The sequence below is a fragment of the Haliotis asinina genome, chromosome 7 (genome assembly GCF_037392515.1).
Source record: "Haliotis asinina isolate JCU_RB_2024 chromosome 7, JCU_Hal_asi_v2, whole genome shotgun sequence".
Lineage (NCBI taxonomy): Eukaryota > Metazoa > Mollusca > Gastropoda > Lepetellida > Haliotidae > Haliotis > Haliotis asinina.
The window spans coordinates 20896259-20957206 of NC_090286.1; the positions used below are offsets into that span (position 1 = coordinate 20896259).

At 41.6% G+C, this 60948-nt stretch overlaps 4 protein-coding genes across 4 annotated transcripts; 3 read left to right on the forward strand and 1 right to left on the reverse strand.

Annotated features, from left to right (window-relative positions):
* The first annotated feature begins 24514 nt into the window (after nt 1-24514).
* LOC137291910 (putative defense protein Hdd11) lies at nt 24515-28272 on the forward strand. Its single transcript, XM_067823470.1, has 5 exons — nt 24515-24604; nt 25658-25844; nt 26571-26725; nt 27429-27520; nt 28047-28272. Exons 2-5 carry the CDS (start codon nt 25658-25660, stop codon nt 28270-28272), a joined length of 660 nt encoding a protein of 219 aa, XP_067679571.1. The 5' UTR covers nt 24515-24604.
* Nucleotides 28273-30427: 2155 nt separating this feature from the next.
* Nucleotides 30428-33327, reverse strand: LOC137291911 (uncharacterized protein DDB_G0280315-like). The gene is made up of 4 exons (XM_067823471.1): nt 33316-33327; nt 32117-32208; nt 31702-31927; nt 30428-31585 (listed from the first exon to the last, which is right to left on the reverse strand). The coding sequence occupies exons 1-4, from the start codon at nt 33325-33327 to the stop codon at nt 30428-30430; spliced, it is 1488 nt and encodes a 495-aa protein (XP_067679572.1).
* Nucleotides 33328-33891: 564 nt separating this feature from the next.
* Nucleotides 33892-45873, forward strand: LOC137291912 (nuclear pore complex protein DDB_G0274915-like). The gene is made up of 7 exons (XM_067823472.1): nt 33892-34281; nt 34854-34991; nt 38419-38460; nt 42173-42365; nt 43843-43994; nt 44296-44387; nt 45339-45873. The coding sequence occupies exons 1-7, from the start codon at nt 33892-33894 to the stop codon at nt 45871-45873; spliced, it is 1542 nt and encodes a 513-aa protein (XP_067679573.1).
* A 4941-nt stretch (nt 45874-50814) lies between these two features.
* LOC137290619 (adenosine receptor A2b-like) lies at nt 50815-60744 on the forward strand. The gene is made up of 2 exons (XM_067821683.1): nt 50815-51634; nt 60272-60744. Exons 1-2 carry the CDS (start codon nt 50815-50817, stop codon nt 60742-60744), a joined length of 1293 nt encoding a protein of 430 aa, XP_067677784.1.
* The last annotated feature ends 204 nt before the right edge of the window (nt 60745-60948 follow it).

Here is a 60948-nt window from a genome sequence, read left to right on the forward strand (position 1 = left end):
AGAGGCAGTGACGACTGCCATGAAGACACTGCATGGACGGGAGGTACGATAGGCGACTGCCACCATACCGACTGAAGCCCATAAAGGCAAGTATATATGTATTAACATTAACTATTTCAAACACTAAACTCTTCATTATCTTTACTCGCAGGACCCTGGACATCATCATCCTGGGGGCAGAAATGGATCGTGAAGTCCCCCAGAGGCAGTGACGATTGCCATGAAGACACTGCATGGACGGGAGGGACGATGGCCGACTGCCAACATACCGACAGAGGCCCATAAAGGCAAGTATATATCTATTAACATCAACTCTTTCAGACACTAAACTCTTCATTATCTTTACTCTCAGGACCCTGGACATCATCATCCTGGGGGCAGAAATGGATCGTGAAGTCCCCCAGAGGCAGTGACGACTGCCATGAAGACACTGCATGTACGGGAGGTACGATAGGCGACTGCCACCATACCGACTGAAGCCCATAAAGGCAAGTATATATGTATTAACATTAACTATTTCAAACACTAAACTCTTCATTATCTTTACTCGCAGGACCCTGGACATCATCATCCTGGGGGCAGAAATGGATCGTGAAGTCCCCCAGAGGCAGTGACGACTGCCATGAAGACACTGCATGGACGGGAGGGACGATGGGCGACTGCCACCATACCGACTGAAGCCCATAAAGGCAAGTATACATCTGTTAATATCAACTCTTTCAGACACTAAACTCTTCATTATCTTTACTCTCAGGACCCTGGACATCATCATCCTGGGGGCAGAAATGGATCGTGAAGTCCCCCAGAGGCAGTGACGACTGCCACGAAGACACTGCATGGACGGGAGGGACGATGGACGACTGCCACCATACCGACAGAAGCCCATAAAGGCAAGTATATATCTGTAAACATCAACTTTCAAACTCTAAACTCTTCGTTTTCCTTACTATCAGGGCCCTGGATATCATCATCCTGGGGGCACAAATGGATCGTGAAGTCCCCCAGAGGCAGTGACAACTGCCACAAAGACACTGCATGGACGGGAGGGACGATGGGCGACTGCCAACACACCGACAGATGCCCATAAAGGCAAGGTTATATGTATTAACATTAGCTATTTCAAACACTAAACTCTTCATTATCTTTACTCTCAGGACCCTGGACATCATCATACTGGGGGCAGAAATGGATCGTGAAGTCCCCCAGAGGCAGTGACGACTGCCACGAAGACACTACATGGACGGGAGGGACGATGGACGACTGCCACCATACCGACAGAAGCCCATAAAGGCAATTATATATCTGTAAACATCAACTTTCAAACTCTAAACTCTTCGTTTTCCTTACTTTCAGGGCCCTGGATATCATCATCCTGGGGGCAGAAATGGATCGTGAAGTCCCCCAGAGGCAGTGACGATTGCCACGAAGACACTGCATGTACGGGAGGGACGATGGACGACTGCCAACATACCGACAGAGACTCATAAAGGCAAGTATATATGTATTAACATTAACTATTTCAAACACTAAACTCTTCATTATCTTTACTCGCAGGACCCTGGACATCATCATCCTGGGGGCAGAAATGGATCGTGAAGTCCCCCAGAGGCAGTGACGACTGCCATGAAGACACTGCATGGACGGGAGGGACGATGGGCGACTGCCACCATACCGACAGAGGCCCATAAAGGCAAGTATACATCTGTTAATATCAACTCTTTCAGACACTAAACTCTTCATTATCTTTACTCTCAGGACCCTGGACATCATCATCCTGGGGGCAGAAATGGATCGTGAAGTCCCCCAGAGGCAGTGACGACTGCCATGAAGACACTGCATGGACGGGAGGTACGATAGGCGACTGCCACCATACCGACTGAAGCCCATAAAGGCAAGTATATATGTATTAATATTAACTATTTCAAACACTAAACTCTTCATTATCTTTACTCGCAGGACCCTGGACATCATCATCCTGGGGGCAGAAATGGATCGTGAAGTCCCCCAGAGGCAGTGACGACTGCCATGAAGACACTGCATGGACGGGAGGGACGATGGCCGACTGCCAACATACCGACAGAGGCCCATAAAGGCAAGTATATATCTATTAACATCAACTCTTTCAGACACTAAACTCTTCATTATCTTTACTCTCAGGACCCTGGACATCATCATCCTGGGGGCAGAAATGGATCGTGAAGTCCCCCAGAGGCAGTGACGACTGCCATGAAGACACTGCATGGACGGGAGGTACGATAGGCGACTGCCACCATACCGACTGAAGCCCATAAAGGCAAGTATATATGTATTAACATTAACTATTTCAAACACTAAACTCTTCATTATCTTTACTCGCAGGACCCTGGACATCATCATCCTGGGGGCAGAAATGGATCGTGAAGTCCCCCAGAGGCAGTGACGACTGCCATGAAGACACTGCATGGACGGGAGGGACGATGGGCGACTGCCACCATACCGACAGAGGCCCATAAAGGCAAGTATACATCTGTTAATATCAACTCTTTCAGACACTAAACTCTTCATTATCTTTACTCTCAGGACCCTGGACATCATCATCCTGGGGGCAGAAATGGATCGTGAAGTCCCCCAGAGGCAGTGACGACTGCCACGAAGACACTGCATGGACGGGAGGGACGATGGACGACTGCCACCATACCGACAGAAGCCCATAAAGGCAAGTATATATCTGTAAACATCAACTTTCAAACTCTAAACTCTTCGTTTTCCTTACTATCAGGGCCCTGGATATCATCATCCTGGGGGCACAAATGGATCGTGAAGTCCCCCAGAGGCAGTGACAACTGCCACAAAGACACTGCATGGACGGGAGGGACGATGGGCGACTGCCAACACACCGACAGATGCCCATAAAGGCAAGGATATATGTATTAACATTAGCTATTTCAAACACTAAACTCTTCATTATCTTTACTCTCAGGACCCTGGACATCATCATACTGGGGGCAGAAATGGACCGTGAAGTCCCCCAGAGGCAGTGACGACTGCCACGAAGACACTACATGGACGGGAGGGACGATGGACGACTGCCACCATACCGACAGAAGCCCATAAAGGCAATTATATATCTGTAAACATCAACTTTCAAACTCTAAACTCTTCGTTTTCCTTACTTTCAGGGCCCTGGATATCATCATCCTGGGGGCAGAAATGGATCGTGAAGTCCCCCAGAGGCAGTGACGATTGCCACGAAGACACTGCATGTACGGGAGGGACGATGGACGACTGCCAACATACCGACAGAGGCTCATAAAGGCAAGTATATATGTATTAACATTAACTATTTCATACACTAAACTCTTCATTATCTTTACTCTCAGGAGCCTCGACAACATCATCTTGGGGACACAAATGGATCGTGAAGTTGCCCAGAGGCAGTGACGATTGCCATGAAGACACTGCATGGACGGGAGGGACGATGGCCGACTGCCAACATACCGACAGAGGCCCATAAAGGCAAGTATATATCTATTAACATCAACTGTTTCAAACACTAAACTCTTCATTATCTTTACTCTCAGGACCCTGGACATCATCATCCTGGGGGCAGATATGGACCGTGAAGTCCCCCAGAGGCAGTGACGACTGCCATGAAGACACTGCATGGACGGGAGGGACGATGGGCGACTGCCACCATACCGACAGAAGACCATAAAGGCAAGGATATATGTATTGACATTAACTATTTCAAACACTAACCTCTTCATTATCTTTACTGTCAGGACCCTGGACATCATCATCCTGGGGACAGAAATGGACGGGAGGGACGTGAAATGGATCGTGAAGTCCCCCAGAGGCACTGACGACTGCCATGAAGACACTGCATGGACGGATGGGTCGATGGACGACTGCCACTATACCCACACAAGTTTATAAAGGCAAGTATATATCTATTAACATGAACTGTTTCAAACACTAAGCTCTTCATTATCTTTACTCTCAGGACCCTGGACATCATCATCCTGGGGGCAGAAATGGATCGTGAAGTCCCCCAGAGGCAGTGACGACTGCCATGAAGACACTGCATGGACGGGAGGGACGATGGACGACTGCCACCATACCGACTGAAGCCCATAAAGGCAAGTATATATGTATTAACATTAGCTATTTCAAACACTAAACTCTTCATTATCTTTACTCGCAGGACCCTGGACATCATCATCCTGGGGGCAGAAATGGATCGTGAAGTCCCCCAGAGGCAGTGACGACTGCCATGAAGACACTGCATGGACGGGAGGGACGATGGGCGACTGCCACCATACCGACAGAGGCCCATAAAGGCAAGTATACATCTGTTAATATCAACTCTTTCAGACACTAAATTCTTCATTATCTTTACTCTCAGGACCCTGGACATCATCATCCTGGGGGCAGAAATGGATCGTGAAGTCCCCCAGAGGCAGTGACGACTGCCACGAAGACACTGCATGGACGGGAGGGACGATGGGCGACTGCCACCATACCGACTGAAGCCCATAAAGGCAAGTATATATGTATTAACATTAACTATTTCAAACACTAAACTCTTCATTATCTTTACTCTCAGGACCCTGGACATCATCATCCTGGGGGCAGAAATGGATCGTGAAGTCCCCCAGAGGCAGTGACGACTGCCACGAAGACACTGCATGGACGGGAGGGACGATGGACGACTGCCACCATACCGACAGAGGCCCATAAAGGCAAGTATACATCTGTTAATATCAACTCTTTCAGACACTAAACTCTTCATTATCTTTACTCTCAGGACCCTGGACATCATCATCCTGGGGGCAGAAATGGATCGTGAAGTCCCCCAGAGGCAGTGACGACTGCCACGAAGACGCTGCATGGACGGGAGGGACGATGGGCGACTGCCACCATATCGACTGAAGCCCATAAAGGCAAGTATATATGTATTAACATTAACTATTTCAAACACTAAACTCTTCATTATCTTTACTCTCAGGACCCTGGACATCATCATCCTGGGGACAGAAATGGACGGGAGGGACGTGAAATGGATCGTGAAGTCCCCCAGAGGCACTGACGACTGCCATGAAGACACTGCATGGACGGATGGGTCGATGGACGACTGCCACTATACCCACACAAGTTTATAAAGGCAAGTATATATCTATTAACATGAACTGTTTCAAACACTAAGCTCTTCATTATCTTTACTCTCAGGACCCTGGACATCATCATCCTGGGGGCAGAAATGGATCGTGAAGTCCCCCAGAGGCAGTGACGACTGCCATGAAGACACTGCATGGACGGGAGGGACGATGGACGACTGCCACCATACCGACTGAAGCCCATAAAGGCAAGTATATATGTATTAACATTAGCTATTTCAAACACTAAACTCTTCATTATCTTTACTCGCAGGACCCTGGACATCATCATCCTGGGGGCAGAAATGGATCGTGAAGTCCCCCAGAGGCAGTGACGACTGCCATGAAGACACTGCATGGACGGGAGGGACGATGGGCGACTGCCACCATACCGACAGAGGCCCATAAAGGCAAGTATACATCTGTTAATATCAACTCTTTCAGACACTAAATTCTTCATTATCTTTACTCTCAGGACCCTGGACATCATCATCCTGGGGGCAGAAATGGATCGTGAAGTCCCCCAGAGGCAGTGACGACTGCCACGAAGACACTGCATGGACGGGAGGGACGATGGGCGACTGCCACCATACCGACTGAAGCCCATAAAGGCAAGTATATATGTATTAACATTAACTATTTCAAACACTAAACTCTTCATTATCTTTACTCTCAGGACCCTGGACATCATCATCCTGGGGGCAGAAATGGATCGTGAAGTCCCCCAGAGGCAGTGACGACTGCCACGAAGACACTGCATGGACGGGAGGGACGATGGACGACTGCCACCATACCGACAGAGGCCCATAAAGGCAAGTATACATCTGTTAATATCAACTCTTTCAGACACTAAACTCTTCATTATCTTTACTCTCAGGACCCTGGACATCATCATCCTGGGGGCAGAAATGGATCGTGAAGTCCCCCAGAGGCAGTGACGACTGCCACGAAGACACTGCATGGACGGGAGGGACGATGGGCGACTGCCACCATATCGACTGAAGCCCATAAAGGCAAGTATATATGTATTAACATTAACTATTTCAAACACTAAACTCTTCATTATCTTTACTCTCAGGACCCTGGACATCATCATCCTGGGGACAGAAATGGACGGGAGGGACGTGAAATGGATCGTGAAGTCCCCCAGAGGCACTGACGACTGCCATGAAGACACTGCATGGACGGAAGGGTCGATGGACGACTGCCACTATACCCACACAAGTTTTTAAAGGCAAGTATATATCTATTAATATGAACTGTTTCAAACACTAAGCTCTTCATTATCTTTACTCTCAGGACCCTGGACATCATCATATTGGGGGCACAAATGGATCGTGAAGTCCCCCAGAGGCAGTGACGACTGCCATGAAGACACTGCATGGACGGGAGGGACGATGGGCGACTGCCACCATACCGACAGAGGCCCATAAAGGCAAGTATATATCCTATAATATCAACTCTTTCAAACACTAAACTCTTCATTATCTTTACTCTCAGCATTCTGGACATCATCATACTGGGGGCAGAAATGGATCGTGAAGTCCCCCAGAGGCACTGACGACTGCCATGAAGACACTGCATGGACGGGAGGGACGATGGGCGAGTGCCACCATACCGACAGAGGCCCATAAAGGCAAGTATATATGTATTAACATCAACTATATCATATACTAAACTCTCCATTGTCTTTACTCTCAGGACCCTGGACATCATCATCCTGGGGGCAGAAATGGATCGTGAAGTCCCCCAGAGGCAGTGACGACTGCCACGAAGACACTGCATGGACGGGAGGGACGATGGACGACTGTCCCCATACCCACACAAGTTCATAAGGGGAAGTATATATCCATTAACATCAACTCTTTCAAACTCTAAACTCTTCATTTGCCACGAAGCAAACAGGAAGGTGGGTGCTAAGGGTCGATTACATACTTGGAAACTATGTGTGACGTAACGTTGGAATTTTTCTAAAAGCGACAGAAACCACACCTGCTCACTGTCTTTAAACAAATATACATACGTGAGAAGTGTGATTGCTGATGCTAATGCATGACTCATTTCTTTCAGGCGCAGGAACCCGGGCACATTTTGGATTTGGTTTTGGTCCCTCCACACCCGCTTGTACTCGGACTTCAGTACACTGCTTCTCTGAGAAGAACGTAAAATGATTTTTTTTCACCATGACCTGTAGTGTACTCTCCAGTAAGAGTTTCAGGTTTCAGTTTTTCTTTACCTGTGGGCATATGTTTTGCATTCATAAACTGTATAGTTAGCACCAGTGATGTAATGTTTTCTTTCTGAGACTACTTTTGTTTCAGGTTACAGTGCTTCTTTCACAATCCGGCGTGTGCATTTACATTTGTCATTCATTATCTCTGCAATAAGTATCAATGATGTGACACATTGGAGTACTCTCCACCTTTGTAGACGCAAGAAAAACAAACGACTAAAAACTCGCATCCACAGGGTTTAATGATGCGTTGTAAGTTGGCAGACGTTGACATTAGCCAATGGATGAGGTATGGAAAACTGATAAATAGACAATTGTAATATTACTTGGCCATTAATATAATGCATTAACGAACTATCACCTAATATCACGTTTAGAAATATTGAAACCATTTGACGACATATCTATACAAGAAGTAAATTTGCAAGACTCACAATTGTCTTCCTTAGTGCCATGTTACGTTTTTCACAGTCAGAGGAGACATGTCTTCACAACATGGAGGCTGCTCACACACTGAACACATGATCCCAGCACCGCACGTGCTTTTCATGGTCACATGATCGGAAAGTGGTGCTGGGATATATAAACAAAATAACTAAAACTGCAAAAGTTTCAGTGAAAAGCGGGTTTTGAACTCCAGATGGTTAGATTACTATCAAGGGAGGTAATATCACACACTAGGCTGAAGTGATAGGAGCACTGAGCTACGGAGACACTACAAAGTATAAAGGCATTTATAATGCATATGAAAATTATATGATATCTGCATGCGGAAATTATACACAAAATATACTGCATGAATCTTGCATTAACAACCTTTACACCATCGTCCTGAAGACAGAATTGAACCCTGAAGTCCCCCAGAGGCAGGGACGACTGCTAAGAAAACATTCCATGGACAGAAGTGGAGTTAGGACGACTGACACGAAGCCGACGAGTGTACTGGGCAACAACAACCACCTTCTATTAAAGTATTGGATTATTTCAGTTTGATATTCGTGTTAAATCTTGTTTTTCACGAGCCACGTTTTCATATTACAATCAGTGTGATGAGAATCAATGTGAAATATTCTCTACCTTCACTTGTACCACCTTACATAAGTGAGAAGTTTAATTCATGATTCTTATCCATGGCCTTTCAGACATATCAACGTTAGCATGTGTGCACCTTGCTCCCCTCCCTCATCCTTGATCATCTCACCAAACGGATACTGGGTTCTCCTTGCAAAGCAGGACTGAGGCATGGAGCGTCCAGAGCGTCCAGAGAACCACGATCCAGGATGAAGATGTACGCACTCACCAACTCTGTTAGCTGGAGTTGTAGTTTTTCCATCTCCACACATGTACTTAAGAGATGGCATAAGTTCAACACTGCTATTTGAGCTATTGTTCTATTGTAGTGGGTCTGTTAAAAGTTCCTCCAGTGGTGACAGAAACCTCTGAAATCGTCTTTGTCTCATATTGACCACGTCGATTGTACTGGCATCTTCGACTGATCCTTTGCCAAGATCACTTACACTTTTGGCACTCAATATGAAGTCTGACTTATTCCCCAAAACGTATTCTCCGTGATTCCATAAGTAGGTCGTTAGTTCACGCACATTCAGTTTATTAAAATTTAGATTCATGTCTTGAACTTTACCGCCCTCTTTCTCTGCTATCGAAGTCATTTTGAACAAAAAACACGAGTGGTCACGAATGGGGTGATATTCCTGTTTGACGTAACTGATACCGGATGTTCACCTTATATTCCCAGTTATATTTCTGATGAAAGGTTTAATGATTACAAATGGGATCGGTTTCACTGACTGTGCAAATAAAATTTATTAAACGATAAAACCCACAGCTACATCAAATCCCAAAGCAGAAACTAAAACATTTCTCTAACTGAACATTTGAGTATCCTTGCTACCATAACCCAAGTGGAATTGTTTATGAAGTCGCTGAAAAATATATGAATGACCAAAACAGACTAAAGTGATTGAGTGAGTGAGTTAATATTCAACGTCACATCGGCAATATTGCAGCCATATCGTGAAGAGATCATACGTGACATAAAAAGCAAATACATAGACATATTATGAAATACCTGTCGACGGAGGACAGTGAAGCCACTAGAGTATCACAGTTAGTATTAAAACTAGCGAGAAAACTTAAAAAATATATAGTATCACTATTTGGACAGTACAATATGAAAACAGGCCATAGATCGCCAATAACAGATGCTAGATCACCATACTAGGGACCAAGGGGACTTACTGTACCTCTGCTACCTGACTGGTCCCTAGCTGGATTTACATCATCCCCTCTGCTGCTGGCGACTGTATGCAAGATTATCCACAAATTAATATGACACATAATTCTACAATTAAAAAACTGAAAGATTAAATTTGACTTGAACTGTTTGTGGACTTACGTACCCTCCCAGGAGGACAATAATTTTATGGTACTTCAACTCCCTTTGAGGATACAGCCACTAACAATCTTAGCTGCTAATTCAATTTCCGATCATAAAATATTTTCCTATTTACAAATCATTTAACAAATCCAATTCTTTTAAAAACGCAATGATTAAATGGGGACTAACATTACTAAAGAGTTTCTTCATAGTTCATGATCTAAAATAGTGATACCTTCCTTGACAGTAATTATTTCATCACAAGGGATACAAAATGGATGATCCTCACCTTTTAGCAAGTGCTCATGTGTGTACAGGTTATGACCAATACGACATCGTCGCATAATGACCTCCTTAAATCTGGACTGACAACAAAAGTAGGTTTAACCAATATATGGTGTTATGGCATGTAATTTATTGATACTTACTTGAGTGTCCCACGTCTTCTGCATGAGATCCCTGATATATGATCTTATTGTAGCTTTATAATCTGAGTATGGGATAAGAAGTGGACTCACAGATTTGTTGAGTGCTGCCTTAGCAGCGAAATCGGCCATTGTGTCACCAGAGATTCCGACATGGCTGGGTAACCAACAAAAGACGATGTCGCACTGGCCAGTAGCAACATCATTATATAATTCGATGATTTCAATTACAAGTTTATGTTAAGAAGACAAATGTTTAATCGCCTGAAGACAAGAAAGAGAATCCGAAAATATTGTGTAATGGTTCTATGTAGGTTGCTTATTCATATATTTAAGAGCCGTGAGTATGGCATTAGCTACTGCCGTGAAAATAGAGCTATTGTTAGATATATTATTCTAGATCCAATAATAGTGGCACAAGCCACTGCATCGCCGTCCTTGGATCCATCTGTATATAAGAATATTTACTTTTTAACTGATTCAATTCTTGTTTGTATTGAAGGTCATTAGTTTCAGATTTTTTAAATGTGATCGGTGTTAGGTCAACTTGTGGCCTCACCAATTGCCAAGGAGGAGAAGAAAGACGACGGGAAGGAGATATATCATCCAGATCAATGCTGGCAGCAGCAATCAATGATTTAATTCGTATTCCAAGAGGTGGAACTAGAGAAGACTTTCTATTGTTCAAATCCTCATAAAGAGGATTAAATCCACAGTTATATGCAGGGTTAGACTTAGTAAAATATAGTTTTGTGATATATTGTAAGGATAGCTTTATACGGCGATATCTTAGAGATGACTCATCAGCCTCTACATAAAGACTTTCAACAGGAGAAGTTCGGAAAGATCCAATACACAATCTAAGACCTTGGTGATCTAATCTAATTGTTTAAGATTACATTTGCAGGCTGCTACATAAATGATGGAACCATACTCGAGTTTCGAACGGACGAGTGATCTGTATAAGTAGAGTAGGGTCGTCTGGTCCCCTCTCCACTTGGAGCTTGAAACAACCTTTAATAAATCAAGAGCTTTCAGACATTTAGCCCTCAGTGATTTAATATGAGGTAGGAAAGTAAGATATTGATCAAACATCGATTCCAGAAATCTAGCCTCCTTTATAATTTTAATTGGAGTACCTGCAAGATGCAATTCTGGGTCTCTGTGTGGCTTAAATTTCCGACAGAAATGGATGCACTTGGTTTCAGTTTTTGAAAATTTAAAACCATTTCGTTCTGACCAATCATTAATTTTATCCAGGCACATGTGTGCATATTTCCACCTCGACATGACACATTGAAATCACCTACTAATATTGTTCCAGCCAGCAATGGATTCCTTTTAAAACTTGAGATAAGCTGTTAGTTTTTATGCTGAATAACGTTACCGATAACTTACTACCTTGTGGTACACCTTGGCCTTGATCGAACATGTCAGACATGGTGGAGCCCACACGTACCTGAAATTGCCTATGTGCTAAACACTCAGATATAAATTTACTCAAACGGCCCCTCAAACCCATTCCATGAAGATCTTTTAAAATTCCATACTTCCAGGTCGTATCATAAGCGTTTTCGAATTCGAAAAATATGGATACGGCATGTTGTGGGTTTTTTTTGATGATATACAAACGTTTCCAATCTAACCAGGTGGTCTATAGTACTTCTTTTTTCTGAAACCACACTGAATATTTGTTATAAGATTATTTGTTTCAAGGTACCATATAAGCGTTTATTGACCATTCTCTCCATGGTCTTACATAAACAGCTGGAGATATTGGCCTATAACTAGAAGAGTCTGTATGATCCCGGCCAGGTTTAGGTATAGGATAGACGACAGCATTCCGCCACGAAGAAGGAAACGTCCCTGTAGTCCATATATGGTCAAAGATACATAATAGCACTTCAAGACAAGTGTCAGGTAAATGTTACAATAACTGATAATGAATATTATCACCCCTTGTTGCTGTATCATGTGCTTGTCCTAAAGCAGTGCGCAATTCATGTAAAGAGAAAACTTCATTATAGTCCTCACCGTTACCAGTAGTGAAATTAAGTCTCTTTTTTCTTCCTGGTCTGTAAATTTCTGAAATGTTGGTGTGAAGTTTGACGAGGAAGAGTGTTTAGCATACGACTCTCCAAGTTTGTTTGCGATATCTGATGTATCTGTTAGCAATGTGTTACCCTCCTTCAGACGGTGAACATGGGATCCGGAACCTTTTCCTTTAATTTTTGGTATGATATTCCAGACTTTAGACACTGGAGTTCTAGAACTGAGTTTAAATACATACGTCTGCCAAGACTGGCGTTTCGATTGTTAGAAGATGCGTCGGGCCTTAGCATTTGATATCTTGAATTTGCTTAAAATGTGGACTGTAGGGTGATTGCGGAAATGTTTTTCTGACTTCCTCCTACCTTTTCTAGCTAGTTTACAGTCGTCAGTATACCATGGCATAATGTTTCAAATGAAGTCCAATTTACCTTTGTAAAATTATATCTTGTCGAAGGTGGGATATCCCCTGGATGAATGAATGAAATTAAAGTTGGAAAGTGGTCACTTCCACAAAGGTTGTGATGAACTGACCATTCAAATTCGGTGAGTAGTCTTGAATCTGTCAGTGACAAATCAAGTGAGGAATATGTGCCTGAAGCAGGATGTATTTGAATCATCATTAAAAGACATAAGTCGACGTCACTATGGGTAATAAAATCTTCTAGGACCTAGCTCTTATAGTGTTTGTATGTAAAGCACCCCAGAGCGGATTGTGGTTATTCAGATCACCCATGATGGCACACCGTTTAGGTAATTGATCATATAATGACTGAAGAACAGACTGATGAAGAACAAAAGGAGGAATGTAGAAAAGGACACAGTGTAAACACCACATTTAATGTAATTCGAAAAGCAACAGCCTGGAGATTACTGCTCATTTTGACAGGGATCCAGGGCGGATCACTCCCTCTCTCACCAAGATAGAAGAACCTCCAGTGGCCCTTTCGCCAGGGGGAGAAAAACAATGATATGAGCTGTACAGACGTAATTTTATTGTATCTGTCTGCTTTTAATATGTTTCCTGCAGACAGAAAGCTGATGGTTTGTAGTCTTGGACCAGCAATTGTAAATCATTAAAATGTGTTTGAAATCCTCTACAATTCCATTGAATTAAAGAATGAACTATTCATCTCTTTGGCGGATTGACTTGAAATCTGACACGCCCATTTCCTTTAGGCCATAAACTAGTTGTCCTGTGATGGATGTTTTCGGAAACATCCATCCGTTCCAGGGATCCAAACTTGTTGTAATGTTTATACGATCATTTGATCCTTTGGATATCCTCTTGGTCTGTTTGTTGCGAGAGGAAGAGTCATTTTTATGTCTTGCTAAACCAGTCCTTCCTTTCCTAGGTTGGGAGTTAGGCGGTGAATCATTATGTGATCCTGATCTCTGAGGCGGTGTCACAGAAGTAGGTTCTGAAGAATCAGAAATCTGTTCAGCTGGGAATGGATCTGCTGTCTGCGTAAAAGACTCAGATGAAGAGTAGGGCTTAGGATTTACAGAAGTGATCCATGTCAAATCTGACACTGAACTGATACTGAGGAAGCTGTTGGAGTTTTGAGAACAGAAGCATATGTTCCAGTCTGGTCTGCAGTGGATACCAGTTTATGTGCTTCAGTGTAAGAAATATTTTGTGTACATTTTATTTTACTTATTTCCATTTCTTTTTTCCATACTGGGCAGCCTTTGCTCGATGATGAGTGTGCTACAGAACAATTCTGGCACTTTTTAACATCACTGGTACAATCTTCTGTAACACGGGAAGTTTGACTACAGTGTGTGCACGTGATTTTGTTCTCACACGAATTATACCCTTGACCAAACTTTTGACATTTAAAGCATCTCAATGGGTTTGGTATGTACATTTCAACGTGCAAGTTGCAGTACCTTGCTTTAAGTGACTTTGGAGATGAAAAAGAAAATAAATAACTGTTTATGTTTGTTTCAGTGCCTTGTCGCCTGGTAAATCGTTTCACAAACGTAAGCCCTTGATCATGCATTTCTGAAACTATATCCAACTCTGACATGTCATCAAAGAGTCGATCACGATCTCTTATCATGCCTTTGCTGGTGTTGAGTGGTCTGTGAGGAGATAAAAACACTGATATACCGACAAGTTCCTCGATTTACATTATGTTCGTGTCTTGCTGTCGCCTGGCACATTCAATGAGAATAGATCCATTCCTCAGACGTTTGATAGTTTTTAAATCACCTGCGATTCTATAAATTCCCTTTGCAACTGCAAAAGGGTTCAATCTGATTGGTGTCTTATCAGGTGTTTCCATCACCAAGAATCGGAGCCAATACTCCACTGATTTTGCTCTAGGAATTATATCATAATTCTCTGAATCAACTTCCAGGGTACGTTTTAATTTTTTGATGGGGGTTTGAAAAGCCATGGTCGTATGATTAAGTTTCATCATCTCTACTCCCCACCCGCCACCGAGTGCTAATAAAAGCGATATCCTATTGCCTGTGGAATTCCATCAGACAGATACCAGGGACATAGAGATGATATACACCAGTAGTAAGTCCTACCAGTTTGGCCCATGAGCCATCACCTTCTGGCACTGGCATCTAGGCAAATGTTCACAAAATTGAAAATTCAGATATTATCTTATACACAAAATAAAACATTTCAACATTACATCCAAATAGACCCAAGCCAAAAATATGATAGGACAATGAAAATTAATGCTCGGGGCTCGGCATGACCAGCCGACTGGTTGAACCGGGCCCATTCAACCTCACGTCTAGGTGAAGTAAGGGTCGAAGGGGTGTATTGAGCAAAGGGAACGCGGTCACAGGCCCCCATTGCCCTCAACCCCCAGACTCCTGTCCTCCACCGACACAGGGCCGCAATCCACGGCAAAAGGGTTGGTGGACCAATATCCCCCCGGGTCCACAACGGGGATGTTGGCGAACTCTTGGCGTTACCCAGCACCCACGAGGATGAGGTGGCTCGCCACGGGTGCCGTCAGACTAAAGTATTACCAGAGGTGTGAAATATTTGCAAAATATTAAAGACTGGAGTTGATTACTTACATACAGATATAATATCAATGTTTTGAAACTCATAATTACATTTACTAATTCTGTTACAATCACCCCAACAAGTCCGCAAGGTCGTCGGAAAAACACTGACCGACGTTGTCAACAAACACACGTGCGTGTATTTGAATGTCTTACCGTCAGTCGCATCATTTTTTATAAAAAAAACCTTCACATTAGACAATGTAGTCATGTTAGCTACGTTCTTGGTACTTTCAACATGATGATGTATATTTTTCACGAATGTTTAATAATGGAAAGAAAGAATGATGTAATCTGGACTATTTTTATCAGATCACTTCATCCATTACGCGTTCTGATTGGTCTTACGTATGGTGTACCGATGTTACCGATGCAATTACCGATGTTTTGCCAATGTAAATAAGGTAGATAGCTCTAAATTTGTTTTTCTTGTCGTCCGTTGTAGTCGGTTGTTGGTTGACTGCCCAACATTGGTACTCCTTAATATGATCCGATACCCGTACCTCGAACCGGGTTGTTCGATGAGATAAATACATTGTTCCCTGGTCGCACGGAGCCCATTGTTTAAGTACCTCAGTCCATGTCCTGTGGCGACTAGTGATCAACTTGTGACAAGATTTCACTTTTCTATTGTTGAGCCACAATGAATTTTGTTAAACTGATGTGCATCACGACGCATTAGTTTAGTAGGTAATCAGATTTTTTTCTTGAATCTGTCACATTCGGTCAAGAAAGTATAGCTCATTTTTTTTGCCAATTGAGTGAATTTAGTTTTACGCCGCATTCAGCAACATTCCAGCAATATGGCGGGAGGATACAGTGTTACGGTTAAGAATTTACCGTTACAAACGATGTAAGAAATCCCCTTGTGAACCAGCAAAACAGATCAAAGACAAGTCATAAACGTTCAAATTATGTATTATTATGCAACGAGAGCAAGGTATACAAAGTCACAAGTCAATAGTCACAATGCTGATTACAAATACAATTCAAGAGAGACAAAATCTAAGTCAATGGGACACAAAATACAATATAGTAGTAAACTCACCAAAGTATCAGTGCGGGAGAGAATCAACGAATGTAAACACAGCGATCGGTGTGACAGCAGATAATGCAGATTTAGACTTTGACGGATGCACATGATAAAGAACTCCAGAACTGTCCATGTCGCAACACAGCGACCAGTCTTTTTTATGTATGAAGTCATTTCCCGAAAGTTCGGGCACAAATGAACATCGTCAACACTGGAGAATGCCTTAGAATAAGTCTCATGGAAGTAAACACATAGAAAAATAGTAGCAGATAAATTCCGGAAAACCAGAATCCTAAAAGTGTTGACCAGCTATTAAAACGAAATATGACCCATCATAATTATAATTCAAAACACTAAATGTTGTGACCCAATAATAATTATCACTTAATTAATAACAAAATATACAGAAAATACACACTCGTAACAACAGTGAGTCTGTAACAGTGTGGGTCTAGTCTCAAATATGGTTGATCATTCTTAAACAGTTCTCTATTAAGTAGGTGAGTAAGTGAAAAAAGTACTAGAATTTGTACTTTACTAAGAAAGTGAAATCCCAAATATGACATATGTTGCATTTGACCACTTTCTAAATGGCATCGTGTAATCATATCGTGAGTAAGTGAGTTCGGTTTTACGCCGCGTTGAGCAATATGCACGGTGAGAGACACCAGCAACTGAAACCATTGAACAGTCTCGTTTCCTGTTTACTTGGTTCAGTGCCATTGAGCAACTTAGCGCGATAACCGGTCCAGATTTATTCAACTGAATACATAAGTATTAATCAGTATGAATTGATACATCGAAGCACTTGTATATTGCAACAGTACCTGTACAGCGTGCTCTGTCGCCATCGAGCCTCGAGAAAAAGGAAACTTTAAAATTGTGGACATCTCAAAACGAGGCTCTGATGCTAGAAACTTGGACTGTCTGTTACGGAATTTATCTTATACAAATCCGCATTGTGAATCATTTTATGACCTCCTCAAACAGTGTCAGGCTGTGATTTCTTAGTTAAACTTAAGGCATGCTGCCTCAGCCTCGACATAAAACATAGAACAACGGTGGTATTAAAGTTTAAAAGTAAAATACGACTTTCTTATGACACACGGAATTGGACTTGTTTCTGGTGTCTATTTTCACTTTCACACGAGAAAATTCGGATCGGCTGAAAAGTAGGTCAGTGTCTGAATAGGTGAACGAGACTCCTGTTTTGGTATGAAAGGGACCTCACACATTGTACCTGTGACGGAAATCCAACCCGGGTTAACCGCATTACCTCTTATATAATAGTAATAATGCCATTTACCAACCAGCTTTATGGATGTACAACTTCTTTATTCAGATTCGTCTCGAAACAGATTCTAGTATAGTTGTCAAGAAGGTATACAAAATACAAGGATCCATACTCAATCGTCGTTTCTCCCGAATATAGAAGTTGTTACTCCATAACGTTTGTCCTTATTTGGTTCACACACATTTAAACATGCCACTCAAAGATGTAATGCCATTTACATTGCTTTATCATTCCGCAGGACCATACTGATAGTATTATGTTTTAATATGTCAATTGATTGTCAGTCTCAACCTCCTGAGGAATACGACTGACATTCGATTTACAGTTTCCCACTAGCCATTGTATACATGGTGATTAGAGACACATTTCGAACAGAGCGAGTGAGTATGGTGTTACTTCTCGTTTAGCATTAGTTCTACAATATCTCACTGACACCAGAAATGGCCTTCACGGGGGAAATTGAACTCGGGTCTTAGGCATGAATGCGAACGCATTAATCATTAGACTACGCCCCTTCGAACAAAGACACTCGCCCAATGGTGGCATCATGTGTGTTACATTTATGGAAACATCAGACCACCGAAAGGGACAACCGATGAGCGTTACGTGCAAAAAGTCATCTGATTTGGTTGGAATGCTTGATTATCCTGATATTATTGTTGGTTGTGTCAAGTGTTGACCTGATCTGTGTACAGCTGCGTCTCTTAGTCCTGACAGGAGCAGAACACGGTTGGTCTGAATTCCGTTCTTTACTTTGATTTTAATTTTGCTCTGTAAATATATGTCAAAAAAGATTGCTTATCTCATTAAGGCCGAGAGCCGCATATATGGCCATTCTCCTAATTATGGAGTTCCTTGTACTACTATTCTGCAGTTAAAACGTGAACATAAAATGCATTTATACGATTCCTCCATGTGTAGCGAGTCATCTCCCACTTTTCGACAGTTATTACATAGAAATACAACCCATGTATACAATTCTGGCATATTTGGCTTGACTACTTTCAGTATGCCATCGTTATTCCATAAAACACTAAGATAGACACTGCCATAGTGCCCGGGACATTTGCCAAGTACAACGCCTCGGATGACACCATTAAAACAATGGACTGTGAGAATGTAACCAAGGTATGCTTGAAGTCATTGAATGTAAATGTTACAGTGTCTACTTCAGGACAGCCATGTCCAAATATTTCTACAGACCAAAAACTATGTAGCCGGGCTATATGATATTTAGTTATTATTATTCAGTCTGCAATCTTGATCTTTATCACTACCGCAGAGTACATTGTTTTATCAGCTACCTTATTCCTCTTTGTCACTTCCATTAATTACTGTATATGACATTTATGGCCTTTATTGGTCATCCCCCTTGGCTGTGTCTCTCATCATCAGCTGTAGAAGGAAGTGCTATTAGCTTCTCTATCTGTCCATTGTTGAATCTTTGCCTGTCTATTGTTGTTAAAAACTATATATATGGATGCTCACATCTATACTGCACGTGAGAGGTGAGACGTGGGATGTGAGTGTGGAGTCCGGCATTCCGACTGTCTTTGTAGGGACGACCGGTGCGAGCAGGATTATGCCGCTCGCAGGAAAGGCCCTGGGGTTGAGCTGGAAGTCCGTTCACCTCATTCATGTATACTTGTTTGTCATGTCTTGAGAAACCAACTAAAGAAGTTTGAACAACTAAACCATTCCTTCGTCTTCACCAACGTATTCATCATTTGTCTTCGTCAAAGTATTGCATGTATGTAATTCTCCAATCATCCTATCCATGAGCCGATCCGAAGTCGACGCACCAACCATATATGAACCCGTTGAGAACTGGTGTTAGGGTCCGGATGGAGTAACGTTTAACTTACTCCCGATCTTGAAACCTCTCTATGTGCCTACCATTAACATCATGTATCAAGGATGATTCCCCAAGTTCTACGTCAAAACGAAGAGATTGCAAGCGAACATGATCCCTCAACACTGCTATCTTGAATGGAGTATCATACAGCAACCACCTAATGGACAACCCACAAGTTAGGGATGGAAGAGCAAGATATGACACACCAAGAAAGTAGGTGCGTCTCTCCCATGGAGATCGTGTATTCATCCAGAAGCCACCTTATGAACATCTTCAACGTGAACACTGTGTACAAGACAGCTCATTAGGACTTACTTATCTGTGTGTACTTAAATGAACTGAGTGCAGGATATACAATGTGTTATTGTTGCTAAGTGCCACCAGGTATGTTTGATCATAGACCGGTACATTACTACCGTCTTATGTCTATACCATATTGTATTTCGTGCATGTGAACATTGATTACTTATATAGATACAGAATGAAGTCAGAATAGGAATATTGTTTTCCCCAGATACCCATAAACACATTTTTATCATGTGTAAATATTAAGGCATTAACAGCAAAGCAATATTCAGCATTTTAGAATTTTGAAGTCAGAGTATGGTTTTTATTAATACTTCTTTATTGGGCATAGCACCCACAATATATGGGCAAGCTCTGTCAACGACACAGGAATAGCCCCCATTGTAGGAGTATTATTTTTTATTGGGCATAGCACCCACACTTTATGGGCAAGCTCCGTCACAGACACGGGAAGAGCACCCATCATACTGAAAAGGGCAACAGTACCCACAAGTACCGTCTGAGTCGCGCGGTAAAGTATGACTCCTGGTTTCAACTTTCTTAATGTGAAATATTTGCTGAGATGTTTAATGTATACTTTTATGACGCTAATTATTATCATCATTTGGTACTGAGCCTCACCACAAAGCCAGAATCCAGATTTGAATATCCTGCTCAGACTTTGAAATATTTCTTAAAACTGTCCGAAGTAGCCAATACCTGAATGTAAATTGTACATTGCAATGATCCTTGGATTATTTTTCTGGTGTCAGATTGACAAGATGATCGCTCTCTTACCGTCGATGCACAGATATACTTGCTGCACGGGGTGTCAACGACGTCAAAAATCACTTTTCAGTGATTATGTACTGATTCGCAATGTTGGTATTTACATAGCTTCACTCCTATCAGTTTGGAATTTATTTAAGCTTGGGGTCCAAGCTTTACGGAACAGAGGGAAGTTGTTATAGTGTCTACTTCAGGACAGCCATGTCCAAATATTTCTACAGACCAAAAACTATGTAGCCGGGCTATGTGATATATAGTTATTATTATTCAGTCTGCAATCTTGATCTTTATCACTACCGCAGAGTACATTGTTTTGTCAGCTACCTTGTTCCTCTTTGTCACTTCCATTAATTACTGTGTTTTCTGCTGGACAAGATCGGTATGCCTCGATTTATTACCATAAGTGCTTTGAATTTAGTTTGTTGTTTTTTGTAAGTCTATGTATTTGAATGTTAACTGTATTCAACAAATACTAACACATACAAACCTGTGTCAAAATTGAATTCGAAACACCAAGAATACTATGATTTACTGCACAACCAGTTTTGTAATACAAGGTGAAAGTCATGTATTGTTTGATTGCCCATGTAATGCGATAGAACGTTAGTTGCTAGAGTGAAGAACTTATTATAATTCAGTATTCTATGCAGAAATAGTATGTTCATAATCAGATCAATAAATATACTTCAAACTCTCATGTTTTATAAAAAAAACCCACAAGACATCAAAATGAGCCTAGACAATCTGTATAAACTGAGGATCAGACAGCATTGAATTTTAAATAAACTACTTTGAAGTAAATCAACAACATATGTTTTGTTTCTCTATAAAACGTCTACAACAAGTGTTACACCAAAATCATTTAAACCATGCCTCTTAAAACATACGCATTTTCACTGTAACCATAGCATAATCCAATAGCATCGTTTTTAAGTTTATCAATATAATCAAACAACCTTAAATTGTTTTAAACTGCCTTTAAAGCTGTATACAATTCATAAAATTAAGACAACCTATCAGCCGGCAATAATGAACCCTACAGTAAAATTTGATCCATGAATGTCTAGCATTGTCATGATTGTCTCTGTATCAACTTCTTTTATTCTCATAAAAACCACCATTGGTGGTACATGAGCAAAGAATATACAATATTGACAATATAAATATGAACATGATGATGAGTCATTTACTAACAATTCATACAAGTGAGAAATAAAAGTGATAAACCTTTGGTAAGTTTCAAGTTGGCAGGCGACATAACCTTGCTAAGAGATGACAAATTGGCCCAACAGTGATATTTTGGGGGGATGAATGATTTTCTGTAAGAATTAAGTGAGACACATTTTCAAAGATAATGGAATTCGTCACCAACTAGGTTGCAGTTGCATAATCTACATATTCTTTCTTCTCTCGGTATGTTCTGCCATCTGCCGGAAGGTTTAGATTTAAGGTTCTAAATTTCAAAATAGGGATGTGTATATATTTTGGAAATAAAAAATATTTTTCAAAGGACAGTGTTTTTTTTTAAGTACTGATGATAGAATTCCATGGAACTGGAATGTTTATCTTTATGTCATTTTTTAATAAACTGATCTGTTAGGATTTGTTTTGCTTTTAAAACTAAGGACTTTGTAGAATATGCCGGGGGATTTACATATACTTCGGATAAACCGATTCTGTCTAATATATGCTTTATGGAGTGTAACCAAGGATATACTGTAGGGTGTTGTTCATAGTCATGACTAATATATTGGTATAAAACATGAGAAAGTTTGATCGTCTCAGCTGACGCGAGTTTATGCCATAAAGACAACGTATTGACATAAAATCTTATGTTTAAAGGCTCTCTACCTAATTCGTCATAAACCATAAAGCACTAGGCTACCCCACCGCCCACTGAGTGACAGAGGTGGCCCAAACGAGACATAAACACTTTGTTTGTGTTTAATTACTAAAACTCTAAAAGCATGCATAATGGATGATGTAGATTATCTGGGTATTGTTTGTACATAAAACGATACGATTCCATGGACAATGCTTCGATCATTGTAAGCAGTGATGACAGCAGGCCCCGATTTCTCAAAACAAACGTAAGTCCCAGTTTTGACTTAAGAAGTGTGAGGTTTGACTCAAATTTGAATAAACACGGGACAATTCATTACCCAGAATGAGCTGAAATCAATATTAAACGCAAACACAGTGGATAATGTGAGTTTGGTGGATAGATATATTAAGTATGCATGCTTTGGTTGTTTTGTTTTGTGTTTTTTTTGTTTTTTTGGTTTTTGGTTTTTTTATTTTTGGGGTTTTTTTTGTTTTTGGGGGGTGGGGGTGGGGGTGGGGGTGGGGGTGGGGGTGTGTGTTTGTTTTTATTATTTCACGATACTGTTGAGTTGAAATTCAGCTGTTTCATCTTGAAATTTTAGTAAAAACTTAGTTTGTTCCCAGGAATCGTGGCCAAGTGTTTGCAAAACAAATGGCCTTTATACAATGTGTTAAAATGTGTTTTCTGGTGCCATTGAACTGTCTTGAGAAATACATGCAAGGGAAAACAAATCCGTTATCATACAACGCTCATCATTTTTCTTTATTTGTTGTTCAACGAAGAATATACTCATTGGCATTTCAGCCAGCAATCTCAGTAATGACATCCTGATCATAGATCTTCGCATCTGCTAAACAGTTACATGCATTAACCGAAGGAGCAATCTCGACAACCAAGCATTGCCAGCTGAAAGTTCATTCTCTGGTTGTCATGTCTGGAAAAGATATGTCTGGAGAAGTTGGGAGCATTTGAACAAGAATGGGAGACGCTATTTCTGGGATCAACAGTACAAAATTTCAGCATCACTGATGATGGCTCGTGGTTGAAAAGGCGACGTTGATCGACTCGCATCAACAGACACTCCTTGTAGAAAACGTGTTGCACGAGCACAATGTACAAAAAAAATATTGGAAACTGTAGTGTTTAGTGTGCTGGAATTGGCTGGGGTGAGAGCATTAATGTGTGACAGCATGTTTTAAAAGAATGTCACCATGTCTCAGGCGCTTCTCGGTCTGAAGAATAAAGAACACCCGGATGTATAGAAGAGTCGTGTAAACTGCCGAGTGAAAGAAAGTATTGCACATACATAGCTGATGAAACAAACAACGAATGGCTTTACGTAAGGGATATATTTGACGTGGGTGTAGTATCCGTCTTTGGGGCCTTGAGTTTGCTGTATTTGCCGACTGTTTATTAACGTTTTGAGAACATTTGTTTAATATCCAATTTTTCAACTTGCGTATGCCTTTGTTAGTTAGTCCAGCAGGTTAGCATAACCCTTTGGAAAGCCACTTAGCGCACAGTGGAGGTTTACACATAGCGTTCTGTGATACGATTAGTTCACGCAAAACGATTAAACCATTTAACTATGTTCAGATGTAAAATATTTTTGGGTGGCTACGTTTTATTGAATCACCATGTATCCGTATTTGGTCCCTACATATTCTTGCACAGGGAAATATAATATATTATGGAAAGAGGACTCTGAGGAGGGTCGATTCATGTCACCCTGGGTGACTGTCGACATGTGCGCTAAGACATGAACTGCGCCTGGGCAGGTATCTATGCAACACTGCGGCATGTCATTTTCATTCGGCTGAAAAAAATGGCATTTGTCTGAATCCCGTATGCTGTTCAAACGTGTCAACATGACCTGGCGTGTAGAATAAGCATTGGGCGTTTTATTCCGCGGACATCTAGAGGATTTCGCCACATGAACTAAACACCAGCTCGTAATGAGGATCGTGCTTTGAATTCAACCACCTGCGCGTGTGTGCATGCGCATGTGTGCACGTGTTTGTAGTTAAACATGGTAAACATAATTATGCAACCTGATGATGACAAATATATATGCACCATCGCCATGATGACAGCACTTCCACGTGAACGGAGCTTCTAATGAACGACATGATTACTCACAAATGCAGGAGTCACCACCGACTTGCACATTCCGTGAGCCCACTGCCAGTCAGGTCCGTTCTACCACAGTCTGCCGGCGTTCTGCTGCCGCTGTAATTTTCCGAGGTATGTTCAAAAAATAAAATATTGCCGTGAATAATATACGATGATATTACACACAGTATACTGTGCACTGTCCTTACTTGTCTGTAAAATCTTCACGAGAAAACCAAGAGTTTAGGAACATGTAACGATCTGGGTTTCCTCTTGGGGCGCTGGGGTAGCCAATTGGTTAAAGCGTTCGCGGAAAACTAAACTCGCTGAGCGGGTCTCCTCCTTGAGAGCAGATGGCTGTTGGCCATATTCCCAAACGTGGAAGCAAAATTTAAAGCGGCGTAGTGAGTGGGTGTTACGCCCCGTACTATCATCCTTCAGTTAAATCGGAGTGTGTTGGCTTAAAAGAAAGAAACAATATTTTTGTAAGTGATGCTGATGTATATGATATCGTATATGATATATATGATGAAACATACGTCCCTCAAAAATGAACATTTTACTGATTAAACGAAAATAGACGTCGACCTCTACTTCTTATAACAAGAAGCGTGAAAAATAATGCTATTACAATTACAAGAAACACAGCTGTACACGATAACACACAGTACATGTCTTCTTATGCATTCAGTTCTCACTCACTCACTCACACACACTGTACACACACAGGTAGATATGTACACACATAAAAAAACCGTAGTTCAACATAAACATCATTGTAATATAACTGTTTATATCTGTTGTCGCCCAAGATAATTTAGGGGATGTTCCATTCATGAAAGGTAGGATGGCGGGATGGAATGGAAATAACAATCTCACACGATCACACAAAACTGTTTACACAAGTTCCATGAATAATCTTGAACAGTGAGAGGATGTTCGGATTCCTTTGTCCAACGTATGAAGACTAACCCGCTGTCTCAAATTGTACAGGCCAACTGTCTTATTCGGCAGTCTAGAACGATACGTGAAAGCAGTTATATGAAATATACCAACGTTATTTCTCATATATGTTGTTCCGAGATATCAGGCATTTTATAAGATTCACTTGATTTTCACTGTGTCCACGTTGAGATCGTTTTCACTTCCACACGTGATTATTGCGAAAACATATTTCTGTCTTAGATGAAGCCTTGTATAATCTTCGTCGAATTCAGCGTCCTCATTTTCAACACGGGAGCAAATGTGTTCCACTTGAGCAACTGCATAGATATGGTTCCATCTGACCTGACATCAGACGAACAGACTTCCCTGCAACCCTTCCGTGTCACAGTATCAACCACGGAATATGAAGATGGCGAACCCGTTAATGGTTTTACTTTAAAATACACCATTCTTGTAGCAGCCGACAAACATGGATTTAAGATGACTGGCTAAAGTAAAGAATAACAGATGTGCTTGTAGAGTGAAAGTAATTGTGTGAACAGATATGTGTGTCAGAGATGAATGCCAGGTAGACAGTTGGGGACGACAAAGACATCCTCGAACATGTTGCATAATGATAAGGAGTATATTTTCACCAATCGAGGTTACAACACCAGTTTCCCCTCACCAGCTGATGTTAGAATAGGCATTTTGCTAATACTCTGTATACATTGATCAGTGGCAAGAATAGGTCCTCATCGTGAGTTTGGTTAGTAGAGATCACCATGGCTCAGCTTATGCCCCTGTGGGAATCTATGGTAAGCATAAACTCCAGTATATGTTACTGGCATTGGCATTCTGGTCAGTAGTGTGGAGGTTGCTAGAATGAGATTCAGTACTGCATGCCTGCATCATGTGTAGGTTTGTACCGGAATCCATTAGGATATCTGCATGGTTGTATGGTTGTGAAAAGGTTGCTCCCCTCCCCCCCCCCCCCCCCCCTTCCCCCCCTCACGGTCAGATCATCCGCACAACCTCAATGCTTTTCATACAAGCCATCTGTCAGCCATCAGCCTTTGGTACCTGGGGGATACTTAGTATATATATCCCTACCATCCCAATCAACACCATCATGCTATAGTCACATCCTTTGTATCCCATGTTATGTTTTCAGTGGTACTTTCGTCTGCAGACATATCGACCACATTTGTAGACTTTTTTCTACAAGCAAGATGCCTCACCTGTTCCAACCTGACGGTGCCTGTTGGAACCTTCACCATCCCTGCGGGACAACCACCCAGCGAGACACTGGCCTGCTTCAACACAATGGTAAATGCATAGTGTTCTGTGAAGATACGCGGGCCTTCAAACAGATTCTCAGCTATATGTTTGTCGTGGGAGACAGCTAAGATGCACATATGGTCATGCTCTGTCACTTCACTGTGTGTCATTATGCCCCAGCTGTTGGTTTATCGTGTCCAGACTCGAAAACTTACATGATGCGTCTGTGACAGTGCTATCTAGGACTTCAAACAACGATCACTAACCGACTGTTTGCATTGTATTTCTGCGTACAGTTTATGAACTTTGTCAGTATCAATCGGCACCCACACCCTCCCTCGAAGCTACGGTTTGCCTAGTGTACTGGGCGTTTATATTCAGAGGTTCCTTGGGGTTCAGGGAGTCAGAGGGCTAATATTCTTACATCTGGCCATGGAGTCATAGGGCGTTGTTCTTACATCTGGTTACTGAGGCAGAGGGTGTAGTTCTTACATCTGGTTATTGAGGCAGAGGGTGTAGATCTTACATCTGGCCATGGAGTCAGTGGGCGTAGTTTCTTTTTCTGGTCATGGCGTCAGTGAGGGTAGTTCTTACATCTGGCCGTGGGGTCAGTGGGCAGAGGTTTTATAGTCATGGAATCTCTGGAAATGTGATGTAGAACTGCTCTTCTTGTATTTGATCTTTGTATTTGAGAACAGCTAAGACCTTAAAGACCAAGTGGCAGGATTTTAATGAAAGTTGCTACTTGCAGGCCGCCGTGACAGCATCGTCCATGGATCCCAAGACAAGTGTGACCTTCTCATGGATGCCGCCTCCTGGCTTCACGGACGTCGTTATCATGCGGTGAGGGTGTAGGAAGTATTACTCCATCCACCATTTGTAATATCCAAACGGCCATCACAACATGACACTGCTTAGGCTTCTGGTTAATACTGGTGAGTTCTTGACTCCCAAAGAAATATTATAATGTGATGTCACTTTATGATAAAACTGGAGAGAAGAACTGAGTTACTGGAGTTAGAGAGGCATTAAGATGTGATTATGGACCTGTGTGTGTGTGTGTGTGTGTGTGTGTGTGTGTGTGTGCGTAGATAGACAGACAGACAGACTGGCAGGCAAGCAGACAGATAGATAGACAGACAGAGAGAGAGAGAGATAGACTTGCCTTATCCAATATTTTTTTTTTATTACAAACTGTTTAAATCGCCAATAATTCAGGAAGATTACCTTGATAAGATTACTGTTAAAAGTTCCGGACAGCTGTGTCACGTGTTTTAGATAATGCTGTTACTAAAACAGCTAAAGTGCAATGAAGACTTTAAGTCAAACAAAGCTTTAACATCATTTTTTCGTGCATTGTTATTTTCAGAGCAACGTTTGTTAAAAACCACACAGAGTGGTGGGGAAATGTTGTTTCCCAGACAATGAACGTCATGTCAGTGCCACTAGCAGTTGATGTTACTATATCCACGGCACGCCCACGGCCGACGCGACCCCCAACAACACTGAGCCCATCAGCCTCGTCCTGCACTGCTGCAACATCGTCATTTGGTCTAACATTGGGGATTCTCATGCAAAGGCTCTTAGTATTCTAAATATATCCAGCATTTGATGACCATAGGAGGATAAAACGGAATCCAAATGGATAAGAAACAAGAAACTATTAAATTATGAGTATTGTCTCTGATATTTCTGAAGTCATTTCATAAACTTTAATGCTGAATATTTTGTACCAGTGAGGAATAAATACAATCATATATTTCAATTTTGTCTTCTTCTGAATCCGTAACCATCTCCAAAAGGTCTAAATTGGTCGTTTCAGCAAGGGACCCACATAATCTCTGTCGCAAAGCCATGGAGGGTCTTTAGAAAGGTATTTGAAATAAGTAGTTATAATACGACTTAGCTTCTCCAAACTCCAAAGAGTTTAATTTTTCCAGTCTCAGAAAAAAAACAAAGTTTTCGTTTTTGAACTGTGTGCACCACTAGCCGACATGACAAATGTGAATTGTCTTCCTCGTTACCATGAGTGTTGCATTATCATAAAGGTTCAAGAACAAATATGTCCAAACTGTAAGCAAATCTTCACTGAAAAATCAGTATGTGAAATGAATCCATATTTATAGCATCGTCGTGGAAGTTGGGGTTAAGACATGCCAAAGTATGCCTTTCTGATAAGTGTTGAAAAAGCTTCATTCGACATATATTTACGTATTAATATATCAAACCCTGAGAATCTGTTTGTGTATGTAGGCGTTGTAAAATAGTTGCACTATAGCTGAATATGGACTGGAACTACGACCATAGCATCAGAGCTCTATTTACCAAATGTTCTTCAAGCTAAGGTCCCTGTATATAGCGATCCACTGAGGTAGCGGTGTTATTATTGTATTAACACGTTCTTGTACGTTTCTCTGACGAGCTTAACTTGACCTTCTCTAGAAATATACCAATGTACACGAATAAGGGAACACATGAAAGTACAAGTGTTCTTTTATTCCTTTCCATGTTTCTTCACAAGATATGTACTGTGCTTTGAATGGAATGGAAATAAACTCACGAACATTTGCACTTTCATGTTTTCGCGTATTCGTTTCAGTGAGTATATTTTTATCCAATCAAAGAGTGATTATACAATACTTATAAAATATAAACAGTTACACACTTTAAGAAATGTATTTTAAATTATTTTATTAGTTTGGTATATATCTGGATAATACACACGTGTTCAGAGTGCAGTGCTCAACGTTTCCCGCAGGAGATTATTCAGTTCAACTACTTCCCGTGAAAACATAATCTGTTCATTCATTCCAAGCTTTCTAACTTCTTCACACGTTTTTTGGTATCGCGATGAGTGTAACGTGTGGTTGATTTTACCGTTTGATGATTCATTGTCACAATAAATGAACGCTCTGGTACTTCGCCAGTACTACAACACTAACCCCAGCCACTGTTATCCACACTGCTGGCCCAAGTTGTTTACACGAAGAACACATGGTCGTCACGGGGTAAGGTATTGTACGCCATGGGGAGTTTACATGCTGGGGTTGTGACTGGGAAGACAGTGTGGAGTCAACTGGCAAGTTCGGCCTTTCCTCAGGAACAGAGCTGGTTAGGAGGCTGATGTCCACTGATACACTGGCGGCTGTGATCCACGCAAGCGTTGCTGCTGTTGTTGATCTTTTGTCCATGGATGCCACTGTGGTCACTGTTCTTGTTGGTTGTGTGGTTCCTATCACTCCTGTTGTAGTTTCAGTCAATGTTCTTGGTTGTGTTGTAGGTATTTTTGTGGCTGTTTGTGTTGATGCTGAAAGTTTTACCGTAGCTGTTTGTTGGCTTGTTGTGCCATTTGTGGTTGGTGTAGCTACGGCTGTGGTCCTTGGTTGCGTTGTGGACACTACAGTCGTTGTGGTTAGCTTTCTTGTTGTAACTACAGTTGTTGTGGTTGCTTTTGTTGTTGTTGCCTCAGTGGTTAGTTTTGTTATCGCCTCAGTCGTTGTTGCTGGTTGTTTAGTTACGGTAGTTGTGGTTTTAAGTGACGTTGTTGCAACAGCCGTTGTGGTAGGTTTTGTTGTAGCTACAATTGTTGTGGTTTGTTGTGAAGTTGTTCCTACAGTCGTTGTGGCTGGTTGTGTAGTTACAGTAGTTGTGGTTTGTTTTGAAGTTACAGTCGTCGTGGTTGGTTTTATTTTTACAGTCCTTGTGGTTGACTGTGTAGTTACAGGCGTTGTGTTTGGCTTCGTTGGTGCTTCAGTCGTCGTGGCTGGTTGTGTAGTTACAGTCGTTGTGGTTGGTTGTGTACTTACAGTAGTTGTAGTTGGTTGTGTAGTTACAGTAGTTGTAGTTGGTTGTGTAGTTACAGTAGTTGTAGTTGGTTGTGTACTTACAGTAGTTGTAGTTGGATGTGTACTTGCAGTAGTTGTAGTTTGATGTGTAGTTACAGTAGTTGTAGTTGGTTGTGTACTTACAGTAGTTGTTGTTGGATGTGTAGTTACAGTAGTTGTAGTTGGATGTGTAGTTACTGTAGCTGCAGTTGGTTGTGTAGTTACAGTAGTTGTAGTTGGTTGTGTAGTTACAGTAGTTGTAGTTGGTTGTATACTTACAGTAGTTGTAGTTGGATGTGTAGTTACAGTAGTTGTAGTTGGTTGTGTACTTACAGTAGTTGTAGTTGGTTGTGTACTTACAGTAGTTGTAATTGGTTGTGTAGTTACAGTAGTTGTAGTTGGTTGTGTAGTTACAGTCGTTGTGGTTGGTTGTGTAGTTACAGTCGTTGTAGTTGGTTGTGTAGTTACAGTCGTTATGGTTGGCTGTGTAGTTACAGTAGTTGTAGTTGGTTGTGTACGTACAGTAGTTGTAGTTGGATGTGTACTTACAGTAGTTGCGGTTGGTTGTGTACTTACAGTAGTTGTAGTTGGATGTGTACTTACTGTAGCTGTAGTTGGTTGTGTAGTTACAGTAGTTGTAGTTTGATGTGTAGTTACAGTAGTTGTAGTTGGTTGTGTACTTACAGTAGTTGTTGTTGGATGTGTAGTTACAGTAGTTGTAGTTGGATGTGTAGTTACTGTAGCTGCAGTTGGTTGTGTAGTTACAGTAGTTGTAGTTGGTTGTGTAGTTACAGTAGTTGTAGTTGGTTGTATACTTACAGTAGTTGTAGTTGGATGTGTAGTTACAGTAGTTGTAGTTGGTTGTGTACTTACAGTAGTTGTAGTTGGTTGTGTAGTTACAGTCGTTGTGGTTGGTTGTGTAGTTACAGTAGTTGTAGTTGGTTGTGTAGTTACAGTCGTTATGGTTGGCTGTGTACGTACAGTAGTTGCGGTTGGTTGTGTACTTACAGTAGTTGTAGTTGGATGTGTAGTTACAGTAGTTGTAGTTGGTTGTGTAGTTACAGTCGTTATGGTTGGTTGTGTACTTACAGTAGTTGCGGTTGGTTGTGTAGTTACAATTATTGTGGTTGGTTGTGTAGTTACAGTCGTTGTGGTTGTTTTTGTTGTTGCCTCAGACATTTTGGTTGGTTGTTTACTTACAACAGGTGTGATTGGTTGTGTAGTTACAATCGTGGTTGGTTGTGAAGTTGTCGCTACAGTCGTTGTGATTGGCGTTTTTGTTGTGACTTCAGTCGTTGTGGCTGCTTGTGTCGTGGTAGCTACAGTTGGGGTTGTATGTGTTGATGTTGGTGGACCGCTGCCTTTCGTGATAGGTTCAGATATCACATTTGCCCAGTATGACATCCTTGACTCCACGAAGGTTACTCTAATAAAGAGTCAGAAACATTAGACAAATGTATCAATATCTTATTGATTATCTTATTTAAAAACTGTGAACTGACTGAAGTACAATTTTCTTATAAACCGTTGAAATATGTTTTTGTTGCATAAAATGGGTCATTTATGTTCAGAGTACTCACTTGATCAGGTAACGTTAGTCTCTTCATAACCATACCTCATATGAACTTCCTTGTCAAAATTATGCGGAGGTGTCCAAGTGATCACAAGTTTGTCCTTGGGTATTTTTGACAGCTGAGTTGCAGCACCCTATAAGGAGGGAAAACAATACTCTGCAGACACTTGCCATAGGTCACACATGTTCAATCTAACAGAAAGTTCATTAGACCACGAAGACGGCTGTCCAGACGAATGGAGACAGCATGCGTTATTGCATTGCCAGCAATAGTGAAGCGTTGACTATCACCACTTTTCTCAACAGTTATGTTACGAAGCCTTGTGATGTCACTTTGGTATCAAGAATTATTTTATTTTAAACCCACATATCTCATATTTTACTCAAACAAGAAATTTCGAATCTTGTTCTCATGGCTTAGATTACTTTTGGTTATTAATTATATTTTCTTGAAGGATCGATTTCTTCTCTCATTCATTTTCCTAATTTTGATTATATTTGCGGTATCTTATAGCCAAAACTAAAAACATGTTGCTTTGATTTTATTCTCAATATTTCAAGTTTCTTTCGGAAGTTTCTTTTTTCCCATTTTTTCCTCGTTACGAAAGTCCATTCGAAGGAATGATAAAAATCACACACAGAAAACCCCAAATACTGGAAATAAAGAGAGATTTCGGTACAAAATCAATAGCTAGTAGTGTGGCAACATCAGGGTTATGTACTTTCAGATATTTGTACTATTTGTGAACATTATACTCACAATGGTGTTGAAGCAGTTCATCACTCTGGCGGGTGGCTGCCCCCGGATTGTTCTAAATGCACCGACTGGTATAGTTGGGTTAGTGCACGTCCGACACCGTGCCTGGAGGAGGAAACCCCGGAACTTGATACCGCTCACCACCGATATCAGGGTCACTGGAAGATTAGCACGCCATATACACTTGACTAAACCGCTTATCTAGGTTATCTTTTATATTGGTGCATCTAAAGCCTTATACGTGTAGGTACATCTTCATAAACAGACATTTGGCACATCTACATCTACAGACATGGTGGTACATCTACATCTACAGACATGGTGGTACATCTACATTTACAGACATGGTGGTACATCTACATTTACAGACATGGTGGTACATCTACATTTACAGACATAATGGTACATCTACAGACATGGTGGTACGCCTACATTTACAGACATGGTGGTACATCTTCATCTACAGACACGGTGGTACACCTACATCTACAGACATGATGGTACATCTTCATCTACAGACATGATGGTACACCAACATTTACAGACATGATGGTACGCCTACATTTACAGACATGGTGGTACATCTTCATCTACAGACATGATGGTAAATCTACACATACAGATATGATGGTAAATCTACACATACAGACATGCTGTTACACCTACATTTACAGACATGGTGGTAACTCTTCATCTACAGACACGGTGGTACACCTATATCTACAGACATGGTGGTACATCTACAGACATGGTGATACATCTTCATCTACAGACATGGTGGTAAATCTACACATACAGACATGCTGTTACACCTACATTTACAGACATGGTGCTACATCTACATCTACAGACATGAAGGTACATCTTCATCTACAGACATGGTGGTACATCTTCATATACAGACATGGTGGTACATCTACATCTATAGACATGGTGATACATCTACATCTACAGACATGGTGGTACATCTTCATATACAGACATGGTGGTACATCTACATCTATAGACATGGTGATACATCTACATCTACAGACATGGTGGTACATCTTCATCTACAGACATGGCGGTACATCTACATCTACAGACATGGTGGTACATGTTCATCTACAGACATGGTGGTACATCTTCATATACAGACATGGCAGTACATCTACATCTACAGACATGGTGGTACATCTACATTTACAGACATGAAGGTACATCTTCATCTACAGACATGGTGGTACATCTTCATCTACAGAGACGGTGGTACACCTACATTTACAGACATGGTGGTACATCTTCATCTACAGACACGGTGGTACACCTACATTTACAGACATGGTGGTACATCTACATCTACAGACATGGTCGTGCACCTTCATCTACAGACATGGTGGTACATCTTCATCTACAGACACGGTGGTACATCTACAGACATGGCGGTAAACCTTCATCTACAGACATGGTGGTAATTCTTCATCTACAGACATGGTGGTACATCTTAATCTATAGATATGGTGGTACATCTACATTTACAAACATAATGGTACATCTACAGACATGGTGGTACGCCTACATTTACAGACATGGTGGTACATCTACATTTACAGACATGATGGTACATCTACAGACATGGTGATACATCTTCATCTACAGACATGGTGGTAAATCTACACATACAGACATGCTGTTACACCTACATTTACAGACATGGTGCTACATCTACATCTACAGACATGGTGGTACATCTACATGGACAGACATGGTGGTACACCTAGATCTACAGACATGGCGATGCATCTACATCTACAGACATGGTGGTACATCTACATGGACAGACATGGTGGTACATCTACACCCACAGACATGGTGGCACATCTATAGACATGGTGGTACATCTACATCTACAGACATGGTGGTACATCTTCATATACAGGCATGGCGGTACATCTTCATATACAGACATGGCAGTACATCTACATCTACAGACATGGTGGTACATCTACATTTACAGACATGAAGGTACATTTTCATCTACAGACATGGTGGTACATCTTCATCTACAGAGACGGTGGTACACCTACATTTACAGACATGGTGGTACATCTTCATCTACAGACACGGTGGTACACCTTCATCTACAGACATGGTGGTACATCTTCATCTACAGACACGGTGGTACATCTACAGACATGGCGGTAAACCTTCATCTACAGACATGGTGGTAATTCTTCATCTACAGACATGGTGGTACATCTTAATCTATAGATATGGTGGTACATCTACATTTACAGACATAGTGGTACATCTACAAACATGGTGATACATCTACATCTACAGACATGGTGGTACATCTACATGGACAGACACGGTGGTACATCTTCATCTACAGACATGGTGGTACATCTACAACATGGTGATACATCTACATCTACAGACATGGTGGTACATCTACATGGACAGACACGGTGGTACATCTTCATCTACAGACATAGTGGTACATCTACAAACATGGTGATACATCTACATCAACAGACATGGTGGTACATCTACATGGACAGACACGGTGGTACATCTTCATCTACAGACATAGTGGTACATCTACAAACATGGTGATACATCTTCATCTACAGACATGGTGGTACATCTTCATCTACAGACACGGTGGTACATCTTCATCTACAGACATGGTGATGCATCTACATGGACAGACACGGTGGTACATCTTCATCTACAGACATAGTGGTACATCTACAAACATGGTGATACATCTACATCTACAGACATGGTGATACATCTACACCAACAGACATGGTGGCACATCTATAGACATGGTGATACATCTACATCTACAGACATGGTGGTACATCTACATGGACAGACATGGTGGTACATCTACACCAACAGACATGGTGGCACATCTATAGACATGGTGATACATCTACATCTACAGACATGGTGGTACATCTTCATATACAGACATGGTGGTACATCTACATCTACAGACATGGTGGTACATCTTCATATACAGACATGGTGGTACATCTACATCTACAGACATGGTGGTACATCTTCATCTACAGACATGGTGGTACATCTACATCTACAGACATGGTGGTACATCTACAGACATGATGGTGTATCTACAGACATGGTGGTACATGTTCATCTACAGACATGATGGTACATCTACATCTACAGACATGGTGGTACAGTTACAGAAAGAAAATACTGAGTTAATGTTTCGTGACGTAATAATCAACTCGGTATATCGTACTATCACTGATGCCTTTAGTCTTCACTCCTGACCAAGGCTATACGTGAACTATATCGATCCCTGTATGCTAAAGATTTAGAACTAACATTACAATTCATCTTTGGCGCTCACTTGTGTTCTGGAAATACGTGAAGTTTTGTTTGATACGCATTATTCATTGCAGAATATATACAATATAAATATGTTTCCTGTCTAACCATTGAGATAGTGCCCATCGTAGTAGTTCTTGTGACTGACAAGCACCCTGTAAGGAGCTGGAGTAGTATTTTCCACTCCCGGATGTCCTACAGGTTTCATGTGACCACAGGCCTGAGGACTCGCTCCGAATGGAAACCCCGCAGTGACGTAGAGTTGGAGGAAGAGTATGTACACGGAATATTGACTCACAGACATCATCTGTGCAACAAACACAACTCTTTTTTTGGTATTGCAAAATGAGGAATCACTAATTTACACATGACATGTACTGACATACTTACATCAATCATTATCTACTAACCATTATCATTGACTACATTATCATCAAATATGCTGTTTTCGAAAAAACAGAAACTTTATCACTCGTGCATAAAAATTGCTAAAAATATGAATATATTTACATTAAACCTATCTTGAAATATTTGTGTTCAGTCATAACGAGAACGATCTACCTTATGCAGTATATATTATTTGGTACAAAAAATCACATGTAAACAATACGGTAAATAAAAATTATTGACTGGTTACGATATATTCAAAATAAACAATATGAAAAGCATAAATCACGATGGTTACCGGAACAATAACGAATGAAAAATCGTTGACCATCGACGGGTTTGTTTAGGAGACAAAAATGCGTCGATAATGTCACCATGAAAACTGATCTAACTGTCTATCCACGTAACAAACCTTCTAAATCAGATAACGAAAATTTACAGGAATTAATCAAGTAAATATGTATACATTTATATACATAAAAATGACTTACCTTGTGTTAACCTCGATACTTAGATATTCAATGATAAGTATTCTACCTTATATGGGGTTCACACAGAATTCAATAAATAAGTCAGCTTCCGCTTGTCCACGCATAATAATGTCGCCAGTCTCGGATAGCCGATGCTGCAGAATCGCTATATGAATCAATATACGACACACCCCTCAAATGTAGGTATCCATATTTGCATATACTGTTTAACTTCGTCGCAGTGTGTCGGGCATGTAACACCTCTAGGGATCGTTCATAATTAATGGCTGGGGGTTGATGATGGGTCACCCATTTTGTTCTGGGGAGCAAGTGTGTGTGTGTGTGTTGGGGGTAAGTTCACTAACTTTGTATACATGTTGTACACACACACACACACACACACACACACACACACACACACACACACACACACACACACACACACACACACACACACACACACACACACACACACACACACACACACACACACACACACACACACACACACACACACACACATAGCCATAAATTATGAACGGCCCCTTAAGACATGTTGGTCAACTTTCACGTAGATCATGTTTTAGTTTTATAATGCAAAGGCATTTTACAAATCTTCTGCTCGTCCTACAACAGATGGTTGGTGTCTCTCAAATGAGTGCTGGGACGCTATTCTAGTCTTGTCCACAATCACTCAGCTTTATGGCTTGCTGACTTTATCCACTCATCGGCCATGTTTGTGAATTAACGTATATATCAACCTACCTAAGTAGCTCTACCCAGTGGTATATATGAGTATTTACTCAATCGTGTGAACCCCAGAGATAATTTTTAAGATTTGAAAAGGTAAAAAGGGTGTGAGCAATATTTCAGACTGATTCAACTTATATTCGTGATACATTACTTCAGAATTTTTAAATAACGTTCCCCATTACATTTGCCTTGGGAGTTAGATACGTAACTGTACACAGTCCTCCATGGTTGAATTTCAAAATATACTGTAATATTCTCTGAATATTTCCTCTGAATGTAATATTTGCTGAATATACAGTTTTAACTAATGACTCAGCTGATATCCCCTTGTAGCTCTGTATTCAGCAGCATGCATCAACGTCAGTAAGGGCTAATACACCATATAAATCTAACTAACTGCATAATAAAACATAGTGCACACTTATAAAACAGCACTATATTTCACACGAACACACGGGCATGTTATCAATCAGCGAGGACCAGTGTCAGCTGAATATGAAATGAAGTTAACTTGAGTTCCCTGCTTCCACTCCAAACAGTAATATTGTTTTAAGTGCTTTGTATGCATGGGCTATGCTGGTCCATAAACATTGACAGGAATCAGTGTTGCAAGATCTGATGTCTGGTAGTTTCCAAGCCATGGGGTTTGGTTCAGGTATCGACAGAGCAAGGTAAGGTGGCTACAGTGAAAAGAAAGTATATTTATGAACAGATTGTTTATACTTTTGCACATTATTCTCTGAAGTTGGATTCTAAACTCACCCAACCTTATTGATAATTCTTAACAAAAGACTTTCAGCATTGCTTCTAGTTTTGAAATGATATATTTTCCCCCTGGTGCCCCTATGGCTTACATCTCCGATATACAGCCACTAGTGAATTCTCACAATCTAGTATATTTTATGAAAGTAATAACAATCTTATTCATGTTATTTGACCTCTATGGCTCGGACTCACGTACAACTTATACAATGAAGGTATTTTGGAAAAACTGTAATACGGCAAATATTATAGTTATGAAGATCGGCGTCTTTAATGATGCTGTTAATATGTATTGTTGATATGTATTTCATCGCAGATCCTTGAATAAGTATTGATATGTACAGTGGAAAATGGAAACAGTTTGAACGAACATGTGAATACACGGGGCATATCAGTACGTAAGGAATTTAATTTTCAATCGCAGCAAATTACATAATGAACAAGCAATTCTCTCTCCTCCTCCCCCCACCCACCCCCCCCCCCCCACACACACACACACCCCACCCCCACCCCCACCCCTACCCCCCACCCCCACCCCCTTGGTAATATAGTAATAGGTTCAATGTTGAAGGTCAAACATTCTGAGCGAAACTTTAGGCGAAATATTGCTCAGTTAATAGCAACGCTGTTTTATAGGAATCAGGGTTTTACTAGCTTTGGACACCAATGCCTGGACAGCTATCAACCAACAATAATCTATTAGAAAAGACAATAGCTATAAAATGTAGAAACCAGGAGGGGTGTGTCGACCAGCTTTCACTTCACTACGTTAATTTCCCTGTTTCTGACTACCAACACTTTGATTTGTTCAAAGTATTTCGTAAACCCCCATTTGCTATAGAATGTTTGTAAAGAAACTATTTTCCTTTGTAGTATGAGGAAATATTCCCTTAAACTCTGGTGAACAATGAATGATTCCTCTACCTCCAAACTGTTTGATATCATTCTCTACCTGCTTAAAGAATAGTGAAGCAAATGGTAGCTTCTAATGGAACCGTGTCTAACACCACAAACACATTTAACATACGATACTGTTTTTGAAATGAGAACCGATGATAATGTTTTGGAAGAAATATCCTTTATACAAACAAAGGTCTTCCCATGAGAGAAGAACAACCCCTAAAATGTCCCTTTTAATCGAATCGAAGGCCTTCTGGAAAACTGCAGGACAGTTTATCTTGTGAACTAGAGAGAGCGTCATAAACATACTGTCAACAGTAACGCAGGCTATCAAGTAACCTGCCTAACATTCATGAAGTTTGTCGTACAATTCAACAAACTGTTTCAGCATGTTATGTAGAACCTGAGTACATACCCTGCCACACGTCTCCATGAGAGTCATATCCCCACAGCTATAAATATCATGGATACTTCACTTCTTGTGGAGGGGAAATATAAAACTGTTTGATGACACATCCAGCCACCACAACTGAAAATAGTGTTAAAAGAGTATGAGGATATAGAATTAAAACAGTATCTCCTCATTTACCCAACTGTGTTATGGTAGCACCAGGTCCATGCGCACATGTAATCTCTTTATGTAATCAGTGACATCAGAGCTTTAAAGTTGTATTTTCAATGTGGAACAAGTATGGATGGTACTGATACTTTAGACTTTCGAACGTGAAACTGCACCTCCGATCACAATGCTGCAAAATGTTTATTGCGGTTACATTTATCAAGCAAGCGTTTGGTTTATTTTCTGCATTACATTATGGATCAACCCCTGGTGCGTGTACTTACTATTAATATTACCTTTAACTATACCCATTAGCACCATACTGAATTATCGCAGTCATTGTTTCGGCACTCAAAATGTTGTGAAAACTCTGAAATGCTATTTTTAAGGACTCGTTATGAGAATCATCATTCAAAAAAGCCATTTAAATCTGACCTCCACTTCTCCTTTTGAGTTCAGATTACATGAGATAGTTACGTTGTACGACTCGTTGAATATGTAAATAAGAAAACCAAACCAAGTAGGACATTTCTGTTGAGACGTCGAAGTAGTCGACTGATACGTATGCTTTTCTCTCAAAAATAGAAAGAAATAGAAAGAGAGAAAATTACTAATTTGTCTTAAGAGAATAGATAAACTTTATGGAGGAAAGGCTCTGAATTTAGCTACAAAAATCATAACTGACCCCTCTCATATTTTACAAAAGAATTGAACTTTGGCACTCTGGCCGTCGGTATAATGTACCGACATGCAAAGCCAGTCATTATAGAATGTCTTCTGTATCATTATCAATTTCTTTGTGGAATATTCGTTAATGTTCTCCATATTCATGTTGTTGTACATTTGTATGTAATGATGGTCTCGTTTTTATGCATTTATCTGTTATCTGTGTGATTATTCTCATTCAAATTCTCATTAAGTCAAATTCCCTCACGGGCATATCTAATCTTATCGTATCTGTGTTATCATTCCATCCAGTAACTTCATAGATTAATACGCTGTTTCCCAAACACATGAACGCATGTATCTCTCGACTTTCCCGGACACTTAAACATACCAGCATAGTACCTGTCATGAAAACCTGACATATCATCACTGGCAGCATCGCATACTATATGATATGTCTATAGACCTGTTTAGACGTTAAAGTCAACAGCCAAAATGATTTGAACATCCAGAAAATCTACAAGTATGTTTAGTAAACAATGGTCTAAATATTTCGTGAGGCATTTTGACGTGGTAAATGTGAAGGAAATCCTCTATAGATAGTAGCTTCTTTACTGCAATGAGTGAAAGGTTTATCAAGCAAGAGTTCGCCAACACAACTCCAGCCTGTGTTTGCCCTTAAGTAACACTAAATCAGATCTTTGTATACTGGATATTGCACCCCTCACAATAGCACTTTCCTCCCCGAGTCAGCATTTAGGGGCAAACTGCTTTCTTCCATTCCGTGAAGACGAATTGTAATCGCGAAGGCGAAATTGTATTTCATCACTGAACTCGACTCGCCTCCAGTTTCTAACGCTCCAGTCCCGGACTCTACGACACCACCTCAACTGCAGACTGCGACTCCCCAGCTTCAAGGTGGTGATGTTTCGTTTGGCGCCACGCAGTTGTGGCATGATGACTTCCTCTTTTCCAAGCAAAAACGATTGACAAAATTCAATACAACGTTTGCCTTTTATAGTGGTCGATACCGCTTGCTGTTCCACTTGCTTGCACGTGCATTTTGTTTTGCATATTTTATTGGTGATGATTTGGCGAATATTTTTCAAACGCTTCTAATCCGAGGGAATTTAAATGGTATATTTGTATCGCTTGTGCCGCAGGTACAGGAGGCAAATATTCTCAAAATCACCACAAAATCATGCGTTTCTCATTTTGAAGACTGGTTATAATGTACGTATATCTAAGTATATTGTACCTAAGGTGATATTCCTTTAGATAATGTGGCACTGATATGGTTCATTGTACACAAAAAGGGTGAGTGAATATGGTTTTAGGTCGTATTTAGTAATATTCCAATAATTACAACGGGCTTGACATCGTTTTCTGGGGAATCGATGTGTTGACGTTCCAATCACTAGACTACTCTAACGTGAACATTGTTACACTTTGAAAAAACATAGAGGATATTTTCAGACGAAAGCTACATATTTCAGAGGATGATTTTTATCGTACTCTGTGCGCTGTGGATCCACGCTCCCACTACTGTCAGCTTTCCATTTGGAGCCAGCTCTCAGTCATGTGGATCCATGGAGCCCACGGGTCATCCTGGATCCATCCAGACGTCCACTCCTCCCTACAGGCTAACATTGAGCTATCCGGGTTTCTACGATGGGTACAAGCTTAACGGTAGGTGGAAGGTAGCACTGGTAGTAACATCCAGAGGTACAGAGTAGTGTATATGTCTACAGTTTAAGAAGTAGTAGCAGTAATAGAAACAGTTATAGTTCTATTGCAAGTAGGAGCAACAACAACAGTAGCATACTAGCATCAGTAGCAGTGGTAGTAACAGTAGCACACTAGTAGCAGTAGTGGTAATAGTAGCACACTAGCATCAGTAGCAGTGGTGGTAACAGTAGCACACTAGCATCAGTAGCAGTGATGGCAACAGTAGCACACTAGCATCAGTAGCAGTGGTGGAAACAGTAGCACACTAGCATCAGTAGCAGTGGTGGCAACAGTAGCACACTAGCATCAGTAGCAGTGGTGGCAACAGTAGCACACTAGCATCAGTAGCAGTGGTGGCAACAGTAGCACACTAGCATCAGTAGCAGTGGTGGCAACAGTAGCACACTAGCATCAGTAGCAGTGGTGGCAACAGTAGCACACTAGCATCAGTAGCAGTGGTGGCAACAGTAGCACACTAGCATCAGTAGCAGTGGTGGCAACAGTAGCATACTAGCATCAGTAGCAGTGGTGGTAACAGTAGCACACTAGCATCAGTAGCAGTGGTGGCAACAGTAGCACACTAGCATCAGTAGCAGTGGTGGCAACAGTAGCACACTAGCATCAGTAGCAGTGATGGCAACAGTAGCACACTAGCATCAGTAGCAGTGATGGCAACAGTAGCACACTAGCATCAGTAGCAGTGATGGCAACAGTAGCACACTAGCATCAGTAGCAGTGGTGGTAACAGTAGCACACTAGCATCAGTAGCAGTGGTGGTAACAGTAGCACACTAGCATCAGTAGCAGTGATGGCAACAGTAGCACACTAGCATCAGTAGCAGTGATGGCAACAGTAGCACACTAGCATCAGTAGCAGTGGTGGCAACAGTAGCACACTAGCATCAGTAGCAGTGGTGGCAACAGTAGCACACTAGCATCAGTAGCAGTGGTGGCAACAGTAGCACACTAGCATCAGTAGCAGTGGTGGCAACAGTAGCACACTAGCATCAGTAGCAGTGGTGGCAACAGTAGCACACTAGCATCAGTAGCAGTGATGGCAACAGTAGCACACTAGAATCAGTAGCAGTGGTGGCAACAGTAGCACACTAGCATCAGTAGCAGTGGTGGTAACAGTAGCACAATAGCATCGGTAGCAGTAGTTGTAATGGGGGTAGTAGTGGTGGTGATGGTGGTAGCAGCAGTAGTAACAGTGGTAGTAGTAGTATAGTAGTGGTAGTAGAAGCAGCAATAGTTGTAGACCACTTGCAGCAACAGTAGCAGTAGACGACGAAGAAGAGGTAGTAGTAGTAGTAATGTTGCTAATGTGCAATGTACTGCAAAATATTTTTTCTTCCGAATGTAAGTTAAATACCATACGCACAATGTCCCTATATAAAGTCAAGCTGTCTCGACGTAGTTTTTGTGTGTAAACGTTGCAGTTACGCTGGAGTCACTATCGTCTTCGACATTCCGTGGGTTCCTACTACAGGCTAGATGCTTGACCTGCCCCAACACCACCGTGCCAGTCGGGACATTCAGCATCGTACCAATGCAGAAACCAGCAAAAATCATCACCTGCTTTGGTACAAAGGTGAGCAGCTACTTTATACAAGCGCATAGAACTCCAGCTGTCCATTCGGACGTAATATCATGCATACCATACAACATGTGTATAGTTTGCAGTTTCTGTCGCTCACACATGTCGGAGTTATATTGCATATTGTGTTACCAAAGAATGTTGTCTTACCAGCTTTGTTTGTGGTTCTGAAAAATAATGACAATCATACCGCTGTATTTAATATTCCTTGTAAAAAATATTTATCCCTCCGATATGTTCATGATAGTATTAATTGTCTAGTACATTATGTGACGATATGTATGGTTACACCCAGGCCGCAATGAGTCATTCCTCCAGAATAGAGAAGGACCGGCTGATTGTGTCATGGACGCCACCAGACAACTTTAACCACAAGGTCATAATGAGGTACGAACACAGGAAGGTCAAGGTCAGGTAACACTGTGGTCTATCCATGTATGGAATTGAGGTGTCTTCGAAAAGAACCATTATAATTCTTTTTGACTTTTTTCTCCTTTTTCCTTTTGTTAAATTAGGTTATCCAAGTATATTGCCCGTCAACCATACTAACTACACAAGAAAGCTCCGTATACACCAAAGGTTCTGTCTCTCTACTAATATAAACCTGGGGGAAGCTTCTGTCGATGGCTTCCACATAGCATTTTTCCCCAGACTAACCGCATCTGAGGTTTTTGTTTGCTCCCAGCCTTTACTTTTTGTAAGTAAGGCCTGTTTCTCGGTTTTACTCTTTGCAAGCAATACCTATTTCCCTGTTTTACTATTTGCAAGCAAGACCTATTTCCCGGTTTTACTTTTTGTAAGTAGACCTCTATCCCGGTTTTACTTTTTCCTAACTCTATACCGACATCAACATTCAAATTTAAATGATATATGAGTGTTTGAAATCAGTCAATACCGTCAAGGATCACGTTTTAAGAGTAAATGTTCATCCTAGTAGGAAAGGAAGCGCCTCTGTCAGGTTAATATACGGACGTTCTACTTCAAAGCCAACGTGTAGACAAAGATGTCGGTGTTAAATTATCTATTCATAGTTATGCCTACTGTCGTTATATTGATTTTACTAGCGCTTCAGTTACTGTTTTATAGCTTCATTCCACGATCACCTAATTATCGATCACTGATGGTTTGTATGTGTTATAAGGACTCCTCCGAGGTTATGACTGAGAGGTTATGGCTGGGAAAGTAAGGTCATGGTGAGAAGTAAGACCTTGAGCGCCACGTGATGTTACTTCTCCCCACTCATCCGTCTCGGGTCTTACTTTCTAAACCTCGGAGTCGTGCCTTATGCTACACGTAAGGGTCAGTTGAATATATTGGCATATAATAACGCTGTTTCAGAGCCACCTTTGTTAAATCCACTGCCGTGTACTGGGTCAACGTTACGTCACCAGTCCTCTATAGACTGAGTGGGCCACCGACCACACCGTCTACGTCAACTACCACGACAACTACAACCACTACAACTACAACTACCACAACTACAACCCCAACCACAACTACAACCCCAACCACAACTACAACCACTACAACAACTACAACCACTACAACCACAACAACGCCGACCACCACGACAACACCAACTACAACTCCTACTACTACTACTACGACGACGACGACAACTACTACCACTACTACCACCACAACCACACCTTCTTCAACGATGCAGATAACTACGTCAATAACACTACCTCCAGCGACAACCACCCCACTCACGGCGACTCTCGGAACCGATACGTCAAGGTCGCTAGAGCCTCCTCCCATACCAACTACAACGTCATGCCCAAGACCAAGCCATTCCACAACATCGGCGATATCTCTGCCGCTACTTGCTCTAGGGTTGTTACTTCAAACTGTGCACAAACATTTCGGTTAACCATTGACTTTGACAATATCCAAAACAAGAAGTTCAGTCTATAATCAATAAACTGAGCGGATATTGGAGATGGATTAAGATAAATACCAACAAAGTCCAATGAATGAAGGCGAGAAGCTAGATTACAAACTAGGCATTTTCTATTTTGCAAAGGGGTTTATACTGTCCTTATCTCATATGGTCAGTGTTAGGGTTCATTATACATGTACGTGACGTAACGTTTTGTAGTTGAATATATAACCATGACGCAAGGCACGCACAACTTCACATCACGGTATATGTGTTCACAGCAGAACTGTCTTCAGCTTTATAACACTTGGCGCCATGAGTTTTACACCAGCGCCAATCATCCACTTCCTTATCCATCATGAGTACTTAGCTCCATGCCGTCATGTTGTATATAGATCATGCAAGGGTACTACAAGTGGCATCTGGTAACAGAACAACTGTATCGCTGCAAACTGAATAAAGTGTCATGTGCATTTTGTACGTATATTTCTTAAATATTGTAATATAGAATAAAAGCCCTATGTTAACTTGAATCGAACACGTACTGTCTCTTACGCCTGGACCAGAATAGACGAGCATACGATTTCATTAGATACATGAAGGTGTCCTTGAGACGTGGTAATTCATTACACATGGACGTACTATTAGTTAGTTACTAGCCCCTGCCCCATCAAACAGACTGTAAACAGGAATAGTCACTTCATTTACATACATGATCAGGATATCAACACAATGAAGTCGAAAACTGGCTACTGGTAAACTTCAGTTATGAAAGCCAAACAGGCAAAAGAAGCGAGTGTGCCATCAATGATACATTATTCATAATATTTAGAACTGATGTATACACATGGGTAAAATTTAAGCCCCATTAATATTTATTCTCCACGGGGATTAATAGCTAGCATGCTTGAATAACTGATGAAATATTATTGTGTCTTTACAAATTAAATTTGGAAGTCATTTCAATAATATTTCATCAAAGTGACATGCAGCATTTGCGCATATGATACGGGAACAGAGTTCAGCTATGAAGCACAATGAATTCGTGTATGCACCGGCCATGGATACGGGACGTCGTTATTTCACTCTTCATGAAGCACTTGGTCCCTTTCCAGCATGGTTTGAACGAAATGGTTCCCGGTTCTCCCTCTTCGTCCCAAATGATCTCACGTGTGTTCAAATGAGGGCAGGGCTTGTGGCAGGACATTTCTAAGTGTCCATGACAGATGGTACAAGGTTGTGGGGATTTACTGACGCATCGAGGATATTTTATCAAACACCTTTACCCGTATAGACTACCCCAGACTGTTATCAGATCCAGTCCAAAGTCACATGAGACATCCCAAGACCAGGACAGAACAGCCACTGAATGGTACTGTGGGACACTCGGCTCATCATATGCCGTATGACGTCTCCAGACACACTGATGGCAGTGGGCCACATGCAACAAGACCCAACTTTCGTCTGACCAATGGATTATATCCATTGATCTCAGGTTCCAGTTCTGGCGCACTCCACACCACAGTAAACCCTCCTGGTAATGAGGATTGGGGAAATCATGCATTCCCTTGCTGTTTCAAAATTGCGCTGCTCCACTTTGGATTTCTCCCAGCAATTCGAATCATGATTTTTGTTTTTGTTGGTCCCCCATTGTTTGTTGATTCATTAAAACAAGACGAATGTTTACAGTATGCACGCCTATTAGGTGCTTTGCCATGTGGGCATTGTGATCATATTATTGCCACTTTTTTAAATATAATTAATATATAATAATTATTCAATATTGATTTGGTAGTGATTTGTTTTACAAAATGACGAAAGCAACGATAGACAATATTGATAAAGGAAGTTTATATCGATCAAGACTGCCTATAAAAGTAGATTACAAAAGTTACATATTCCATATGAAATGTAGTTTTACGTATACAGTACAAGCCAGGCCAACAATACAGAAGAAAAGATGCCAGTTAGGAAACAATAAGATAATGTAGGCGTAACGTTGCACAATCAAACAGATCAAATCTGATAACAATGCTTCCGAAGCTTCAATAGCGACTCTGTAATGACATCAATATCTTCTGCGACCACCTACTGCGCCCAAACTAGCTGAGACACGAGCCACATCGGGGACGTAGATCTCCCTATGACGTCATTCCTCATGGTGTGTGCTACTGGTGGACCATGGCCTTCCCTCATGTCGTGTGCTACCGCTGGACCATGGCCTTAACTCATGGCTTGTGCTACTGGGGGACCATGGCATTCCCTCGTGGCGTGTGCTAGCGGTGGACCATGGCCTTCCCTCATGGCGTGTGCTAGTGGTGGACCATGGCATTCCCTCGTGGCGTGTGCTAGCGGTGGACCATGGCCTTCCCTCATGGCGTGTGCTAGTGGTGGACCATGGCCTTAACTCATGGCATGTGCTACTGGGGGACCATGGCCTTAACTCGTGGTGTGTGCTAGCGGTGGACCATGACCTTCCCTCACAGTGTGTGCTACTGGTGGACCATGGCCTTCCCTCGTGGCATATGCTACCTGCCGGTGGACCATGACCTTCCCTCATGTCGTGTGCTAGTGGTGGACCACGACCTTCCCTCATGGCGTGTGCTACCGCTGGACCATGGCCTTAACTCGTGGTGTGTGCTAGCGGTGGACCATGGCCTTCCCTCATATTGTGTGCTAGTGGTGGACCATGACCTTCCCTCATGGCGTGTGCTACCGCTGGACCATGGCCTTAACTCGTGGTGTGTGCTAGCGGTGGACCACGGCCTTCCCTCATATTGTGTGCTAGTGGTGGACCATGACCTTCCCTCATGTCGTGTGCTACCGCTGGACCATGGCCTTAACTCGTGGTGTGTGCTAGCGGTGGATCATGGCCTTCCCTCATGTCGTGTGCTACCGCTGGACCATGGCCTTAACTCGTGGTGTGTGCTAGCGGTGGACCATGGCCTTCCCTCATATTGTGTGCTAGTGGTGGACCATGACCTTCCCTCATGGCATATGCTACCTGCCGGTGGACCATGGCCTTCCCTCATGGCGTGTGCTACTGGTGGACCATGGCCTTCCCACGTGGTGTGTGCTAGTGGTGGATCATGGCCTTAACTCATGGCATTCCGCAAGTCACAAGTCACTTATCAGACATGACCTCTTTGATGAACCTGAACACAGAGCCCTTAAATTGCTTGTAGCATAGACACCTTTCTAGTAGTGTGGACACCTTTCTAGTAGTGTCGACACCTTTCCAAGTTACACTAACAAAGAATTACACGGACAAAAAATGTAGATTTGATTAAGAGCACATTTTCCTTGAGTGACATTTCAGCACTTGGAACGCACAATATTGAGCAAACTACATGTATTCGATTCACATTAACTTGTAAAGTACCAGCTCTGCTGCCATTTTTCTGTGTTTTTCTTACGTTGGGCTGCTCTGTACTTTAGCCCTTCTTGAAAGTAGACTCTTCACAGTTGAGATTTCCTATAGTCCGGATTGAAACTAAACTGTCATGTTATTATAGTTACCCTTTAGATTCCTGGTGACGTACATCCTCCATCCATTACAGAACAAACGTTTGCATACAGATTGAACAATACCTCCATGACGTCATGAGTGGTAAAGATCGATACAGATGGATATATCATCGACTGTAGCTCAAGCTGTAGATTTAGATGCCCCAAGGTAATTTGTCTTCAACAATCAGCAATCAATGCAACCACATGCTTTTTAGTTTTAGTTTGGAAAAATCCGAAGGGAATGACAATGGAATTTGTTTTGACACCGCAATAAAGTTGTGTGCCTTCGACATAATACACACTAAAAAAAACCATACGTTTTGCAAGAGTCCCTCTCAAAATCATTTTCCGACCATGATGTTTGCACGATATTTATAGCTATCATTGCCATTCATACGTTACTTTTCATTAGCCATTCCATTCCGTCTAGTTTGTTTCCTATGACCGTAGAAACATTTTCACTTAAATGGCATATGTGTACACGAAGCATATGGCTATCTTTTCTCATGTCAGGTTTGTCACTTCATATTTAAACTGTTGTACAGTTTGAGTATTAATACAGTTTTAACAGACTGAGGTATTATGTGCTATGAAAACTGAATTAGGCTGGCTAGGCCAGATTAAAGCTGATATCACGTCAATCTGACTTCCCCCTGAAATATTAAGTTAATTGCGTCAACATCAATCACACTAAGCAGCCCGTAATTACTTCAGTTGTATTAAATCAAGCATTGTGAAGTGCTCTATAGCCGTCAGCAACAAACTGACGATATGTAATGACACCTGGCGAGGGTAACACTGGCGGCGTGACGGAACGTTTAGTCGATCTGTGACTCTACTGGTGGGGCGGAGATCAATGGTCACACAATGCACAACTTCTGTATGTTTGGACGTGAGTTAGCGAGTGGGAAGTATTTTCCCAGTCGCGTGGCAAACACGGACTTATCTCAACAATCGAAAAGTATTCAGTAGACTTTGATACCCTGTATAACATAAACATGCTGACACGTCGAGTTTCGTGACATTGGCGCTGAGAGGAACGTTGTGGAACAACTGTGTTCAAACTGACCACAGTCAGTGTGGATGCAGGTGGAATTATACGGGTGGGATTGGTTGGACCTACCCAGCAGACAGAAACAAGTGTGCTATAGGGACAGCTGATTTCTGTGTCTCTGGTGGTCGCAAGAGGCTGTGTGAAGTCTCCGGCAGGAGTAGAAAAGAAACACCATAAAGTGTAAAACTAATTTCTCAATGGGCTGGTCAACGGAAGAACAGCTGAACCGGTGTATCATTGTGTTCCTATCACTGAGACGTGTAAGACGCGTTACACATTGATGTTGGGGGTGATTATTTCAGCAACATGTCCTCAGTTCGACTCAGGAGAACGGTGTAGGAAAAACTGAAAGCCTCAACAATCATACAATGACAGTTGTTAACTGCAGTACAGATTTCCAGTTTTGTTCCAAGAGTGATGATGCGGACTACTTCACCAGTAGCTATTCCCTTGCCTCTCAGATCGTGGCCATCTCCTTCCTCATCTTCACGTGCCTGGCTGGGAACGCTCTTCTCTGCTACGCCGTCTACAAGACGTCTTCCAGGTTGTCAGCATCTTCCATCTTCATCCTCAACCTGGCAGTCACTGACATCCTAGTGGGGACTCTGGTTCTTCCTTTCTGGATTCTGTCCACGGCGACTCTCTCCTGGCCTCTCTCAAACGCAGTTTGCGAGTTTACAGCGTTTCTTACAATGACTTTAATGCAGTGTTCCATCTTCTCGTTGTGTGGGATAGCTGCTGACCGGTACCTCAACATCTGTCACCCCCTCCGCTACCCTATAGAGGCGACGTACACAAGAGTGTCGCTCGTGATACTGGCCATCTGGTGCTTTTGTGTGTGTATTGCAAGTTGCCCCCTGTTCGGCTGGGGAGACTACAGGTTCCAGCCGCAGACTGTTCCAATATGTAACCCAGAATATATCTCAGAGGTTTCCTTTACCATATTCCTGATTGTGTTCGGCATGGCACTGCCATTTACTATCATGCTTTTCTCTTATATTAGAATCATTCAAATTGCTAGGAGTCAAATACAGAAGATCCACTCTCTACAGAGGACACTTGAGAAACCCTCGCCCAAACAGTTCCTCAATGTGGAAGGGCATCAGCCTACTGAGAGCAAGAGAACACCCCTCAGCACCAAGTTTTCCAGGAACGTTAAAGCCGTAAGAAAAGTGTTCATCGCTGTAGGTAAGTTAACCGTAGTTACCCAAGTACAAATCAAGAACTGAATTTAGCAAACCTCCGATTAAAGCCACGGTAATAAACGTTGTCTGATAGTAAGTGAGTATCTTGAGTTTTACGCCACCTTCAGTAATATCTCTCACCAAAATGACAGCAGATGACGCCAAAAATTATCTCCAATAGTTCGTATATGGAGAAGAGATACCATTCCTTCAGCGTTTCCAGGCATCAGACCACCGGAACTGAGATGATGCCATGCCACTTCTGGCAGCATGCATGTACGTGCGTGTGTGTGGCTGCTTGTACCAGTCAGGACTAATGCTGGGATTGTAGTGTTAGGTCACCAACATTCTCAGTTTAACATAGATAACCGACTGAAACACATCAATTGTCCTAACTCAGTCTTTTATGTCCATGTTGCCGTACTTCTTGCAGTACAAGAGCCATCACAGGCGGATCCAGAGGAGGGTAGCTGGGGTGAGCATATCCCCTTTAGTCCTGAAATTTTGTTAAATAACCATGGAAACTCGGATAAAAGTGAAGTGTGCACCCCCACGTTTTGCAACAGAGCGCCCCCAAAAACCCCATCCCCCATCCCCATGTCGTAATTTATAGTAACAACGACCTATCATTGTAAAATGAAATTCACTTTCTATCCCTACATTACAAGCAGAGGTTTTTCTAACCTCGTTAATCAGTAACGGTAACAAACCTTAACGATATTTCACGAACACTGTCCTTAAACTATATGTTGTAATTTAAATATAGATAAATATAGTGGAGTAAGGTAGTATTCATTACTGCAATAATTAGTGTGACGGTGTTAGATTAGGTTACACTATTATTTTGATATTCATATAGCAAACACTTCATATATCAAATACCTTTCATGGTGGAACACATCGGAGTCTGTATATGGGTTGAGCCTCACATGGGCATCATTGCAATCATATACTGACGAAACCAAGACTGCATTCTTACAAATTTTAAGTAGATAGTCCACATGATTTTTAAACACATGCATTAATTACGTTGATATATACAAACAGAAAATGTCGAAGCCCCAAATTCAAAAACAAGCAATTCGTCGTTTACATTACATGGTTATAGTTTATGATACAGGTCAACTTCCTTCTCAAGTTCACAATGAGATGCCTGCTCACATGGGAAAACACTCCTTTCAGATTAATCGCTTCATAATGTGAATCCCTTGCATTTGAAATGTCAAGCAGACTATGACTGATGGTGAACACTTCATCGCAAGAGACACAAGGAAAGTCCACTCCATTTATTGTTCAACTGATAGTTATGAGTAAGCCAAATTTGGCCATTACGGCATAACAATGATGGTATCATGTACATGACATCCGTATATGACCGGTATGGAGAGAAGTGCCTTGACGTGGAGAGAAACCATAACCAACAAATCTCCAAATTCTGGTAGGACTTGACTAAGCTTCTGCCGTTAATTTTCGATTATGAAAGGTACGATGGTCATTGGGGTCAGTTACTTAAATATATTGGTCTGTTGGTCTGGCCATCATGTCGACAAGGGTGAATAAGTACACTGTTAGAGTTCACGTGGATGTCCTATGTCGCGGTCCCAACAGGGAGCACGTTGAGGCACTTGACTGATTGTTGGTGTATTCTCGCTGGAGATTACCATGGATAGATAGCAAATGATTGTTTACCTTCACACTGTGTTGGTAACTCTGGAAACGTAAAACCATTAGCGTACTTCCGGGTACCTTAGCAACGTTATGCTACCTGCTGGTATCTGACCATTAGATAGCTACGGAATACATACATGGGTATGGGAATATTATGACATGAGAACAAATTAGCGTATTGGGTACATGAACAAATGAAAACAAATTCGCGTATTGGGTATACAAACAAATGAAAACAAATTCGCGTATTGGGTATATAAACAAATGAAAACATATTCGCGGATTGGGTATATAAACACATGAAAACAAATTCGCGTATTGGGTATATAAACAAATGAAAACAAATTCGCGTATTGGGTATACAAACAAATGAGAACAAATTCGCGTATTGGGTATACAAACAAATGAGAACAAATTCGCGTATTGGGTATATAAACAAATGAAAACAAATTCGCGTATTGGGTATACAAACAAATGAGAACAAATTCGCGTATTGGGTATTCAAACAAATGAGAACAAATTCGCGTATTGGGTACATAAACACTATTTTGAAGATGTGTTTCGTATTACCTGTGGTGCCAAAACCTTCCATTTTAGGTGTAAATAATGGTTTGAGTATACAACAGGTATAGACTTGCTTTACTCATAAACACCAATTGCGCAGATCAATGCTCATGCAGTTGATCAGTGGATTGTATAGTCCAGACTCGATTATTTACAGACCGCCGCCATATAGCTGGAATATTACTGAGTTCGGTGTAAAACTAAACTCACTCACTTACTCCAAAACGATAGACATGACCATGTTATTTAGAATTACTTTCAACGGTTAACTTATATTTAGCAGATGTTAGGATGCGACAGTTGAGTGAATGTTTTCTACAGATTAATGTGGATTACATAATACCAAACTGGCTTCGTCATTCTAATTAATATTTATGACAGGACAAGTATTTTCGATTTGCGGTTGGAAAGAACAATATATTTTGATTGAAACCTTTCTTCACTACAATACATTTACACACTGCAACCGATAGCACGTCATAAAACGGAAACGGTTCAACATTACTGACGATAGTATTTCATAAAACGGAAAGAGAGTCATAAGCTCATATTTCATAAATTCGTACAAAGGCAGCATTCGCATTTAATGAGATCTGCCATAGTTTTGGGTTCCCCACATCTACTGGAACCTGTTTACCACTATCGAACAACGATTGATCCTGCTTTCCACTACCAGCCATTATCAAGACCGTAGCGCCACCTTGGTTTTAATGCAGTCAATTACTTCCCAAGCGGTATAGTCCTCCGGACCGAATGAAAACACCCAATATTTATTCCGTCCCGGCTTCGGGCAGTATTGATGGAGTGATCATATTCCACAACAATTACTATCGAACACAATATGGATCTCCGACGATTCCGCATACCAATGGAAATAACCGCGAAGAGTTGGGAGGAGGGTTCTTTGTGTTGCTTTGTTGTAGCCGACATTGGCCTCACCATGTATGTGGTAATTATGTCAACTTAATTAGGTTTTGTTAATACGATATGGGTCGCTTATAACCAGTGCAGTAATTATGTCAGTTGTATTAATACAACATAGGACAGTAGTGTCAGACGTATTAATGCAAGATACTGATATGTATCTTGTAGTGGTTGAATTGCATAATTAGATCGTAGAACAATTATGTCAACTGTGCAAATATAACAAAGGGCAGCTATATTAACACCATCACCAAAACTCTACCGTGCAACCACAGCCCAACTCACCTAACACCCTCAACTCCAAACCTCCTCACTCCCACACAAAACCACAGAACAGCTCACCTGCCACCCTAGATCACCAACCTCATCACCCCCACCCAAAACCACAGTCCACCTCACCTGCCACCCTAGATCACCAACCTCCTCACCCCACCCAAAACGACAGTCCACCTCACCTGCCACCCGAGAGCACTAACCTCCTTACCCCACCCAAAACGACAGTCCACCTCACCTGCCACCCTAGACCACCAACCTCCTCACCCCACCCAAAACGACAGTCCACCTCACCCAGCTCTAACCAGGGAACATCCAGTCTGCATCGATCTTCAGTAACCCATGCTTGTCGTAAGAGGCGACTAACGTGATCGGGTGTTCAGACTCGCTGACTTGGCAGACACATGTCGTCGTATCCTAACTGCGCAGATCGATGCTCATGATGCTGATCACTGGATTGACTTGAGTATTTACAAACGGACGTCATTAAGCTTAAATCTTGCTGAACACGACGTAAAACTAAACTCATTCAAACACCTAGCTCCATCCTAGAACCACAGTCCACCTCATCCAACCCCCACAAACGAAGAAGGCGAACAGTTCATCAAAAGCATAATACGAGACATTTCCTCCGATGCCATTGATTGTACCCGACCCGTTTCTACACTGTTCCCTTCGGAGAGGTGCGTGTACGTGGTTATTGTGATCAATACATGCACGGGCTCTTGTTTACAGTGCTATTGTTGATTACAATCAACCCATGGTATAAACACCCCAGATAGTCTGCAGCGTCACACATGTAACATATAAACACACTGCCTCCCACTTCATCAATACAACCAGATATCTCAACTAAAATATTAAAGTTGAGGAACTGTTTGCACATTTCCCTGCAAGCTGTTCCACAAGTGAAGCTTCATGGATTTTCCCGCTTCAATGCAGCAGCAGCACGCTTGGCACTTGTACTCCTCTATATTTACATCAACACCAATGGTTGTCGGGTGCGCGTGATATTAACGTGCACAAATATACACTGCTGTGTTCCACTTGTTAGATATGCGTAGTGAGTCTCGAGGTACTGTAAAGTCGTAGTTACTGACCACCATCCTGACTCCATCCCCTGCCTCACCATCCGTCTTGTGCTGCCTGTGGGCCATGTGTTGGAGGCTGTCCTTTCAACTAGTCTTAGATTCAGTATCATTCGTTATACTGAGTCTACGTTTGCTTAGACGTCCCTTCCAGCAATTCGTTTATAAGTATACACGTGGAATTTTGAATTTTGATCTAACTACAAAATAGAAAGTTAAGGGTTTGCAATTACTTTAAACAGAAGGCAATTTAGGGGACATAGAAGGAGTACTGAATTTCCATCCAAATACTGACTGGGGTGACAGACGTGGTGACCAAAGCCCAACATCGATGACACCTGAGATCTGGGAAGGCTGCCAGATGGAACCTTCTATGGAGGAGAGTAATCAGGAGGAAGGACGTGTTCCGTAAACATGACAGAGGGACAGTTGGACTGCACGTACAAACAGAGGGGGCACCTGGACAACACGTACAGAACCAAAGGGCGCTTGGACAACATGTACAAAACCAGGGGCATTTGTGACCATACGTTTAAACCAGGGGCACTCGGAACAGCTCGCACAAAACCAGGGGCACTTGGGACAACACATACAAAACCAGGGGGCACCTGGATAAAGGTACAAAATCAGGTGGGGAGATGGGACAGCATGTACAATGTACACTCTCAAATAGGGTAATGGCCATATACGTCTGTCATAAATGTCTTTTATATCTTGGATCTTTTCGATCGGTTTATGTTACAAACATGCGGGAGTCACATTTAGAAGCAATAGATGGTGGCAGACATGCTTGACATCAGTGACACCTATTGCTACTACATTTTCTTTCTTAATCTATTTAAAATTTCTTTCATTGCCGTCAGTTGATTGATTGTGTGTTTGTTTACGATCGATAGTGATAAAGTCACTTGTTATATTCCGTTCCAGCCGATGTAAAACAGGTACATGATGCGTAGATGCCGCATGTTTCCACATGGGATATAAGTAACCATGACTGAGAAAATAGTTAGGCTTGAAATCTAAACTTTACTGCTTTATTTGGAATAAGATTCTGCCTAACCTCAGATTTCTACGCGAGATCCACTGACATGAAGGTTTGGTGCATCCGCTGTTTAACGCCGCACTCAGCAATATTCCACCTATATGGCGGCGGTCTGGACCAGACATTCCTGTGACCACAGCTTGAGCATCGATCTGCGCAATTGGGATACAATGACACGTGTCAACCAAGTCAGCAAGTGCTGACAGTCATATCCCGTTAGTCGCCTCTTGCGACAAGCATGTATTGCTGAAGAACAATTCTAACCTGGATCCTCAGGGTCTCCACTGACATCAGCCTACAGGTGAACTGAAATAGCCAAGTCGATTACACTATATCCATGAATCCAAAACATTGAGAGATATTCTGATCAATAAACATGAACGAGATTACCTAACGCAAACAGGAGGCGTCCAAACATATCGCAACCTGAAACGTTAGTTTAAGGACATAAGTGTATGTTTCATCTCACGATCTGACATGCCTGAGGTGCCTGGGAATGCATCTTCCAGTAGCCAACATTTCATTGGTACAACCACTGTAGAGGACTTCTGCTGGAAGCTTAGCCGCCTGTTACAAGCATTATTTGCTGGGGACAAATACATCATGTAGTTTTGTGTGGGAACAGTGTGTTCATGAAGGAATTACAGACTTGTAGGGAATCTCGTTTACTGCCTCATCGGTGGGAAAAATAATAGCAAATTTTCTCGATATTTCAAATATTTTTTTCAGATGCTTCAAAGTTTCTCCCAATTTCTGTCATAAATTCAAATTCATTTTTGTCATTTCGAATGTTTCCTTATTTCCATTGTTATCTAACATCGTTGAAATATTGAGAACATAATCAAAATAGTGGAAATGTCTATTTTTATACTTGGTTTGAATGTGTTTCACCCAATATGTCAGGACCAAAAATGTGAGATGTTCACAGACAGTCGTGTGGTGTGAATGTGTGAATGAACTGCTTGCATGTTATCGCTGTGTGCGGATTAAAGGTTTAGAAAAGGTCCCAAGGCCTCATTCGATGACTTATAGTATTCCCAGAAATTATTGAGAATCATGTTGCGTCATGTAACTCATTACGTTTATTAACTTCTGGCGTTTTACTTACATAAACATGTTAAAACATCATCCTTTTACAGTCTCAGTCTTGTTTTAGTACTTTGTTAGACCTCCTCGCTCAGCAATGCATGCCTGAATACGCCTAGGCACACTACCCATCAAAGTTTGTAGGTAATCGTGTGACAGGGTATCCCAATATTGGACCACCTCGGCCTTCATATCTTCAATATTTCTCAGTCCCTTTTGGTTTATTCTGTCCTTCATTACTCCCCACACATTCTCAATTGGGTTTAGGTCTGGGCTGTAACTGGGCCAGTCTAAAACTTGAACATTTTCGCCCGACAACCACTGTTTTGTGTAGCGCGCAGTGTGTTTTGGGTCATTATCATGCTGGAAAATCCAATCATCTTCATACAATGTTTGTGCTGTCGGAAGAAGGTGACCATTTAGAATGTCAACGTATCTTTCTTTTGTCAAGTTTCCCGGGAAAACACACAATGGCGTCACTCCGCGAGCTGATATGCCACCCCACATGTGAAACTTCGGGCTATGTTTTGGTCGCTGGTAGATAGGTTTGACAGTATCTTTGGTCCAAATATTCACACAATTAGGGAAAAGCCAAACAGAACTTTCATCCGAAAAGAAAACATTATCCCAATCTTGATTTTCATGAGCCCAACACCAGTTTAAACGTTTTTCCTTTTGTGCATCTTTCATCAACGGCGAGGGAATTCCATGTTTTTCACCCAATTAAGTCTCTGTAATTCCTGCCTAACTGTTTCATTGCATACCTGAGGACTTCCTCTGCTAATCATTTCATTTCTGATGTTCTCAACACTTTTCAATTTGCCCCTACTCACAATCTGCCCAAGTCTTCGGCGATCCACAACACTGAATTTCCTAGGCCGACCTGCCCCTGCTTTGTGCTCTATCCCGGTTCCTGTTTGAATATTTTTCAAAGTTCTGTATACTGTAGACAGAGGAATACCATGTCTACAAGCTAACACTTTAGCATCAGCCTCACCCCTTTCAAACTCATCTAGAATGAGCTTTCTTTTCTCTCTTGCTGTAAATTCTGCCATGTCAACACAGGAAGCCGTCTGCTCAGACAAGGGAGATAACTCTTGACGTAATGAGCTGCCTTCTAAGCCTTCAAGAGTTGTCTCCCTTATTTAGCATGCTTAGTGCATAGTGAAAGCCCTTTTTCCATTCTTAGCATCATTAGAAAAAAAACAAAGATTTTCTCAATAATTTCTGGGAACACTGTACAGTGAAAATCCTTGCTCCCAATGTCAACTACGGTATTGTCTGGTCCAGACGTGATTATATACAGCCCCGTCGTATACTCTTAAAAAAAGGTAGGGGAACTTCATTTTTTTATTTACGATTTATAACATTTAGGAGATTTATCGGAGTCAATCGATGTTGATATGATGATACTGAATGTTTTGAGAGTGCATCACCATTTGCACTACCTTACAACCATAGCTTTTTGGAATATAGTCGCTTTTGAAAAATGATTGGTGTATTGCATGTAAGTTGCATGTGTACGATTTTCATTTAAAAACAAACGACTAGAAACAAACACTTACAATGTGTGATGCAAGATGAGTGTCAAAATTAATATTTTAAGTGATTTATTGACCCTCTTAAAAAACGTCAAACTCAATAACGGGACCCCATGCACGTGTATGGTGCTACTGCGTTGTGCATGTGCATATCATGCGTTGTCTTTAGGGATGGTAATAGAGGGAAATGGTGGTGCGTTCATAATATGCCTGTCCTTGAAACGTTTGTTAACGTTTACACTTCCTATCCAAATTAAAAGTTCGGGTTTGCCTATTTTTTGAAGGGTATTTATCTGAACACTGCTGCGTGTCGTGTTAAACAACAAACAAAAAATACCTCAACAAACCGAGGCATCTCAGGTAAAGGAGCTATTATTTATACACTGGAACAGTATCTTAAGATATAATGTAAACCATACCAGGCAGTCTCGTTACACTTCTTCTTCTTCTTCCAGGTGTGTTCTTCCTCTGTTGGGGGCCGTATGTGATCCTGAACTTTTGGTCAGTTAACAATGAGCACATTCCCGTGCCATATTTGGCTGACCTGTTGACCACGCTCCTGGCCTTCGCTAACAGCTCCGTGAACCCAATCATCTTCATTCTCCTCAACAAAGACTTGAGGAATGTCATCAGGAAGCTGGGACATCGTCTACTGTGCTGTGTGTCATCCAGTAGCATGTCTGTTGAACACTCGGACTTGGTGACCTGCGGGCTGAGAAGTGAGCACAGGCCCCGAGCTCCATCGCGGCCCAGAAGCCAGCAGGTCACTCTCAATAGCAGAGAAGTTATTCACATGGAGAATACAAGTGACAATAACATAAGTTTCCACTTGACACGTGTTGAGAGTGTCGAGTTTAGGACAGGTCGTGGGACGACTAGGGAACAGTACAACAAGCATGTGGTGCTCACGCTCCCTGGTGTGGTGTGACCGGAAGTGACCTCCTCATGTTCAAGGAACTGTCAGTTCATCAAGGGGATCAAGTGACTGCAAGCCTGCTGTTTTAATGTTGAAGTTGTACCATTGGAGCAAGAAAAAAATACCTATTATTGTTATGCAGTTTTGCAATTCCTGCCTTATAACAGAATACTGTGGGGCGCCAGCCAAATCGCCCCAATGAACCAGTAAATTTGG

Bases quoted from the DNA above. Each gene is read 5' to 3' on its own strand.
- LOC137291910 (XM_067823470.1), top strand. From the start codon at position 25,658: ATGAAGCCTTGTATAATCTTCGTCGAATTCAGCGTCCTCATTTTCAAC. The intron at 25,845-26,570 runs GTTTTACTTTAA...TTATGTTTTCAG, and splicing joins AGATGGCGAACCCGTTAATG to TGGTACTTTCGTCTGCAGAC. The intron at 26,726-27,428 runs GTAAATGCATAG...TGCTACTTGCAG, and splicing joins TGGCCTGCTTCAACACAATG to GCCGCCGTGACAGCATCGTC.
- LOC137291912 (XM_067823472.1), top strand. From the start codon at position 33,892: ATGGCGGTACATCTACATCTACAGACATGGTGGTACATGTTCATCTAC. The intron at 42,366-43,842 runs GTAGGTGGAAGG...TAAACGTTGCAG, and splicing joins CGATGGGTACAAGCTTAACG to TTACGCTGGAGTCACTATCG. The intron at 43,995-44,295 runs GTGAGCAGCTAC...GGTTACACCCAG, and splicing joins TCACCTGCTTTGGTACAAAG to GCCGCAATGAGTCATTCCTC.
- LOC137291911 (XM_067823471.1), bottom strand. The intron at 31,928-32,116 runs GTATGGTTATGA...ACTCTTTATTAG, and splicing joins GACAAGGAAGTTCATATGAG to AGTAACCTTCGTGGAGTCAA. The intron at 31,586-31,701 runs GTAAGTAAACAA...AACTACTGTAAG, and splicing joins CACAACCAATCACACCTGTT to TACACAACCAACCATAACGA.
- LOC137290619 (XM_067821683.1), top strand. From the start codon at position 50,815: ATGACAGTTGTTAACTGCAGTACAGATTTCCAGTTTTGTTCCAAGAGT. The intron at 51,635-60,271 runs GTAAGTTAACCG...TTCTTCTTCCAG, and splicing joins AAAAGTGTTCATCGCTGTAG to GTGTGTTCTTCCTCTGTTGG.